At 37.3% G+C, this 72,089-nt stretch overlaps 1 protein-coding gene across 1 annotated transcript; it reads right to left on the reverse strand.

Annotated features, from left to right (window-relative positions):
* Positions 1-1,571: 1,571 nt before the first annotated feature.
* Positions 1,572-45,356, reverse strand: RASGEF1B (RasGEF domain family member 1B). The gene is made up of 14 exons (XM_044682423.1): positions 45,046-45,356; positions 27,107-27,289; positions 24,463-24,585; positions 23,594-23,731; positions 19,517-19,729; positions 18,321-18,395; positions 15,453-15,548; positions 15,189-15,291; positions 13,487-13,566; positions 11,790-11,885; positions 10,503-10,598; positions 8,889-9,012; positions 7,320-7,392; positions 1,572-2,546 (listed from the first exon to the last, which is right to left on the reverse strand). The coding sequence occupies exons 2-14, from the start codon at positions 27,281-27,283 to the stop codon at positions 2,522-2,524; spliced, it is 1,419 nt and encodes a 472-aa protein (XP_044538358.1). The 5' UTR covers positions 27,284-27,289; positions 45,046-45,356; the 3' UTR covers positions 1,572-2,521.
* Between the last annotated feature and the right edge of the window lie 26,733 nt (positions 45,357-72,089).

The following is a 72,089-nucleotide window of genomic DNA, read 5'->3' on the forward strand; positions in this document are numbered from 1 at the left end:
GTCCCTAGATGAACGTGAGATGAACGTCCTTACAATCCCTTTGGAGAGGGCAGTTTCCAAAGAGGACTATAAGGGGGAGAAGACTCTTTAAGGGACCCTCAGGAAGGGGGAGGTTTTGGTGGGTGGTCCAGAGAACAGTGAAAGGGAGGATGCAATATAAACAGACCCTTGGTATCACCACACATTCCAGGACAGGTTGCATACAAGAAACTTATGACCTTCTTAGCCTCATTAGCACAGATGACAGTGATGAATTGTTGATCATTAAAGTGTCTGTGCTGTGGTTCTGATGTTTCTGGAGCTCATCATGAGCACCTCACATAAAAAGAAGAAATCTGTTATGGTATCACAGTCATCGGCCATGCTGTGTTTTTTGATGTTCCTGGTGCTGGTCTGGTTCATTTTTACCACGTTGAATTAGGAGACTTTTCATGAACTGCAAAAACCTACCATATGGACCTGACTGTGATATGTGAAGGAGGAAGGAAAAGCCCAGGATCTCCGATTTTGATTTTCCACATTCCTCTCCCCTCTTTTTAACTTTTTCTCTTTTTTTCCCCCCTTTTTCGCCTAGTATACAACCCATGCCAGGGGGATTTTCCTTTAAGAGCTCTAAAAGCATTTAAATGGCAAAAGGTCCTAGGAAAGACCCTGGGCATATCATCACCATATTGTTGTGGTTGTTCATCATTTCGATCATGCATAACTCTTCAGGGGTTTTCTTAGAAAAGATACTACTAGAATGGCTTGCCATTTCCTTCTCCAGTTTATTTTACAGATGAGAAAACTAAGGCCAATGGGATTCAGTGTCTTCCCAGGTTGTCAGAGGCCAGATTTGAACTCAGGAGGATGTCAGGAAGACCTGAGTTGAAATCTGGCCTCAGACACTTATTGGGTATGTAAAACTGGGCAAGACACTTTACCCTGTTTGCCTTGGTTTCCTCATCTGTAAAATGAGTTGGGGAAGGAAACAGTAACCCACTCTAATCTCTGTCAAGAAAACCCCAAATGGGGTCACGAAGAGTTGGACATGACTGAACAACAAACTGCCACCCCGAGGTAGTATGCAATAGGACTAATATTGTGTTTTTCCTCAATATGGGATAGGCACACTTTGCCCTCAGAAGACTGGGATTAGCTTTCCTTAAGGGTAAACAAAGTTGCTTCTGGGGGGCCCAATTGGCCTATGCTTCCTTTGATGCTGAACAGATCAGCTGTTGTGAGAAGAGGAAGAATTCAGCTATGCTGCAGCCTCTGTAACCTTGCTGCATTAGGACAGAGTCAATTTTCTTTTTGTTAACCATTCAATGACTGTAATTGTGTCCCCAAACTGAATCTGAACTAAGAGTGGGGCAATTGGCCCACCTCTCACACATGTACACCTCATGTTCTAGTATGTATGCACATCATGGATTGATCATGCATCATACTGATTTATCACATGCCATGATGATGTACATATGTACATACTGATCAATTATGTGCATGTTATCTTTACACCAGCTGCTGGTCACACACACATTGCTAGCTCATCACAACAGCATTACCACGGAAATAACCAAGAGAAATGATGTCAGAGAATATTTTAGATGTATTGGGGACTCCAGGAGTACTTTTTCAAAAAGCAAAACTATTTGAACTTACATAGGAAAAGAAAATTTCCATAATTATGATTAACAACAAAAAAGACTATTGAAGGAAAAGAATACAACACAAAGGCAATTCGTAAACAGTGCCAAAGAAAATAAAACTACTTGTTAGTAATTAAATAGTTCAGCTTCAAATGAAAGTTTTCTAGTGGCCATCTTCCACACCACAGCATTAATCTTCATTATTATTTTAAATAATTTATATTAGTAAAAATGAGTTTGCTAACCAGCAGCTAACTCAATACCTTATGGGATAGGGGAAACTGATGAAAAAAACACACTGTATCATACACCCAATGGAAGCAAACTAAGTACGTAGCATTGGGCCAGTCTGTCAATACTGATGAAGATGAGCTTCTTGGATTATTGGAGGCTTTGTTCTTCTCTTTTTTTGATTCCTAAGTGAACAAAGAAATCTAGGCTTTTTAGGAGTCACCATTGAGCCTTGGCATGCCCATTAGCAGCAAATCTTCAACCCAAATAATGCAAGAGGGTGCATGTAGGCATAGACTCTCTTTCTCTTTTCGAGTACAGAGTGACTCATTCCCACGGAGAGTCCGAGAAAGACAAATCACATGGCAATTCCAGTAGCTTCAGAGGATTCTGTCAAAACTGCCCTCAGTCAGTGTTTGAGTCTCACCCAGGATGACTCAATCTGTCATCTGTGGGAAGTCTGTTCCTCCTTTGTTCTCAAATGAATCTGCTTTCTTGGTTCACATAAGCCCCTCTTTCATCTGCTGGGTTCAAGGTACCCATCACTTTCCTACCACTGGATGTTGAACATAACAAGGGTGACGTGATGTGTTCCTAAAGGATCCAATACACAGCAGCGATGGTGTGAGCTACAGCAGTGGCCATCAGCATCTCTCACGTTAAGTTCTGCCTAAGAAGTTGGACCTGAAAAAGAAACATGAGAAAAGATTATGGCTCATACATAGTGGGGAGGACTTTCATGATCAATTTATACTTGTTCTGAAGCTTGTTTTTACATTACTAGGAAAGGTCCCTGGATTTCATGAATGTTAGCAAGTGGTTTCCTGGAATATACTCTTCACTAGGCAGATATGAATGACTTACAAAGATCCTTATCTTTGCTTTTTCTTCCTTAGTCAAGGGAAGGACTTTAAAATCCTGAACACGACAACAAACAGATTGGCAATATTTGCCGACTGAGTATGCCACACACTGAGCAGAAAAAAGAAGAAGGGCTTATTCCTGAGGAGGAAGTGAATTTATATAGGATGCTAAAAGCTGCTCTCCTTCATGAGGGAGAAGATAAATGTGGGGGGTGATAGGGTAGCTCAGCAGATTGAGAGCCAGGACTAGAGACAAGAGAACCTAGGTTCAAGTTTGACCTCAGACTCTTACAAGCTGGGTAACCCCAAGTAAGTCACTTAACTCCCATTGCCTAGTCCTTACTACTCTTCTGCTTTGGAACCATTACACAGTATTGATTTCAGATGGAAAATAAGGTTTTTTTTTAATAATTAAAAAACAAAAGGCAAATGAGTTTTTTAAAAAGAAAATTAGAGGGCATGTCATCAAGTTAGTCTTCAAGAGAGAGTACTTAAGATTCCAAGTCAGAAGTGGGATGTGAACAGAATTTTTCTAGGATCTGAAGGGGAAATAATTACAGGGATATGGTACCTATTAATTAAGGATAGATTAAACAATTATAAACTCCTAGATTTCTTGTTGCTTAGCTTTTGGTTCTGAAAGCCTGAGGCATAATCAATAAAAAATGCCTTTTAAACATAATGTTTGTTGGAAAAGAATTTACACGTTAGCTAGCTCTGGAATTGTTTTAACTTGTCTGGATTCCATAGATAAGTAGGTGATTTCCTCTTGACTTACTTATCTGATTAGCCCCCAAAAAAAGTTAGGACAGAAAAAGGAGCTAAGCTTGGCAAAGGACCAGGTGATATTGCAAAAGAGTTTTTCTGGTTCCTTTTAGGGTCCCTATGTCCAATTCAAAACCTCAGCTTCCCAAGATTTTTTTTAATAACTCTGCTTCCCCACCCTAACCCTCAGACTTTAAATCTTTCTAGTCAAGAGGGAAAAATCAGATTGTCACTTTTTGTGTGAAATAATGTAATGAAAGCTTTTCTTATTTTTTTTTAGGGGAAAAAAAAAAGGAAGCCAAAGGGATGTTGAACCTGAGGCACTAGGGAAAGAAAGCCTGTCTGGTACCCCTTAAATCACTTTACATAGGAGGCAGCTAAATGGCTCAGTGGATGAAAAGCCAAGCATGGAGACAGATGTCATGAGTTCAAATTTGGCCTTAGTCATTTCTTAGCAGTAAGACTCTGGACAAATCACTTAATCCCCACTGCCTAGCCCTTACTACCTCTTCTGCTTTGAAACTGATACTTGATATCCATTCTAAGCAGAAGGAAAGAGTTCTTAAAAAATCTATCACACAGGCAAAAGAATAACCAATTATTATGTACTAATGTAATAGGGCACTTTAATTTTTGCAAAATTATTTTTATTTTTCTCATTTAAAATTCAGTCTGTGCATAAAGCCAGTTTAGAGGCAACAGGTTCTTGGTTGGAGTCTCCTTGTAAGGATTTTAACCAGAGGCCAGATGATGATTGATTACTTGACATGTGATGTTAGAGTGGAGATTCTCTTCAGGTAGGGGTGAGACTAATATGGCCATTGAGGTTCCTTCCAACACTCAGGCTTAATAGTATTAACACTTAGGTTAATAGTATCTAGAAACACTGGATTCATTCTTCTCTAGGATGTACCATGGCCCAGTTTGCTCCAGTCCTGGAATTCAGGCTTGTAATGTAGCTTCCTCAACCATGGTTTCTAGACCTTAAGCAGACGACTCCTTCCAGAACCTCCATTTATAGACAGTGCCCTTGTTTCATTGCTCTCCAGGTTATGTTCCCAACTTTATTACTTCATTTTGTCCCATGGTGGGGACCTTTGTTTCCATCCTTTCTCTCCTTCAATTTCCTTTCAAACATATTCTTCTTCCATTAAAAGGTCGGCTTTATGAGGGCAGGACCTGCCTTTCTTTCTATTTGTATTAATCTACTACTGCATAGTATAGTGCCTGGCACATAATCTGGATTTAATAAATGTTTGCTGACTTGATGATGACTTAGATTGAGTCAGGCTTCTTTTCTGACAGCTGTGTGGTCTTGGGTAGGTCACTTAATATTACAGATAGCCCTTAGTAACTTCCTCCGTAAAATGGAGAAATAATAGGTGTACTCCCTGTATATCACCTGGTTGTTGTACTAATCAAATGAGAATGTGCCCAACTTCCATCTCTCTCCTGGCTCAATGATTCAGAGGAACCACAGTCAGACTTTTAAAAAGGAGGATTTTAATTCTTTTGGGGAAAGGAAACCAGAACCTAAAGCTTTTAAAAGTAACAACATGGGGCAGTGGCTCAGTGAATTGAGAGCCAGGTTTAGAGATGGTAGGTCTTAGGTTCAAATCTGGCTTCTGACCTTTCCTAGCTGTGTGACCCTGGGCAAGTCCTTTAACTCCAACTGGCTAGCCCTTACTGCTCTTCTGCCTTGGAACCAACACATAAGTATTGATTCTAAGATAGAAGGTAAGGGTTAAAAAAAATAAAAGTAACCAACAAACAGAATAAAAAAAGATACTACTTCTATCTCTTGTGTTTTCTCCCCATTATGCTAATTAGAATGGACAATTACACTGAATTTTAAAATATAGTCCTATGTCTAAAACATTGTATAATTAAAGTATTTTACATATTGGAAGGAATCCTAAGTAGCACAGTGGATAGAATGAAAGGTCTGGCGTCAGGAGGACTTGGGTTCACATCTGGCCTCAGACAATTCCTAGCTATGTGACCCTGGGCAAGTCACTTAACCCCAACTACCTAGTTCTTTATACTCTTTTTTTTTTTTCTTTCGATACTAAGAAGGAATTTTTTTTTAAAGGAAAGAATACTAGCAAGATTATAGACTAGTACTGCACACTGGGCTACTTATACTCCCATAATTCCAAGCCATTGGCTATAGAGAACATGTGTGACTGGATGCTGGAGGAATAGCAGCTAAAATGTTAGCATTGGGGAAAAGAGGCAAAAAAAAAATAGAATGACTAGCAATTTTTTGTAATTGGAAAATTAATTATTAAAATTTTTTTGCAGAATTCTCATTGTCTTTTCCAATAAGGTGAGGGATAATTCTGTTTTTTTTTTATTGGCCATCTTTCCAAAGAATTTGTAACACCTTTCAGTAGAAAATTTTGGCAAATTCAGACAAGGGTTGTTTTTTGATCTGGTTTGCTCCTAAGAACACATCTAACTTGAAATGGGATTTGTTAACAGCCCCTAAAATGCTGGATGACAGAAGGAAGAGAAGTAATTTTTCACACCAGCACCAGCACCTCTAAAAACCTGAATAAGAACATTCTAATGCAAAGATGAAAAATTCCTGAATAGCTTTGTTTTAAGAATACAAATAAGGGGCAGCTGGGTAGCTCAGTGGATTGAGAGCCAGGCCTAGAGACGGGAGGTCCTGGGTTCAAATCCGGCCTCAGACACTTCCCAGCTGTGTGACCCTGGGCAAGTCACTTGACCCCCATTGCCTACCCTTACCAATCTTCCACCTATAAGTCAATACACAGAAGTTAAGGGTTTAAAAAAATTTAAAAAAAAAAAGAATACAAATAAAAACAGCTTAAGTTTAGACTACAAAGTCCTTTGAACAACCTCCTATCTTATCTTTGCTTGAGAAAATATTCTTATACAAATAACATGATCCCAGATCCCAGAATTTTAGAGCTGAAAGCAGCCTTGAAGACGATCTAGTAGTCCACAACCCTACCTTCATTTCTACAAGAAGATGCTGAGGTCTAGGGGATGGTGAGCTGGCCAAGATTATAGAATTAGCTTAGTGGAAGGAGGAGGTAGAATCATCACTATGACCTGTGTCCAGTCCCCTTGTCCAAAGTTAATTCTAGTAGACCACAAGTTAAGAATAATTTATTTCATAATATACATATAACCCAGATCAGATTGCTTACCATCTCTGAGAGGGGGAAGGGAAGGGAGGGAGACAATTTAGATCTTACAGTTTTGGAAAATGTATGTCAAAAAGTATTATTACATTTAATTGGGAAAATGAAATATTAAAAAAAATTTTTTTAAAGAATAATTTATTTCAAGGGCAGCTAGGCAGCAAAGCACCAGGACTACAGTCAGGAGGATGTGGATTCAAATCTGGCCTCAGATACTTCCTAGCTGTGTGACCCTGGGCAAGTCTCTTAATCCCAATTGCCTGACCCTTGCAGCTCTTTTGTCTTAGAATTGATACTAAGGGTTAAAAATGGATACTAAGGTAAGAGTTAAAACGAGAATAATTCATTTTAGAAGATAAAACAGGGGAGAAGAAAGAATTAAAACTCAGCTTCAAAAATAAAAAAATCAAGTGGCAAAAGGGTATTAATAAATAGTGAAATGACATAGGGATGGGGCTTCATTCATGGGACCCTTAGAAAGGAGTTCATATATATCAGTTAAACACACTGAACATTTCAGGAGATCTGGCAGAAGGACATACAGCACACTCATAGCTTCTTGAGGGCAGTCCAAATTTTTGCCTTTGATCGAGGAACTGTAATTAGACCAGCATCTTGGATTTGTTGATAAGCAATAAACCTTTGGAATATACCTTAGAGACTTCCATCTGTCCTTTTCTATGTTATTTTCTGGACCTTCACTTTCATAGGAAGCCAGGTAAAGAGCTGCAATTAAAAATAAGAGGGATGTTAGCAAAGTTGGGGTAGCAAGGTGGCACAGTGGATAGAGTATTGGACCCAGAGTCAAGAAGACTTGAGTTCAAATTTGGCCTTAAGACACTTACTAGCTTAGCTGTGTGACCCTGGGCAAGTTATTTAACCCTAACTGCTTAAGCCCTTCTGCCTTAGAATCAATACTTATGATTAATTCTAAGACAGAAGGTAAAGGTTTGAGAAAAATGCTTAGAATTTATGCTGCATGAATACCCAAAGCCATCATAGAATCGGGGCCAAGAAGGAGGGGAAAAATCATTTCTTGATATGCCAAAAATTTTTTTAAAGCACATAGGCAATTGCACCCCAAAGAAATAAGGAAAAATAATTGTACGAAAAGATTTATAGTTGTGTTCTTTGTGTTGGCAAAAAATTGGAAAATGAGGATATGCCCTTCAATTGGTAAATGGCTGAACAAATTGTAGTATCTGATGGTGATGAAATACTATTGTGCTGAAAATAATGATGAATTGAAGGAATCCCATGTGAACTGGAAAGATCTCCAGGAATTGATGCAGAGTGAAAGGAGCAAAACCAGGAGAAGGTTGTACACAGAATGATCCATTGTGGCACAACTGAAGATAATGGACTTCTCTACTAGCAGCAATGCAGTGATCTACAACAATTCGGAGGGATTTATAAAAAAGAACACCATCCACATCCAGAGAAAGAACCGCAGGAGTAGAAATGAAGAAGAAAAAAAACAACCTATGATCGATCACATGGTTCAGTGGAGATATGATTGGGGATGTTGACTTTAAATGATCTCTCTATTGCAAATAGTAATAATATGGAAATAGGTTTTGAACAATTATACATGTAAAACCCAGTGCTTATTGGCTTCGGGAGGGAGTAGGGGAAGGAAAGAACATGAATTATGTAACCATGGGAAAATATTCTAAATTATTCAATTAATTAAAAAGAAAAAAATCTCACAGGCAAGAAACATTTCTGGCCCAACTTTTCAGTCTTGAATATTTCTTCACCCCTTCCTCACTGTAATAATGAGACTTGCTCCTATTAAGATAATTTAAAGGTCAGCTAAGTGGTTCACTGGTTAAAGAGCCAACTCTGGAGATGGGAGGTCCTGGGTTCAAATCTGACCTCAGACCACTTCCTACTTGTATGACACTGGGCAAGTCACTTCACCTTAACTGCCCAGCCCTTCCTTTTCTTCCTTGGAACCAATACACAGTATTGATTCTAAAACAGAAGGTAAGGATTTTAAAAAAAATGAAGATAGTTCAAAAGCACCAACTGAACACCACCCCCAAAGTTGCTGCTCAATGAAAAAGCAAAATGGATATGAGAATAAACTCTTGATCATCCTGTAGATAAGAGGCATCGGGAGATAATCAGAAGTCAGGAAGAAGCAAGGACAGAGTATTGTTGTTTAGATAATTCCAAGATGAATGCCAGAGAGATTTTCAACTGAATGTCAGGCTTACCATCCTCACTGAAGATGGGAACAGTGAGCAGATACTGCAAAGTCTTCCGCTCTCTTTCAAAGGGACACTCAACTTGTTTCCATATCATAAATTCACTCACTTGTTTGGCCAGCTCCCAGAATTTCTAAAAGGGAAAGGAAGAAACATATGAATCAAATTTGAAAGGTGCTCCCTAAAAAAAACAAGAAAGAAACAATTCCTATTGAAAGCACTTTAGAAATGTGTGTTGTTATTCTTTCTTTACTTCAGATTGTGTTGTGACATCCATTCCTATGCATCATCAGAAAGGTTCTATTTCTCTCCATAAAGAATCCTGTAAGAATTCAGCCCCTGAATTTTGGCACCTATAACATAATGGTTTTGTCACTTTGGGTTTCTAGGGGGCTTAACTTTCTTCCTCATCATCTTTGAGACAATCACTTGTAATCCTCTGGACAGATCTAGAAAAAAGTCTTCTGTTTTTTCCACATGGTAGCCCTTCCCACAGTGGGGAAGAATTTTAATACACAATGTAGATATGCAACACATTTTCTTTCTTTTTAAAAAAAGTTTTTATTTTATTTCCTCTCCAATTATATGTAAAAAAGTTTCCAACATTTAAAAAAGAATTTTGAGTCTTGAATTCTCCCCTTCCTTCTTCTTTCTGCTATGGAGATGGTAAGTAATCTGATATACATTTTACATGTATACAATGGGATAGAGTCAACAATAAAATTATACTAGTGGCTCAGCTTACAAAGCATTGGGCCTGGAACTCATCTTCCCAAGTTCAAATCTTGCCTCAGACACTAGCTGTGTGACTCTGGGCGAGTCACTGAACTCTGTTTGCCTCAGTTTCCTTATCTGTACAATGGGTTGGAGAAGGAAATGGAAAACTACTCCAGTATCTCTGCCAAGAAAACCCCAAATGGGGTCACAAAGAGTGAGGCATGACTGAAAGACAAATGAACAACACTAAAAAGAAAATTTAACTTTTCTTTTTGTGATTCAGAAGGCATGGAAAAAGCCTGATGCTGATATTCTTAGGGACATCACTGTGAACATGGATATGATTGTTCAGGAGAGGGAAAGAAGTAACTATATTATATTATTAGCCACATAAAACATTACATTATTCTGCTTTTTAGTAAATCATGTACTAGGCAGTTAGGTGCCATGGATAATGCATTTTGTACTTGGTGGTAACTCAATTAGGAGCATGAAGAGCATTTTATTGGCCTCTGACATTTCTTAGCTGTGTGACCCCGGGCCAGTCACTTATTCCCATTGCCTAGCCCTTGTCACTCTTCTGCCTTGGAACCAATACAAAGTATTGACTCTAAGATGGAAGGCAAGTGTTTAAAAAAAAGGATATTTAAGAAGCTAGGTGGTTTGGTGGATAGTCTGATGGTCAGGAAGACCTGAGCTCAAATAGTACAGAGACACTTCCTAACTCTTGTAACCCTGGGCAAGTGACTGAATTCTGCTTCAGGTTTCTCATCTGCAAAGTGGGATAATAGTATGTACTTCCCACAGTTGTTGTGATAATAAAATGAGAAAATATTTTTGCTTTCCAAGCCTTGAAGTGTTACATATTTATTACTTCTTGTAATAATAAATATTTAATCCACTCACCTCAAAATTAATATGACCATTTGGAAGACGATTTGCACAGCCCTCATTAAGGAAGTAGATATCTTTGATAAAGAGACTGAAGAAGGGTATCACAATCTAAAGAAGACATAAGATTCTGTTTTTTCTTATATAAAAAAGTATCCAATCATGAAATGAGATCAAGGTCTTAATTATCATTTTATAACAATCTTAACAATGAATACAAAATAATGTCACTAGGAATTACTAGGAAGAGTCCTTCTTTTAGCTGAGACTTGAAAGATCCTAACAGAAGTTTTCTAGTAAAAGAGAAATGCCAATAATTCTATTTTCCAATTAGGAGCTGACGGGGGAGTTTTTTTTTTTTTTTTTTTTGGTGGGAATGAGCGAGAAATGACTGAAACATACTATTGGGAATGGAAAAGAAGCTTTTGAGGGTTTTATTCCTAATTCCACAGCTGAAAATAAGACCAAAATCTCACACAACCCCAGCTATTTTCACCTTTTCTTATTATGCTGAAATATATTTAATAGCCTGCTCATCAATTCCAGGTCCAGGAGACACTGTTTTAAGATAAGAAAGCATCTATATAAGCCTTTTCTTCCTCCATCTCCAAACATCTTTGCCTACTGAGAAGGTTAAGTCCTAGAATACCCCGGCATTTCTAGGCTCGGCTGCTGCTTTCTAGTAAGAAAATGTGACATTCATGTCATAAGATTAGCAACAGCTTCCTCAGATAGGAAATCACACAAGTACCATTGTATGGCAATATTTTGGGAGAAGCATCTGATAAAGGAGGGAGAAGTGTGCTGTCTTGTCTTTAGCCTTAGTTTTCTATCTCTTTCATCCCATGTACCTTCTTACTCATAATGATAACAAATAATCCCTACTTCCAAGGAGAAAGATAAGGTTTGGAGTATCTTCTTTCCTGTTCACACAGGGTTCTTTTGGGGATTCATCAGTAAAACAGATGGGGCAGAACAAAGAGAGTACAGCAGTACATCGAATTTACATCTGTACAAAATGTACATTTAATGCAGCTATTGGGGTATGATTTTTTGAAGTTAAATCAATAAAAAAAATGGGATTGTGGTCAATTCATGGTCTGACTTGCTATTCCCTTTCCTCTAAATGTATCTTTCACACACACACCCTGGGGTATTAAAAGATAGGGATCTCTCTGTGTGTGCCCCAAAAGAAAAATGAGTAGTCCAGTAAAAAGAGCAACATTGCATTACATTTCAGAATATAACATGTGATCTCTCACACTAAAAAGCCTCTCATATCAGTCTATTTTTGTAACCTACCTTCTCTCTGTTACTGTGAGCCATCAAAGACCTTTGTGCCGCTGCTCTGAGAGCTGTTCGGTAATTATAAAAATTGCTTGAAGGATCCATCTGATGCTGTATACAGAAGAGAAGTAGCATTACTACTCAGCATCCCCTAACAATGAGACAACTATATCTTGCAATTATGATAATAGCCAGCCAATTTCTGCGAAGACAGATTATGGATAGTTTATTTTTAATGTAGAGAATAGATGATATGGTATAAAACTTTTCAGTTGACTGAAACAGATTTTACTAGTTGTAAGAATTGATAAGCTTTATTTGGATTAGACATTATCTAGTCCAAATTCATAGAAAGTTAACATTTTATGGCAGTTGGGTGGCTGAGTGGATAGAGTTCCAGACCTGGACTTGGGAGGACCCAGGTTCAAATCTGGCCTCAGATATTTCCTAGCTGTGTAACCCTTGACAAGTCACTTAACCCTCACTGCCTAGCCCTTATCACTCTTCTGCCTTGGATCCAATATCCAGTATTGATTGTAAAACCAATACTGATTGATTTTTAAAAAAGGGGTTGAAAGAGAGAGCAAAGGAAAGAGAGTTAGGGGTTGAAAGAGAGAGCAAAGGAAAGAGAGAGAGAGACAGAGAGAGAAAGAGAGAGAGAGAGAGAGAGAGAGAGAGAGAGAGAGAGAGAGACAGAGACAGAGAGAGAGACAGAGAGAGAGAGAGAAAATGAGAATGTTATTATGAGTATGAGTTAGGAAACCTGGATTTGAATCTCAACTAATACAATTACATTCTGCATAACTTTGGGTAAAGTCTCCCGAGTTCCAGCTTTCTATCTATAAAATGGGTTTAATAATGCCTACTCCATAGGGATGTTTTGAGGTTATGTGCTATATAAACCCGAATCAATATTGCAACACAGTGCTTTCAAATTTTCAGATTTACATTTGTTATAAACAATAGTATTTATATATATATTTATTGAATGCTATGTGACTTAGTAACAGCAATAATTTTTGATGAATGACTCTGAATGACCTAATTATTCTCAGCAATACAGTGATTCAAGACAGTCCTACAGACTCATGATGCAAAATGCCAACTGCCTTTAGAGAAAGAATTGATGGAGTCTGAATGTGGTCTCAAGAATACTATATTCCACTTTATTTCTTCTCTTTTTTCTTTGAGATCTCTTCCACAAAATGACTAATATAGAAAAATGTTTTATATGATTACACATGTAAAATGTATATTTGATTGCTTACTGTCTCAGGTGAGGGGAGGGAGAAAGGAGGGAAAGTGGGATGAGAATTTAGAATTCAAATTAAAAAAATATTTTAAAAAGTGATATAACTGTTTTCTCTTTCATTGTCCTACAAATCCTTCTGCTTTCATCATACCAAGCCTTTGTAGTTAAAGACTAGAATGCTGCTGACAAGATATGGTTTAATAGGTTATAATCATATTAATGAAAAATGCTTTATAAAAATGCTTTATAAAAAGGGAAAACTCCCGATCAAGCCAGGGCCCTACTTATAGTTCCCTTCTCTTCTAACTGGATGTTTCTTTGCACTGGGTCTTAAAGGATGATGGTTCTGAGTCTCTTTGGTGGTCCAAGGCCAGATCCATCCATGAAGCAAGGGGAAGCAGCTTCCCTTTGCAAGAATCAAAAGATGCCGGGAGTCTTTCAAAGCATCTAGTATGCTTACCTCGAGAATGTCAAACTTGGCAGTCTTCACTTTGGCCCAGGTCTTCTTTAGCCGGGAGACAGGACTCATGTTCATACCAGCTTTCCATTTAAAATTAAAAAATAAAAAGGCAAATCAAATACAAAATTCTATTCTAAAAATGTATCCATTCTCGAGGTTTCTGCAAATGACTATAGATATTGTAAACTCTAGAAACCATGTATTCTATATTCCCTTAAAAATCCCTCCTTCTTGTGTCTACTCTGTGCAGAGCAGGAATTCAATTTAATTTTAATAAATTAAATGTAAATGTTTTCAAAATTAAACAGGAGGGAGCAGCTGGGTAGCTTGGTGGATTGAGAACCAGGCCTAGAGACAGGAGATCCTAGGTTTAAATCTGGCCTCAGACATTTCCCAGTTTTGTGACCCTGGGACACTTAATGCCTATTGCCTAGCCTTTACCGCTCTTCTGCCTTGGAACCAATACTATATATTGCTTCCAAGGCAAAAGGTTAAAAAAAAAAAAAAAAGAATCAAAACAGGAAAATTATTCCCAAAGACTCAAATGATTTCAGACCTCTGGTATTCAAACTTTAGGAAAGAGAAACAGGTTCTCTGACATCATTACATAGCAAGGAACAATCATTCAATTTTTTAAACCTAGACCTGGAATCAAATGTGGCCTCAGACACTTCCTAGCTGTGTGACCTTGGACAAGTCATTTAATCTCTGCTTTGGTTTCTTTGTAAAATGGCAGTGATAATAGCACCGACCTCTTAGGGTTGTTTTGAGCCTCAAATGAGATCATATCTGTAAGGCTTTTATGTTCAATATCTGACTTGTTTCTAGGGGAACTGTGAAATTCTGAGGTTTTTTTTATTCCTTCAAGTTAGGAGTTCTTATCCTGGGGTTGGTGAATCTCTGCTTTTGTCATATTTTAATAACCGCATTTCAATGTAAGTGATTTGTTTTGTAATCCTACATATTTTATTTCATGCATTTAAAAACATTATTCTGGGTAGGGGTCCTTAAGGTTTTGCCAGATTGACACACACAAAAATTCAGAACCCCTGCAGTTTAAATGTATGACTTAAGAGTGATTTATTCTGCTCATTTCCATTCGATTTTCTAGCCAAAGTGGCATTGACATTTGTCAGAATTTTTTGTTACTTCATGTTAAAAGACTTTTCTAAATGCAAGAAGGGGAAAGAAAGAAAAGGGTCAAATTATGCATACAACTCCATTCTGTCCATCCTCTAAGTTCATTTATCTAGGTCATCTCTAGCCATACATCTTTAAAAACTATTTGGATTCCATTTTAGTCCCAGACCACATACCTGATATACAATCTTTCCAAGCCCCTGTTAAGAAGCAGCTCCACTGCCTTTAATTATGCAAAATGAGTCAGTCAATGAACAGTTATTAAACACCTACTGTGTGACAGATTAAGTGATGAGGATGCAAAGAAAAGCAAAAAATCATCTATAAAATGAGACACAATGGAGAAAAAAATGGCAAACCACTATAGTATCTCTGAAAGAAAACCCTATCGACAAAATTCATGGAGTCATGTAGAGTCAGACACAATTGAATAACAATGTTTCCCTTCTAGAACATCAAATAAACTGCTAAATTTATAAAAACTCCTCATCTTTTGTTGACAATTGTTTTCCATCAGTCCTATTACAAGGAAAATGGAAAGATCCTTCCTGAACATACTCACATATTATTGCCATTAAGGAGTTGAAGTTGCCAATGTTGAAACACTCCCGGGCAACATCAATGAAATATTCAATCATTCTTGCTCGGTGCTTCTTTTTTACTGGCTGAAAAACAACAGAAGTGGAAATGTGACTTATCAGAGGATAGGTGGAAAGCCAACACAAAGAGCAGATCTGCCAGAGGATGGGTGGAAAGAAGAGAGAATGACTACTAAGCCCAATGAGGGCTAGCTTGCTAGAGGAGAGTAAACGATTTATTCTCTCACCATGCAAATTTCAGTGGCAACCAAGTAGCTGAGTCGATTAAACCATTCCACATAAGCTTCTAGGTTTCGTGTCTTTTTTGGCTCATCATAACAACTCTGAATAAACACAAGAAAAAGAGTATTACTAATTATCAGACAAAAAGAAAGGCTCAAATCAGAAAGCCTAGAGGAAATCAAACAGTAATATTTTGCCTCACTCAGGGGAGTGCTGATAAAAGTTTGACAACTCTCTAGGGGAAAAAAAGTATTCATAACACTTATGGATTTAATGGGAATTACTAACATTTTCCCCATTACTTTCATAATGTCTAGGCAATCAAGAAAACAATAAACAAGTATTCGTTATAATATTTGCTGATTTCTTGCTGTACTCTTAAATGAGCACACCTCTGCCTCTACCTCAGGAATTACGTAAGATGCCATGTCATGAGGGTCCCTGGAGGTCTTGATCTATTTGCTCACTCCAATGTATTCATTCGGGTGCTCTTTCTCCCAGATCCCAGGCTGAGTGACTTGGGATTGGTCAAAGATTTCTTTCATTGAAGTCTTGAGCCATTATACTCTGGCTTTAAGGAATTTGAGCCAATGTCCTCTAAGCTTCAGAGGGGCCAACAAAGTGACACCACCATAATAAAGGGGACTGAAAGAACTAGAATACTGACATCTAAAACATCAAAGTGGCAACCTAGAGCTAGGGACATATAAGTTCAAATTTTACGCAACATTTGGTATCTGTATGGGCATTTCATTTCCCTTTTCTCATTTGCAAGCTGAGAATAAGACCCATGGTGTCATAGCTGCAAGCTTGTTGTGAAGATCAAATACGTATAGTGCTCTTGCCAACTTTAAATAGCTGTTTGATGAATCAGTCAGACAACAACCCTCTATCTCAAGGATTCAGTCTTTCTTGGGTCAATGATTCCCCAACTCCCCTCCAAACTCCCATTCTGGAAGTCTGGTGAAGCCAATGGATATCTCAAACTAATGTTATTAAATAGCTGAAGGAAATGTCAAACTTCAATTAGAAGTTAGTGAAAATAAAGATGTAATTGTTTTTCTAGTTCAGAGAACTCATTAAGAAACTCCATTCTAGCATCCCTTTTAGTTCGAAATCCATGATTATATAAATCTAAAGATAATCAATACTTATTGAGTCCTTACTACGTACTCAGCACAATGCTAAATTTCAAAAAAGACATAAATAGTCAAGGATCTCTGCCTAGCCCCTTAGCAGTTGCTAGTATTATCTCTCATCTTAATTTATTTATCTGGGGAGTTGTTCTTATATCTCCTTAGCTCTCTCTGAGAGCAGTGAGTATTGCATTTTAAAAAATCTGTTTTTCTGGTATCTAATATCTGGCATGCAGTAGGCGCTCAATAAATGCTTGCAGATTCTGTTTGGATTCATCGGTTCATAGATACAGAACTCAAAGAAGCCTTAGAAGCCATCTAATTCAATGTATTATTTAATGTAGAAAGAAACTCAGGTTTCTAGATGGCCAATGACTTTGCACAAGGTCATGGAAGTAGTGGAGGACACTGGCAAAATCTGATTCAAGTTATCTGTTAACACTGTACCACGATGCCTTTCACTATCATCACTGAGAGGAGCTGAATGTTCTTCCTGTCTCTGGGACGCAATCAAAAGTGGAGTAATTGGGGCAGCTAGTGGATAGAGAGCCTGGAGACAGAAGGAACTGGTTCAAATCTGGATTCAGATCCTTCCTAACTGGGTGAGCCTGGGCAAGTCACTTAACCCCCACGGTCTCACCTGTCTATAGCTCTTCTGCCTTGGGATTGATACTTGTATGGATTCTAAGACAAGAGGTAAAGCTTTAAAAAAAAGTGGAGCAATTTCTTGTATTCCCAGTGCCATGTACCTGAAGTGCTGAATGTAGTGGGTATTACAAAAGTTTTTAGGGCAGTTTAAAATTTGAATGGCTTATAATTATTAAAATTTTAAAGTATTAAGCTGCACCAAGTCTTTTGGGACACTCCTTATAAATTATACTGAATTGAACACCTGGCAAGCTGGGTGGGTATGAGGACGACAGACACTGGAATGCTGGAATTTGTGATCTCTCAAGTTGTAAAGGAAAATCTTCACCAAAAAATCATTGGAGACCAAATGGCACTTAGTTCAAAAGCAAAATTCCAATTCAGGTTAATTTTTCTTTGTTTTCCACCTAACAAGTCTCCCTTATCCTTTCCTTGAAGAATTTATTCTGTAGTTTTTATACTGAAGGGAATCGTTGGGATAGAAAGCAGCTGTTGTCCTATCTCCCAGAAGACATGATTTCTAGGAGAGTTCAAAATGCATTAAAAAAATGTGTCTTACAGATTTCTAGTAAGTTTATTTTTATATGTTTTCTGGCGTCAGTCAAATAATAAATAGATTATTTATCAAGTGTCTTTGCCTGAATCTTAGAGGAAGAGGGAAAAAAAAACCACAGAAACCTTTTAACAGCTTCTTATCAGCCAGGCGAATGGCCCTACACTGTCCTTGTAACTGCATCAAAAGCTGAGCATTCTCTTCTGTTTTCTAACAAGAGCTGCTAAAACCATGTCTTTCACCTCCATCAAAACCAAGTGCCATAATCAAAAGTTCTAATTACCTAAATTTCCCAGGAGAAAGAGGCAAAAAAAAAAAAAAATCAATGATGGGCTTAGAAACTTATAGAAAACACCCACTATTACAAATTACCCCCCAACCCCAAATCATGTACTTTAAGCTTGTTCACACAAAACTGAGATGAAGAAGTTTCTAGGAGCCCCAAGAATTCCCTCTCAATTCTATTCTATTGAGTTCAGTAAAGTAGTCTCACACATGCAAATCTAGCTTCTAGAAGTCAGTGGAACAATCTTTACCTTGTCATTGTCCAAAGGGTCCTTGTGCAAAAAGGCTTGGACAAATTCTTCTGGTCCAATATAATTGAGCCTCTCCTGAAAAATTTAAAACCAATTCAAAGCATGGTGAATCAGTAGCTTCCCCAGCTATATAATTAAGCTGGAGAAGGAAGGTATTCTAGTGAATGGGTGGGCTGGCCTTAGAATCAGGATGATTTGGGTATGAGTCCTATCTTTGGCATATATGTAGGTGATCCTAGGCAAGTCACTTAGACTCCAGGGCCTCACAAAATTTTCTAAGATCCTAGGGTACAATGCGGGTTCAGATTTAGTTTAGCAGAGGAAGTTTCCTCACTTGGAAATTCTCTGTATATTCAAATATAAAAACATAATGAATGGAAATACTGTGCTCTCTCTCTCTCTCCTTCTGTTTTAGAATCATACCAGGTATGGGTTCCAAGAACCAGAAGAGTAGCAAGGGCTAGGCAATGGAGGGTAAGTGACTTGCCCAGGATCACACAGCTTTGAAGTGTCTGAGGCCCGATTGGAACTCAAGACCTCTCATCTCTAGGCCTGGCTCTCAATGCACTGAGCCTCCTAGCTGTCCCCAACAGCTCTCCTGTTTTTCAAGCTGAAAGGCTTTATCCCAATTACTCTGGCCACCTTATTAGGAAGCAAGCTGTTCTCTATTCCAGCGAATTCTTTGTCTTTGTCTGAGAGAGAAGCTTTTTAGGCCCAAAAAGAAGCAGCCTATATGGCTGGGACTAGAGCAAGGGTTGGAATAAAAAAGGGAATTGGGATAACTTTGCAGTTCCCCAGGGAACAGATGCTGAAGTCAAATCTTAGAACAACATGTGCCTATACTCAATTGCAAATATTAAAGTTAAATCCAAAAGATTTTTTGGATTTAAGTTAAATCCAAAAGACCGGCTGCCATTTTGTATTAGCCATCTCTTAGATTCCCACTAGTACTACAAATAATGGAGAGTTTGCTGGAGGGCATAATGATTGAGTCACAACAAAATAACTTGTGGATATCCCCTTAGACTGTGAGGTTCCCACTCCCCCACTCCCTGCACTAGATTGTGAGCTTCTTGAGATCAGGGATTGTCTTTCTTTGTTTCCCTCAGTGCTTAGCCCAGTCTGGCACAAAGAAGGCTCTTAATAATGCTTATTGACTGACTGGCTATAAAACCAAGCAAAAGTAGCAACCTTACCAGTTCTATATGAGTCAGCTGCTGTGCCAATGTATAAGGGTCACTGCAGATGGTAATTATATCTCTTTGTATTGACTGTGGCTTGGATTTGAGAACTGTGAGCCGATCTGTGGCTGTTGCGTTGATTTTTGCCAGGACCTCCTCATACTGGCTGAGAGTAGCGAGCTTTCGGATCAGAGCCTGGATTATTTGCTGAACAGTCTTCCTGTATGTCTGCCATGACACAAAAGAGAGATTATTTCAAAGGACTTCGGATTGTTTTTTTAGCATCCTCTAAATTCAGTGATAAAGTTACATTCTATAACTGTGCAATGCCCAAAGTACAGGTTGGTTCTGATCATTAGAGCTCTCTGGTGACCTTGACTCAAGCTGAAGGCCCCAGGGACGGGGCAGGAGGAATTCAAACTTATCCACCATCAGCTTTGGCCCTGGGTCTACAGTAAGACCTTTCAAGGAATTGTTCAATGCAGTCAAAAAAATATATCATGTAAATTCAGTTCAGTCCCTAGGACGCTCTGCAGAACCAGTACTGTTGGCTAGACCATCTCACCAAATGCTACTATTCCCTCCTCCATCACCCTGTCTAGTTTCCCATCACACCAGTCTAAGAGGACATGCTCATCTCCTTTCCCAAAACAGACAATTTGCTCATCATAGCAGCAGTGAAGGAGCCAAAGGAAGGCAAAACAAAGAGAAAATGAATTTTTTATACACTAGCCTGAGGTGCACAAGACAATTTTCCTCTCAATAAAGAAGTTAATTTGTTTTCACATTAAAGGAACCAATTTAATCTAACAAATTTACATGACTTTGTTCAGTCAAAAGAAAATATTCACTGAGTATTGCCTAGGTAAAAGGGTTTAAATTCTTTTTCTAATGACTTTGAGTCAGTGCCCAGCCCAGCAATGCAATCCATATTTATCTTAGAAAATTCCTCAATTTTCTGCCTCAAAAAAAAAAGTTTTTCTACAGAGAGGACTTTGTTGGATTCCAAAGTTATAGAGAATGGAGATCTCTTCTTCTGTCTAGGGGAAGGATAATTTCTACCTCCTTTAAGATATGGGCCATGGGACAGCTAGGTGGCACAGTGGATAGAGTGGATAGGCCTGGTCTCAGATACCTCTTAGCTATGTGACCCTGGGCAAGTCACTTAACTCTGATTGTCTAGCCCTTGTCTTTGGTCTTAGAACTTGTACTAACACAGAAGGCAAGAGTTTTGGAAAAAATGACAGAGAGAGAGAGAGAGAGAGAGAGAGAAAGGGGTGGGGGTGGGGAGAGGGAGTGGGAGGGGGTGGCGGGGGAGGATTCTATTTACCACAAGCCCTTTCAGTATGTTTCTTCTCTGGTTCATACCCCAGCCCCTACCCACATGCAGGAATAACTTTCTAGGCCCGCCAGATGGAATGGCAATTGAAATCTGAATAACCAGCCTACTGCAACTTCTCAGCAGGTCATCAGCTAAGGATACTAGGGAATAGGCAATGGACAGCCAGAAGAAAAGAGCTGGGCTCAATTAGGAATAGCTCCTACTGCTTCCTTCACTTCTAATGAACAGTAAACATTTCCTGAAGGGAGCTCACAGTATTAGGTACAGGATCTTTCATTTGTACAGAAAGGTCAGGGGGAAAGTCAAATCAAGGAGGGAGGGGTGTAAAAATGAAAATGTAAGGTGGAAAAGAATGCTAATGTGCTTCTTAGAGAGAAATTGAATATAAATGAAGATCTTTGTGAAACATATGGGCGATTCATCAAAAGCCATTCAGAGAACAAAGAACTAGAGACCTTTTATATTTCCCTTCTTGAATAATTACTGTTTCTATGGAGCTCAGTTACAGAAGTCTAACTCACAGTTAAATATTTTTTCTCTGTTAGTTTTTTTATTGCCAAACATTTACTCTCCCTTTTTTAAGATTTTAAATGTCAGTGACAGTAATTAACTGGTAAATAAAGTTAGATCATAATATAAAGATATTATATATTATTATTGCCCTTAGGCAAGAAACAACCATATCCTATTATCTGGAGTTTTTTGTCACATAACTCCCAATCATGGCATCTCATTGGAAAAAAAATACCATCACCACCACTACTTCCACCCTTATGGCTAAACTCTATTGAGAAGGCAGTCTACAATCTATTTCTTCATCAGTCAACTAAAAGTGCTATCTCCAATCATTTAAAAGCCATATCAAATGGCCTTTTCTCAGTCCTGATACTTTTCCACCTTCCTGGATCATTTGACATTGGTGATGACTCTTTTCTCTAATATACTTTCTCATCTCTAGGGTCTTTTTGATTCTGTTCTCTCTCTCTCTCTCTCTCTCTCTCTCTCTCTCTCTCTCTCTCTCTGTCTCTCTCTCTCTCTCTGTCTCTGTCTCTCTCTCTCTCTGTCTCTCTCTCTGTCTCTCTCTCTCTCTCTCTCTCTCTCTCTCTCTCTCTCTCTCTCTCTCTCCTCAGTTTATCTCCTAGGCTATAATCTTGTACCTCCAACTGCCCCTTGGATATTTCAAAGTAGATGTCCCAAAGACATCTTAAATTTAACATATCTAAAGCAGAACTCATTCTCCTTACCCTCAAACCCAACTCCCTTCCAAACTTTCCCACCATAGTCAAGGGCACCACCTTCAGTTACCTAAATTTGCAACCTAAGCATCTTTCTCAATTCCTCATACTCATTCAACTAGGCTATCTGACTCCATTGCTGAATCTTACCATTTCTACCCTCACAACATCTCTTATAATATATATCCCCTTCTCTTCACTTACATCATTGTTCAGCTATTTAGTCATGTCTGACTCTTCATGATCTATCCACTGGGTTTTCTTAACACAGATACTGGAGTGGCTTGCTATTTCCTTTTCCAGCTCATTTTATAGATGAGAAAACTGAGGCAAAGAGGGTTAAGTGACTTGCCCAGAGTCACATAAATCCAGTTATGCCTCTGATTATCCAAACTACTAATCAGAATTCATTACAGATTACTTTTCACATACTCTCTCTCTGTATCCTATGTGTACCTAGTTATTTATACCATGTCCCCCACCCCCATCCCCCATATTGGTATATCAGCTCCTTGAGGGCAGGGACTGTGCTTTTTACCATTCTTTGTATCACTAGTACTAAGTCACAGCATATAAGGACTTAAATGTTTTTTGACTAAATGACAACCTTTTAGGACTTTAGGCTAATTTAAAATAGTTTAAGTTATAGAAAAGGTACCAACTTGTAATGGTAGAAGGAGTTTCTTCACTAAGGAGTTTCCTATGCCAGTGAAATTGAAGGTTCAATCCCATCTTAATTAATCATCTTCCACTGCATGTAAAAGGCAGAACTCAAGACATATTACAAATCTTGTTCAAAAGAAAGCAAGGGGAGTAGCTAGGTGGCTCAGTGGATAGAGTCAGGTCTGGATGTGGGAGTACCTGGGTTCAAATCTGGATTCATATACTTTCTAGTTATGTGACCCTGGGCAATTCACTTGACCTCCCATTGCCTACCCCTTACCACTTTTTTTGTATTGATTCTAAGTCAGAAGGTAAGGGTTTTAAAAAAAAAAAAAGCTAAGTAAGAAGTGAGTGTCAGAGAGCGAACACTCAAGCTATAAAGTCTAGACCTTTTAGAGACCAAGCACCCAAACTGCAATCATCATGCTATATACATGTGAGCCCACTGCTTCACCCCAGACAGAGTAGGGAGGAAGTGCTTCCATTGGGATGTTGGGCAGAGGGGTGGATGATGTGAGAAATGTCCTCAGATGCATGAGGAGGGGAGCAGCACATGTGCCACAGGTTCACCAACATGGGTCTAGACCCAGGGGTGTGCTGGTAAATATTAACAACAGCTCAGGGTGGAGATGGGGGGGATGTATACATGACGTACTTTTAATGTAATTTTCATTATTAATATTTTCTCCAATACTTTCTTAAGACCAGACAACCAATAAAACAGTAAATCAAGCTCCTGAGAAGTAAATGCTCATACTGAAAATTTGTCCTATACCTTATTGCCCGGTTTCCCACAAAATCTCATATGCCTCTGACATAGATGGGCTAAATGGACAAACTGGGGTCACCAACCTCCTCGCCACTGGCTATTCGATGGGTGAGGTCTTTCAAATTCCTCATCATTCTTTCATCTCGAAAATCATATGGAAATGTCTCTGTCCATTCTGTTAGGAGCTGAAGAATTTTGGGTGTGATTTTTCTAATTTGGCTCTAGAAAAAAGAAAAAAGAAAAACCATATCATTGTTTGCCACCAGAGGACACTCCCAAGGAATAACAACATAAGTAAAACTTCTGTTGACTGGGAATATAAGGAAGAGGAAACAAAAATTAGAGTGTGTCTACACTTCCATGGTCCCTTTTCCAAAGCACTGATAAATGGATTATCAAAATAAGGGGTACCCCAAGAATAATTTAAGGCATTTTTTGGTCTCTATACCATTCCCTATAATTGTTTCAAGTCTAAGTAACTAAGTTGAGTTTAATTTCTGTCTTTCACTAGCTATATGATTGGACAAGACAGCTTTCTCATCTGTGAAATGGGACAAACATTTTTGTAATACCTACCTAATGAGACTATTATAAAGAATTATTAGTTACATAAAATACTATTTAAATCTTTTTAACTTAATTAATTGGGGGATCTAGGTGGAACAGTAGATAGTTCTGGGTCCACAGCCAGAAAGACTTCAGTCCAAATCCAGCTTCAGACATTTCTTAGCTGTGTGGCCTGGGTAAGTTACCACTGTGACCTCAGTTTTCTCATCTGTAAAATGGGGGTAATAGAAGCGCCTACTCCCTAGGTTGTTGTAAGAATCAAATGAGACAATATTCACTTTTAATGGATCCTATGCTATGTTTATTTAGTTCAAGAACTAGCCAGGATAGGAAATAACTGGACTTGGTAACAAAACTGGATTAACATTTTCAGATTTTTCCTTACCTTGTCCAAACTGGGATCACTCAACCTCTGGTGCTCAATGCACAAATGGCAAACCTTGGCCATTAGCTCAAAAGGATGCATGAACAAACGAGAACTGAGTAGAAAGGTAAATATATATGTTCTCTGTGGGCAAGAGAAAGAAAAATGTAAATTAATGTAAATACATTAATGTAAAAAATGTAAATACAAATTCATATGAATCCTAGGTTCCTGCTAAAATATGTCTCCTTCCACATATATCATTTATCATCAACTCAATATAACTTTATATATGATATGGTATTCTAATGTGAATGTGAATTATTATAATGTAATATAAATATGATATAATGTAGTAATAACACAATATTAACATTATAATATATATTCATATTTTTAACTATAGAGTCAAAGCTGGAATTAGAGGTATTGTGTAGGATGGAATTAAGTGTCCTATTACAGCTAACTCAGTTCAAAACACAACCCAAGGACTATGTTTAAGCAACTATTTTTCTTTCTCCTTACATAGTTATATGGGTTCAGGCAATTGCCTCTAGTAGAATATAAGCTCCTTCAGAACAAGAGAGTTTTTGTTTTTGTAGCCCCAGGGCCTGGTACATAGTTGGTGATTAATAAATGCTTGAATGCTTGATTCCTCATTCTGTTTAAGAAGGAGAGGAAAGCTAAGGTATAGTTTGGTTCCTAAGGTTATTCAGCTTACATTTGTACTTGGTCTTGAAAATCAGTGAGAATGGGCAAGGTGCTATCTTATCCATTCCCCTAGAGTCAGTCACCCAACTTATCTCAAAGACAAATCCAACCTAAGATGCATCAGGAACTTTTTCTATATGAATTTAAGAAAAAACAACACACCATTTGAGGAGCACATTGAAAGGAGTATTTGAGTCAGAACATTTAAAAGGAGGTCTTTCAAGTAATCTGTTTGTTCAAGAACGAAGAAGTTTGATTGAGTACAATATACTACTATATACTTTGCTCTAAACTCCTTGTCTCCTAAGAAGCCAGCAATGAGGCAAGAACTGTTTATTACAGTCCTTTCAGAATTCTTATGAACCCCAAGCCCTATAGTTTAATTTTTCCCCAAGGAGCTCATAAATACTCAAGGAATAGAACAAGAAATTCTCTTACTTTTGATTATAACTAACCAGGTGGTATTGTTTCTGAAAATACCTTATAAGAAATCACTTAAACACATAGTTTAACAATAGTCACTACAGTACAAAGAAGGCTATTCTTTTCACTGAATGTCTATCAAGAATTATCACATTTTAGGTCATCAGGCACAATGGAGTAGGGGAAGGGAGCAGCTCTGCCCAAGTCCCACTGCCTTTCTAGTAATGAATTCTGGGGTGGGGTGGGTGGGTGGAGGACAGCCAAGTACCCACAGAAAGCACTCTGTGTGCCATCTTCTCACCTGTGCCATAGGTTCATCATCACTGGTCTATAATGATTTTGACATGTGATTAAATGCTTCAAATAAAAAAGTAATGAAACTGTCAGTTGTTGAGAGATTGATTCCACTGGGCTACCAAGTGTTTTCCCAATACAAAATTTGGATCTTCCAATACTTATGCCCTTCTATATTTTGCTTCTTATTTTAAATGACCATAATAAAACTGCTGATTTTAACCTTTCTAAAAAAAAAGAATTATCACATTTTAAGAAAGCATTGAAAATTACCAGGATGTACAATTTGGGAGTAGAATTTTAAAAAACCACCTTTACCTTCTATCTTAAAATCAATATTGGTTCTAAGGCAGAAGAGCAGTAAGGGTTAGGCAACAGGGCTTAAGTGACTTGCTTGGAGTCACACAGCTAGGAAGTATCTGAGACCAGATTTGAACCAAGGACAGTGGGGTGTTTTTTTATGAAGACTTCATAATCCCATCTCTCCTTAGCTCAATTTCCTTCCCCATTTTCCCCCACAAGATGCCTGGCAAGTCTCATTCTAGTTCTAAGGATGATTCTAATCACAGTGAAAAATGAGAGGTCCAGAGGCTGACTGATGACCAAATATCCATACGACCTCCAGTTAAGTATGGCTTCATTCTGAACCTTTAAAAGCTAAAAGTCTCTCATCTTTTCATATGGTTCATTCTACCTCTATCTCCAAGCAGAAATAAATAAAAAATATATACACATATACATAGATATGTTATATTCCATATATAAATATTACAATGCTAGGATTTACCAAATAGAAATGAGAACCCAATGATTAAAGGGTCATTATCCTATGGAGAATCAATGAGTATAGAGGTATGGAGAGAAAGACAATCTTGGAAGACTTGCTTTCAAATCTCATCCATCTCAGACACATATTGGTTGGCTGACCCATTGAATTTTTCAGTGTCCCAGGCAACCCTCTAAAACTGAAAAGCTGAAAAGTAGCCTTTGCTCTTCATTGGTACCTACATAGGACTTTCTTACTGAAAATGTCATTAAAAAAATAAAGTCAAATACATATATTTCCAACCAAGTTGGCCTCAAGATACTGAATGAGATTATTAGGCATTACTGTGTGTTCTCAATAAGCATAATTCTCAGTCATAGGGATAGAGATTCTATGACATTAGTGGTATATTTTCTATATAGTTCCATCTTTGGGGGAGGGGAGGAAGGGAAGAAGCATTTAGATACTTACATCAGGATAATAATCTATGCTGGGTACTAAGTGCTGGATGAGGGCTTCCAGGGATCCTGATAGTAAATTGTTGTCATGGTAATATAATCCTTCACAGCCATCTTCTTTGGACTGATACAAGGGCCGGTTATAACCACTGCTGTCAAACATAATGGCAAAAGGAGGAGTCTGAGGCATGTTTTCCTGAAGGCAAATAGAGAGAAGGGAAGAAAACAGCCATGTAATGTGATGCAAAGACAAACGGATCTCTTTGAATGGATTGAATAGTGAGAGGGAAAGAGAAGACACTTTTTTTTTTGAGAAAATACTTCTAAAAGATGTGTTAAGTTTGATAAGAGACTGGAACAAGGCAGGTAACAACTTTTTCTTTAGTTTATTAAAAAAAAAAAGCAGATTTAAACATAAATGCCCTTAGTAACTTAAGCTCACCAAATCAAATACAAAAAAAATTTATTTAACCCAAAGGAACAAATACCAATTTAAATGTATATTCCCAGCCATGAAGCTCAATTCTAAAAAAAAAAAATCAATTAAGATGATCCTCTCTGCTTCTATTTGCTTGAGCAAATTGGTTAGTAACAAAAAGTAAGTTAAGAAAATTAATTTGTCCATGCTTGCAGTGGGGCAGATGCTACATGCCCAGCAGTGAAGAGATTTAATGCCTCTGCTCTTCACTGGAAGACCAGATGCTGCTGATTTTCCCTCCTTTGTGTCAAATCCTATTGGGAAGAAACTCTCTTAAAAGCCCCAGTCCTCCGTCAACACCAGTCTACAAAGGCATCTTATTTTTGGCATCTTTGAGATAAGTATCTTCTCTCCATCTGTGAGCCTGGAAACTCACAAAGCACTTTTCAGAGTGAGCTCAGTGCGAATTAGAGCCTATTAAATTATTAGTTAGACTCGTAGGACCTAATGCCACGCCCAAAGAGAGCACAGACTCTGCTCCAGGCAGCAGGCCTGGACAATGGACACATTCAAAGTGGCACAGGGCTCAGCAATTGAGTGGGTAAACAATGCAGGGAAAGCTGTCCTCCAGAGCTGAGAGGGAGAGGGGGGAGAAGGGCCACTGTCCCAGCTACAATACAACCTGTACTAAGGCCTCCTTTTAAGAGGCCAAAGACGATTTGCATCAAAATGGAGAAAAGTCAAGAGACTTTGAAAATTTACTCCTTGCATCTGTTCAAGTGGAGTTGGATTCCTTACAGAGAAGAAAATGAGGGTGGAGGGTGGAAGAGAACACAGAATGATGAAAACATGTGCCAGGGCAGGGGAAGGTCAGGCAAAGAGCTTCTCTTCTGTGGCCAAAAGAGCAGGTGAAAAAGTCCATCAGGATCAGGCCCCCCTATACTTTTTCTTTTACAAAAATGATGCAAGAGTGGAAAGAGAGACCAAATATTAAGCTCTTTGGCGTCCTGATCCTCCTCTAGCTGAGGCTAGGAAGAAACTCCACAGGAGACAAATGACCACCGACAGGAGGCAAGCCATTGCTGAGAATTTCCCCACATGGAGGTGGCATGGCTCGGGTCATCATTGTTGGGACAGCTGGGGATGATTATAACAGCTGAAGGATTTGAAACCGCAAGGAATTCAAAGAACACAAATGCTGCCCTTAGAGCAAAGGTTCTTAACCTTTTTTTGTGTGTTCCAGGCCCTGCTTTGGTACTCTAGGGAGGCCCATGGAGTCCTTATCAAAATAATGTTTTTAAATGTAGAAAATAAAGCACATGGGATTATACAGGAAACCCAAGGTTAGTGAAAATAAAGATGTCATATTTTCCCAATTCAAGCTCATAGATTCTGAAATCTGGGCATGAACCCTTTGGAGGGAAGGGCAGATGGGTCTGTGTACCTCACTTAAATGGACTGTATATGTAGTCTCCCCATCTAAATAACTATCTAAATAATAAATATAATGTCAAAAATCAGAATTCTCTTTTTCTCTTCAAATCGCCAAGTATATGAGGTATTGGTATGCACCAATGACCAAAGGATCTAATATTCAGGCATATTCTATGTCTTCAAGGAAAGTCAGTTCAGATCCTGATCAATCCAAAAGCATTTATTAAGCCCGATTATGGGCTAAGCACTATCAGAAAGCTTTTTGATACCGTTGCCTTATGCACTACATAAACAGTAGCAATTGTTTTAGCTATTATGTAATAGCTACATGATATATTATGTACAGTATCATACAACAGCTATTATATACAAAATAAAAACAATTCCAGTGGAAATGCTAGCAGCTGGGGGGTTGGGGGAAGGGAGTGGATTAGGAAAAGCCTCATGTCCGAGGAAGTATTTGCTGAGTTTGGAAGGAAAGGACAGATTCTAAGAGGCTCAGATAAGAAAGCGCCTTCTAGCTCTGGAAGTTAGCCTGTACACAGAATAATAATCCTACACACTGAATAAAGAGATCGACTCTTGTGGTCCTTTCTGTCTTCTCTTTTAGAAGTAATCTGAGAGGAATACTGCCCTTATTCTGAGAAACTCAAAGAACTAGGAAATTGATCTTATCTTTACAAAGGGAGTGATATCCAAAAGATTTAGTAAAGGTTACAAGAGATCTCAGTTTCTTCTCAACAGTCAGTGGTGGAATTTACTCTTACCTATATTTGCCATCTGATTTTTTTTAAACCCATATCTTCCATTTTAGAACTAATACTAAGAATAGGTTCCAAGACAGAAGAGAGGTAAGGGTTGGGCAGCTGGTATTAAGTGACTTGCCCAGGGTCACACAGCTGGGAAGTATCTGAGACTAGATTTGAATCTCTTGTCTCTAAGAATGGATCTCTGTCCACTGAGCCACATTCTGATGGCTTTAAACCTTAAATGTTATTAATAACCAGCTATTTATAGTTGTAAATCATAGAATTTAAAACTTGGAAAGGATCTCGGTTCCCTTCTAGTTTAACTCATTTGGACCTCCAGGGAGTTTTCTTGTCTATAGACCATCCTGAGCTTCACTACCATGACTCAGCTACCTTCTCACCTGGAACATCCTTCTACCATGCCGGTCCCCTTCTTCTACTGGTGAATGTGTCCAAGGGCCAGGCTACTAGAGCAGTGAGGTGGCTCATTGGATAGAGTGCTGGGCCTGAAGTCCAGAAGGCTCATCTTCCTGAATTCCAATCCAGCCTCAGACATTTATCAGCTATATTACCTAGGGCAGGTCCCTTCACCCTGCTTGCCTCAGTTTCCTCATCTGTAAAATGAGCTACAAAAGGAAATTGGCAAACCACTCCTGGACCTTTGTCAAGTAAACCTCAAATGAGGTCAAGAAAGAGTCAGACAAACTGAAAAATGACATATCTAGCTACTAATAATTTAATTTCCTTTAATCTATGCTTTTCTGCTTTCTACAACATTTCCCTCCAATTAAAAAAATTGTTTGAGAATGAAAAAACTCAAGTGTGAAGTCTTTCACTAATTTTATCTACCATGCCAGGAATATCATGAGTATTGCTAGATTTCCAAATGAGATGCTAACTATAACAAGAATTCTCCACTGGGCCCTTTGTGTGGAATCTAACAAAGCCTAAAGATGATTTATTTGGACTGTGATGAAATAGAAGAATTAAAAACAGGAAACTCTTGAATGAGGAACATAAGTCTGGTGAGCTTCTTCTGGTTAGAGCAAAATGTTTATAAGTTCAAGGTCAGTCTTCACAAATACTAGTGTGTTCTGTTATCTATATATGAGACTCCTTAAATCTAGCCAACTGTCTCATAAAGATCTGCACTTGGTTATAAACAGAATTAGGAAGTAGAAATAAAAAAGCATAAATTTATGGTGATCATGGACAGGTAGCAAGTATTTCTTATCTTCTAGCTATGTGCCAAGCATTGTACTAAATGCTGGGGATACAAATACAAGTCCCTTCCTCAAGGAGCTTACACTCTAATGGGGTATGATAAGATGATAAGATGGGGTATGATAAGATAAGGTAATGATAAAAATATCATAATGGAGCTGAAATGGGGGAGTACATCCTTCTGGGCAAGGTGGCAAGTCTAGAGAATTAGAAGCATAGATAGAAGGGGAATGAAGCTTGGTAGTCTTTTCTCATAGAGCATTTATTTTCAATTTTCTCAAGTGACAAGACTTCTTTACTTATAGCAATCATAAAAAGTGGGAGGCACCACTACACTGAGGATACAAAAAGGCAAAAACACAGAGCCCTAGCTCTTAAGAAGGTCACAATTTAATGAGGCAAGACAACTCTTAAAACAATTATACATATAGAATATAAGCACTGTAAATAGGAGAAGACAATAATAGTTGACATTTATAGCTTACTATATTCTTATTATCTCATTTGATCCTTTCAATAATCCTAAGAGGTAGGTGCTATTATTATCCCCACTTCACAGATGAGGAAACGGAGGCAAATAGAGGCAAAGTGACTTGTCCAGAGTCATATAGCTCATAAATATCTGTAACTGGATTTAATTTCAGGGCTTCTTGACTCTAGGCCACCTGCTCTGTCCATTGAGCCCCTTGGCTAAAGACCAATAAGTACCCTGATGGTCTAAATTCCTTTCTTTCAACATCTCTTATTACTTGTGAGTTTTCTTCTTCACCCTCCAAATCTCTTTATCCTTGACTTTTCAACTTCTTTCTCTCTTTCTCTAATCCACCTTCAATATGGCTATTTCCTCCTCTAGCTAGATAATCTTGGAAGGTAGTCACCTGGAGAAAGCTGTTTCTATATGCCATGGGTCTCACAAAACCAAAATGTATTATTTAAGGGCTTACACACCAGCCTGGTACTGGTTTACAAATAAATATTCTAATATTTAAAGAATTTATATTTAAAGAATATATGTAATGTTCAAAGAATTAAAATAACACTTCTGATAGGTATAATACCATTACAGTCTTCCCTAAAACTATAAAAGACAACTTTAATTAAAAAAGGAATTCCTTGACAAATTTGGAAAGATGTTTGTCCTTAAAGGTACAGTTTACAAAAATGATTAGGTATGACACCAATTTAACCTATCTAGTTAATATTAATTTCTGGGTATCAGAATAAATCAAGATAAATCCAAAATTTTCTTTAATAAAAAGCAAGTATATGAATATATTCATTAAAGATCAATGAATTTAAAGGTATTTGGATCTTTGTCTCTAAGGTTGGTATTTCATTCTGTTTACTTTTTATTTTATTTTTTTGGTGGGAGGGAAGGATCTTGACTTGTGATTCCATTGGTATAGGAACTCCTTCTATTAAAGCAAATCAAGACCTAATCTAAAATTTAACAGCTCCCTAGAATTCCCTGGAAGAACTGAGAGGTTTTCCAGTGTCATATATGTATGTATGAGAGATGGAATTTGAATGCTGCCTCCGCATATCTCAGTAAATTTTTTTGAAACCTTTCCCCATGTGTTTTGACCTTCTCTTGTCTCTGTCACTATGGTTAGTACTTTCTTTCCTTAGTGTTGGCACAATCAGAGCTTTTATAGTATGTGGTGACAAGAAGGTAAATAATGATAGCTAGGTGGGACCTCTTCATCTTACAGTAATATAGTCATGGGGAGTCTGGTCTGGCTTTTCCTGTGGTGTGTTCCCCTGGAAAAATCTTGTCTGTCAGCCCATGTTGTGTGGTTCAATTTCTCAGGACTGCCAAAGGGTCAGCACAGATACATTCTTTTTTTTTTTTTTTTTTAATTTTAAACCCTTAACTTCTGTGTATTGACTTAATAGGTGGAAGAGTGGTAAGGGTAGGGAATGGGGGTCAAGTGACTTGCCCAGGGTCACACAGCTGGGAAGTGTCTGAGGTCAGATTTGAACCTAGGACCTCCTGTCTCCAGGCCTGACTCTCAATCCACTGAGCTACCCAGCTGCCCCCCACAGATACATTCTTAAGAGTACTTTGGTTACTTTCTCTAGTCTCCAGGGTGTGTCTTCAAAGAACAGTAAGTATCCTGATGGCCTAGATTCCTTTCTTTCACTATCTCTTGTCACTTGTGGATTCTCTTAAATCTTTTTACCTTTTAGTTTACTCCTATCCCTCTCTACCCCCAATACACTTTCAAAACTGCTATTTCCTTTCCTAACTTTGGCAAATCCCGGGTAAAAATTTCTTTAATTCCTTTTCCCTCCCTGCAGTAAAAAACCTGACCTCTTAAACTGGATGGGGATTCCTAACTTTTTGGGGGTCATAGCTTTGGTAGCCTACACCTTCTTAGAATGATGTTTTTAAATGCATAAAATAAGAGGATTACAAAGGAAACAATTATATTTAAATATGTTGTTCAGACCTAGTTATCAATATATTAAAAGTTTCAAGTTTATATATTTCCTAAAATCAATTCATAAAGCTCCAAGGAATCTATGGATCCCAGGCTAAGAATTCCTAGTTTCAAAGATAGGCTCAAATTATCAAGTTGAATACTAATTTTCCATAATAGTTTGATATTTACCTACTTTTGTAGAAAAAGTGAGAATTTTTCCTGTACAAATAATAAAGGACAATAGTTTTATTCAGTTGACTTCGAATGGGACTCCCCTAGAAGCTAGTTCTTGTACAATTAGTCCCCATGTGACTTACAAACAAATGGATTGTGTTCCAAAAGTTTGTAAACAACTTAAAACCTTGAGCCCATTTTACCAAAGCTAAATGGTTTTTAATTTCACAAGTGAGTCCATAAAACCCTAAGTAACATGTGATTTAGTCAAAGTTTAATGTTCAAAATACCTGTTTTTCAAAAGTTGCAGTGTAGTTTTAAGCCACTAAAGCCTGTATATAGTTTGTCTTCGTTAGGAACATTGTGGAAAGACAGCAACAATTTTTCCCACCTCTGCCCTCTCTTCCTCCCACCCATCACCAAGTTCAAAGACAGCCTACACCAACAGAAAAAAGAATATACCCAAGGGCTCAGAGGACACTTTTCCAGTACTTTGGCAGGGAATACAAGCCCAGTGGAACTGAGTACTGGCTGTTCACATTTCCAAAGCGTTTTTAAGGTAGGATGTTAATAAAGGCAATGATAATAAATTCACTAAAACCTATGGTGCCGAGACACATCCCTAACAATGAGACATGCCAAGTCTCCAAGTTAAGAGGTTTGTTGAATAGAGTTCAAAAAAGAGAAACACTTAATTGACTGCCTTTTGAACAAAGATATTAAAAGTTATATATACTATTAAATGGAAGTCAACCTAATAATATTTTAAAATCGTTAACATTACTGATTTCAAATAATACTTTAAAACAGAGGCAGTGGACATTTATCCAACATGGGATAAATGGATTCTCAGAACAAGAGAAATATAGATCTAAATGGAGGGTTTTCAATCTGGGATTTGTGGATAAGATTCCAGAGAAGTCACCTTGGATAAGGAAAAAAATTATATCTTTATTTCAATATAACTGGTCTCCTTTGTCATCCTATGAATTTCATATAAACATGATTTTGAGAAGAGGTCCACAGGCTTCAACAGATTGTAAAGGAGCTAGGACACCAACAAATTAACAACAGAAGGTATGTAACTGAATGATACCTCAAAAGACCAAGCCACCATGTTAACTCAAAGACTGTTTTTTGTTTTTGTGTCAGTTGACATACCTGGTTTTTCTAGTTTTAATATCCCTAATCCAGAGTCAGGTCTTCCTGTAAAACTCTCCTGTTGGTAAATAAAAACAATTGTCCTTCTTACTAGCAATAGGGTAAACTTAGCTGAAAAATTCCTTGCCTTTGCCAAGATACAATATCTCAGAGGGGCAACTAATTTAGAGATAATAGACTGTGACCTTCCTGCACCTTCTTTTGCCAGGTTCAGCCTGATTGACTCAGGAGTGATGGAAGCAAACTTTTTGTGGTTCAAAGGACAGATTGATGGAAAAGGCATGCCTAATGGCTTCAGACAAGCTAAAGAACAAGATGAAAAGCTGCCTTCTACTAAATCACTGGCTAAGATGTTATTTATGATCAAGCAGGTGCAGTCAAGAAAGAAAAGGAGGAGGTTTCAGGTGGCGACTCAAATTGGAAAAGAGAATGAGGAAAACAGAAAAATGGGGGTTGATTCAACATATCTCTTATCACTTGGATGTAATTTCTTTAGTCATAAAATATCAGTGTTGTAAGGAACCATGGACAGCATTCATTCTGATGAAATGTTTGCTCAAGGAGAATTAGCAGCAATATCCCAAGGGTTTGGAGTCAGAAAACCTGAGTTCAAATGCCATTTCCAATAGGTATGAACATGGATAATACTTAAACTATCTATCTCAGGGCAGTGTACTGAAAAAAAAAACTTTTATAAACCTCAACGTGCTCCATAACTGTAAGTCAGTCTACCTTTCTTCATTAATCAGGTAAGGAAAATGAGGTCCTGGAAAAGTGAAATTATTTACCTAATGTTACTTAAGGTCACTAAATCATTGGCATATCAGGAATCAATTTCCAAATCCCTTCATATGATTACAATTTTCTAGCCTAGCCCTCTTTTCCTTTTCTAAATGTCTTAATCTGAAAAGCCTCAATGAGCACTAACTGAAACAGCCTCTAACCAATATATTTGAGTGGTATCAAGATAGCTTTGTATATGAAGATGTTACTGACTGGTGGTTAAAACTGATGGAGATGTGCTTTAAACATTTGGAGGTACACATCTGGAATCTGAAGAGGTTGAAGTTAAGAGATAAAAGTTTTGGAAAATGCACAGACCTGTCAGGTAATGTAGTAGTAAATGACATTATCAAGTGAGAAAGGTTAGAACAGAAGGAAAGACATCAGGAGAATCTTGGGGAACATCCACCTTGAGAAATCATCAAGGAATCAATGAGTCAGTAGAAAGAAGGAAAATGTGGAGGTTCAAATAAACAACAAACTAGGAGAAGAAAGGTATCTCTGAAACTAAGGAAAAAGCAAGATATTTAAAAAGAAAAAGGTAGTTTATTGTGTCAAATTCTGTAGAGAATAAAATACAAAATGTACTAAAAGCATTCCTGCTCACTAAATAAAAAATGATTATTTATTTCACTTTTCTCCTGTCCCCCCATGAATGCTGAAGAATACCAAATTCATAGTGAGAAGCTGAGCACTCATCAAAAGGGATCATTTAGATTAGATAATTGATAGTCATTTTCCTTCTCATGGACATCTTGGTCCTTTCCAGCTCTGGAGATGAGGTCTGAAAAAGGCTTTGAATTGGATGATTACATCACCAGTGACCTTTGAGAAAGCATGAATGGAAGAAAAAAAGACCCACTTACATAGAACCTACTAAGGACTAGGTACTAATATCTTCCCTAGGTGACAGAGCAGGAAATATGATATCCAGGGCAGATGAATGTGAAGTCTAGTGGGTTGGATATGAAGAATGGTCTGGGCCTAACTAGTTATAGTGGTAGCTGAGTTTTCTATCATCCATCAATTAAGATAGCTAGGTCCCAGAACAGAAGTTCAAAGCTGAGTAGATCATCATCCCTCCCCACTCCCAAAGTGGAGAGCTTGATTTCAAGGAGACACCTATCTTGGGTATCATATTTTCTGTTCTGTTACCTAGGGAAGATGGTCCTTAGTAGACAGTTGGACAATATTTTTCCCCCTTCCATTCATGCTTTCTCAAAGGTCACCAGTGAGGAAATTGAGACAGCAAATATAAACAACTTTCTCAAGAATTAAATGCCATGAAAGAGAAAAAAAGAGAGTAGTAGTTGAGGCAGATGGGCCACCGGAAGTTTTTTATTTTTTAATTTTAAGAATTGGATGCCTGAGGCACATCAAAAGAAAGGAGTAGAAAGGGCCAGCTGGAAGATACATGAATGAGAGGAGAGATAAGACTACTAGTTCAAGGTCCTAGAGAAACAGTGAAGGATTGAGGGCACATGTGGAAAAGGATTAGCAAAGAGAAGGCATATTTCTTACTTTAAGACAAAGTCAGGAGAATAGGTGATGTTATTAGAAGTTTGGAGAAGAAAGGTTGAAGGAGTTTCTTTCAAAGAGCCTCAGTCTTTTCAGTAAAAACAGAGGTGGTAACCATCTAATAACAATATTAATAGCCAATATTTATATAGTACTTTAAACTCTATAAAGTACTTTAGATATGTAATGTTCCTTGATTCTCACAACCTATAAGGAAGGTTTTTTAAAAAATTATTTCTATTTGACAGATGAACTTTGAAAGTATATTTGTTCTGTGAAAGAAATCAGATCCAATATCCTAGAATTAATGATTTCTAATTCCCTGGCTAGATTCCAGAAGGACTATGTATTTGGGGGTGGGGTGGGGTTTCATGGCTTAAGGAAGAATAATAAATAGGTCTCTTGTAAGTAGTATAGCTATTTAGGCTCTTTTTTCAGACATCTGCCTTGGGCAGACTTAAACTTTAAGGTTGCTTAAAGGGCAATGGAGAAGTCCATGATGGGCACAAGAAGTCTGTTACATTTTGAATAGAATTAGCTTAAAGGAGGTCAGAGAGTAGATTATCAGAAAAAGAAGTGATCTGGTCATGTGGCTGGAGACAGGGAAAACCAGCAGCTAACCTTTTGCTATCAGCATGATGCTAAGAGTTCCAAAGTAGTCCTTCCTGGGCATTGTGGGCAGACTGTGGAAAACTGACCAGAGAAATAGGGCATAATAAGAATAGCTGGAAAAGCAATGATGAGTTGTAATTGACAAATTTTAGCAAGAAATCTTGCCCATGGAAGAATTTATGACCAAACAAGAGATAGAGAATATTATAAGATGTAAAGTGAGTACTTTTGCTTATATTCACTTGAAACTTTTGTACAAATAGAAATAATAGAACTAAGATTAGAAGGGAAACAACAAACTGGGAAAATTTTTTTATAACAAATATCTGTGATAAAGGGTTAATTTTTCACATTTATAGAGAACTAAGTCAAATTTATAAGAATACAAGCCATTCCCCCAATTGACAAATGGTCAAAGGATATGAACAAGCAATTTTCAGATGAAGAAATCAAAGCCATCAATAATCTCATGAAAAAATGTTCTAAATCACTCTTGAATAGAAAAATACAAATTAAAACAACAACAAGGTACCACCTCACACCTATCAGATAGGCCAAAATAATAGCAAAAGAAATTGATAAATGTTGGAGGGGATGTGGCAAAATTAGGACACTAATGCATTGCTTGTGGAGTTGTGAACTGATCCAACCATTCTGGAGAGTGATTTGGAGCTATGTCCAAAGGAATATAAAACTGTGCACACCCTTTGATCTGATAATACCACTACTGGGTCGGTATCCCAGAGAGATAATCAAAATGGGGAAAGGACCTACTTGTACAAAAATAGCAGCTCTTTTTGTAGTAGCAAAGAATTGGAAATTGAAGGGATATTCATCAGTTGGAGAATAGATGAACAAATTGTAGTATATGTTGGTGATGTAATACTAATGTGCTATAAGAAATTATAAGCAAGATGAGTTCAGAAAAAGCTGCTAAGTTCTAAAGAAACTGATGCAGAGTGAAATAAACAGAACTAGGAGAGCATTGTACATAATAGCAGCAATATTGGACGATGATTATCTGTGAAAACTTGGCTACTCTTAACAATGAAATGATTTGGGACAGTCCTGAAAGACTTATAAAGGTGAATGCTATCAACTGTTGGAGTCATTTTTCAATCAGTATATTTATGGTTTTCTTTTGGGATTTGGTTATGTATGAGTTTGCTCTTACAACAATGACCAATATGGTATTTTACATGACAACAAAGATAAATTTTTTAAAAAAGGAAGCAGATAAAGGCATTCACAAAGGATAAAATAGATACTTTTGATTATATAAATTTGAAAAGCTTTCGGACAAGCAAAATTACTGCCACTAAGCATATGAAAGTTTAACCCACATCAGTAATAATGCAAGAAATGGGAACCAGAACAACTATGCATTTTCACTTCACACTCAGGAAATCAACAAAGATGACAAAATTGAGATATAGTCAGTGATAGAGTTGTGGGCAAGGAAGACACACTAATAGAGTTGGTAAATGTCTGAATCTAATTATAATACAAAGCAATATAAAATTTGCAAGGAAAAATGACTAAAATGCTCACATCCTTTGACCTAGATAATCCATTGCTAGTTATGTAACCCAAGTATGCCAGTGATAAAAAGAAAGTACATATACTAAATATTTATAGCATTAATTTTTTTATAGTAGCAAAGAAAAGGAAAAATGGAGATGCCCACTGATTGGATAATAAATTATATTGTGGCACATAAATGGAAAGTAATATTACTGTGCTATAAGAAATGAGAAATGTGAAGAATTCTTTGGACCACAAAAGACATATAAATGACTGCAGTGAAAAAAATACAGAAAACAATAAAAAAAAAAGAAATCTTTCCCATCCTGAACCAAGTCACTTAGCTTCTATTTGACTCAGCTTACTCATCTATAAAATGGGAATAAAAAGAGCTCTCATCTCCTGGAGTTGTTGGGAAAATTAAATGAGATAATAATTGTAAAGCATTTAGCACGGTGCTGGACAAATAGCAGATGCTTAATAAAAGTTAGTCGCTATTATTGGGGGAAAAAAAGAAAGAAACCTTTCCCAGTCCTTAATTTTAGTTCTTTCCTTCTGAAACTACCCTCAATTTGCACTTCTTTCTAAACAGTTGTTTGCATGTTGCTGCCCCTTTTATACTGTGAGTTCCCTGGACCCAGGCCAGCCTTTTGCCTTTGTATCTCAAGTGTTTAAAACATAGTAGATGCTTTTGATATTAGTGAGGTCACATATCTGTTGAAGTACCAAAATAATGTTACTGTGTGAATTTTCCTCCCAGTTATACTCCTTTTTTGCCTCTGTTCATCTTTATTTTCAATGAAGGATATACTGAATGCTACTTTATAATGGCTTATTTTCATTTTCATCAGGGGAAATTAAAACTGAAAGTCAAATTTTTCTCTCTCTCTCTCTTCCTCCTTCCCTCCCTCCCTCCCTCTCTTACTCTCAACATTTAATTTATCTTCTGTCTGAAAGGATGTCTATCAATTGGGGAATGGTTGAACAAGTTGTGGTGTATAATTGTAATGGAATACTACTGTGCCATAAGAAACGAACAAAAATGTTAAAAAAAACCCTAAAAGACTTATATGATGTGATGTAAAATGAAGTGAGCAGAACCAGGAGAACATTATACACAACAACTGCAATAATGTATGGTCATCAACTGCAGAAATGCAAGGGACTCATGACAACAAAAGTTATCCCTGGCTGTAGAAGGAACTGATGGAATCTGAATGTAGATTGAAGTACATCATTCTTCACTTTATTTCCTCCATGAATACTTTCTCTAATGTGAGACATGTCTTCTTTCACAACATGAACATGGAAATAGTTATTGTATAATAATACATGTACCAACTATGTCATAGTACCTGCTATTTTGGGGAAGGGGTGGTGATGGGAGGAAGGAAGAGAATATAGATCACAAAGTGACAAAAAAAATCCCAATTATTGAAAACTACATCCACATGTAATCTGGAAAAAAATTAAAATTTAATTAAGAAAACAAAAACAGATTTATTGCAGTACCTAGACTCCTTCACTAGATGGGCCCTTACTTCCTCATGGTTTCGAAAGGTTGAGTTTCACTCTTGCAACCTGCTGATTAGAGTAGCAAAAACAAGTAATCATATCTCTAAATAAAATGTTTTGTAAATTGGCTTCTGTGCCCTTGAGAATTATTTATGAAAGGATCAAGTCACATGATATAGTGTTTGGAAAGTACACTGGGTGAGGACAGTTTCTACCCTTGGTTCTCATTGGATACCCATCTTTTATAAGAGTGGAATATTCCAGCTTCTCAGGAGAATAACTTATCTTCTGATTTTTAAAACAAATCCAAGTACTTTAAACAGCAATCAAAGCCAGTGAAAGGTTTAAGCCAAAATTGTTATGTAGAAAAAATAAACACAATGATGACACCCTTTGATAATACAAATTCTCTTTTCTAAAGTCTATTCATCAAAACAGGAAAACAAAATTCAGTAATAGCTCTTGGTGGCAGGTGGAATTTTCTATTTACACTGTATTATGTAACAGTTACTACAGTGACAGAACACTGAGAAACTGGTTTAAAATACATCCTCCAAACAGGGTTCTTGGATTAAAGATTCATTTTTCTTGCTTACTCTCCTTTAAATTTTATGCTCTCACACATTCAATAAAATTTTACAAAATCACACATTTTTCCTTTCCAAAAGAGCACTGCAAAGGGATGCTCTGCTAAATGAATTCTGATTCTTACACAGTTTAAAGAATATAATATTTTAAAAGTTCCTTTTCAAGGAACAGTTGAATAATATCCAAATACTGGAGATCAATGAAGTATATTAGCAACATAAGGCTTCACATTTAAATTTAACAACAGTGATCACTAAACAAAGAATTTAGGATAGTCTTATGAAGGGCATCTCAAGTTAAGTGTTTCCTATATGTCAGAAACCAAAATAAAATTAGGTTCCAAAGAACCTGCTCTTTGCTCTTTAAATGTATTTACAGAATGAAAAGTGGAGATGCAGGGATGGGGAAGGCAGCTAAGAAAAGGGAATGTTTTCAAAGTTTTGCATGCCATTAATATATTTAATTTCCATATCCAAATATTAACATTTCCTTCTCTGTTTCCTTCCATTCATTTAAAATTAAAACAAATAATGCATTTATAAAGTCATTGGACATCTGTGTTTTCCAGTTCTCCTTCCCTTCTCTTCCTTCTCCAGAACAAATCAGAGTTCTCTAAGCCTCTCATTCTAGTTTCTACCTCATAGTGCTCTAAGTGTATGTGTTGGCAGTCAGAAAAATGGCTCATAGGATCAGAAAGCCAAGGAGGGTCTATATAATCTAGTCCAACACCTCTTATTTTACAGAGGAGAGAAAAAATTGAAATTGCACCCAAATTCACATAATTAGTGAGTGGTGAATGTTTCTGGATGACTTGCTTGATTGACCAGGCCCCAAAGTCAGGTGGCCTGATTCTCTCAGTCAGCATGATACTCTCTCTCCCCATCTCCATCATTCCTATTGATTATTATTTTTTATCTTTAAATGTTTGTGGGGTCTGTCAGGGAGAGAGGAAAGAGGAGAGTCAGGGATTTAACTATTATAATTATATGAAGGGTCATGATTTAAAAACAAATAAAATAGACAGGACTTAATCACTCTGGATCAAATTACAGCAGGGTTCCTCTTCCCAAAAGCCCTTCAATTAGGGGCTATCCTCACTAGACTTTCCATTCTATGGTAAGAGTGCTGAATTTGGAATCAGATCCTGGGAAAAGCAGCAATGAAACTTAGCAGCTGGATCACTTAACCCTTCCAAAGTGTCCTCTGAGCTTCCTCAGCTGTAAAATAATCATTCACCTCCACAAAGTGTTATTGTGAGGAAAGTGCTTTATAAAAAATGTAAATGCTCAGACAAAAGGAGAGCCATTATAATTATTATTCATTCCTACTCCACCTCTACCCTCTTATAAGGAAGGTCCAATGCCTTCTACCCAACACCTTAATTTTCTGGTAGTTCAAATTCCATTTTCCGTGAGAAATCTCATTAGATCAGGGTTTCCTTTTTTCTTCTCCATCCTACCTGGCAACTAGGCTCCCCTGAATACTAGGCATATCACCTTGTACTATTTTCCCTCTTGTCAATTTGAATATTTTGTATTTTAAGTAATGAGTTTTTTTCTTCCTTTTTAGGGGTCATATTAATAAGCATTTTGCTTATTGTCCCAAGCAGCATAGACTCTTATAGATCCTATTTCTTTGTATTCTTTTTCTAAACTACATATAGTACCTGTCATTCCGATGAAGCTTAATAAACACCTTTTATAATTATGATGGGAATATGTGCATCATGACATTCTAGCTGGAGCAGTGGTTAAAACAGGAAAGGGCACAGAAAAAAATGTGGCAAAAGTAAATGCCAAGAAGTTCATAATACCAGCCCTGAATGAACAGAAATCCAATGAAGCTACAGAATTTATGGACCAGAGATGTCACCAAATCCAACGGATATAAAATAAGAGGTATACAGATCAATGACCACTTTCATGATCTTTACTAAATAACCTAAGGTAAAGGTCATAAGATCATGAAAGGAAACATTTGCTTAAATCAATTAAAAAACTTCTCTTCAGTGATTGCCTGCTAAAAATTGAGTAAGAAATAAGGCTTAAATTTGAAGCAGAACCCTGCAGTAACAGAGCTTACAATTTGTAACTTGCTGCATATCTTTTCATTGGCCCAATTGAAAGGAAGACACTCTATAATGATGCACCCCCCTCCAATGTGTCAAAAATTGCCAGATTCAACCTCTTTCATTTTTATTTCATAAGTTGTTGCAGCAAGTGCTTCTAAAATTCAAGTCCATTGTAGATGCACTTTGAAACAGAACTTTCCAGAAATGAATAGGCTCCCTCTGAGATAGGGGTCTAGAGGCTAAAACCTAGCCTCTAGTTGGTTCTGGTCATTCCAGGAATTGATATGTAGGGTAGGGTAGTCCCTTGGATTGAGGACCTCTGGGCTTCCTTCAAACACTATGATTCCATTAAGTTGTAGATCACATTTTTACTTGTCATTTTCCTCCCAAATAGTGACAATCATTTTCTCCAGTATTTTATGTCAAGTGAGAATATTTCCTGTTTCTCAGCATGCAAACAACACTACAGTCCAACTTCCCCTAGTTTCCGATTTAGTGTGATCATCACATGCTTTGCTCTAACACTATTTTGGTGGAGGTAGGAAAAATTATTTGTTGCAAATGCATCAGACTCCACTTATCACCATCCAAAGGCGAACCAGATTGTGTACCTCAGTTCATACAAATATCGCAGTGGAGATTCCTTGGGAACTAGGATTCTACAGAACACATATCCAGAGATAGTAAATACACGTGTACATTGTACACTGTGCAGGTGCTAGTGAAGGCTGTGGAGGTGGGCATGTGTACACACAGGCATAGCAACTGCGGTGACTCAGCTCCCTGCCCTCTCCTCCCCTCTCCTTGGACGTGCCCCGGGCACTTGCCACCATCCAGTTGAAATCACTTGTCTTCATAGATGGACCAGGTTGCAATTCACCCGAGCTCACCTAGTTTAGGTCTCAGAGGTTGGAAGGACTTCCCATGTGGCCCAGAGCCCCATTACTTTTCTCTGCCTGGTATCAGCCATAGTTTACATTGTTTACCCAGTCAAGATCTATTTCTACTAGCATTCCAGATTCTCTTCACCAGGCTCTGGGAGTTGGGGTGGCAAGAACGATAGCCTTGGAATGACCTTGGTTCAAATTCCACCTCGGCTGTTTACTACCTGCATGACCTTGGGCGAGGCACTAAGTTACTTTAGTTTCCTCATGAGTAAAATGTGGGGTGTGTGTGTAAGGACTGGTTTCTGTTCAAAACTATGAGGTATGCCCATGTTAGGGGCACAAGACATTACCTCAAACAGCTCGATCTACGAGTGAGATATAATCAGAAACGGAGGCTTTTAACCGGTTCCTCCCCCCCCCCCCCCAATCGTTAACGAAAAGCAACAATCGGAAAAATAAATCCTTGGGAAGAGTACTAACCAGAAAGAAAACTCTTCCCTCAGCTCCAACTTCTACCGCTCTCCACTATCTATCTGTCTTCCCTGTAACTAGTCTTATCAGATAATAGCACTTGGCTCACCTGCCAACCAGACCAAAACAACCACCCACCGAGGAGAAAGAAAGGAGGGAGGGAGGCAGCGGCGCTGAGAGAGGTGGGGGAGGGAAGAAAGGACCGGAGAGGAGAGGAGAGGGAGGTCGTGCAAAACAAAAACAAAAACATTGCCGACGACACAGAGACCCGAAGGGGAAGATTCCATCAAAGTAGCAAACTCCAGAAAGTTGCTTTCTGTCCAGTTCAGATCCACGCGAGCAGCCCCTGGCACCTGTTGGGATGGGAAATAACTCAGATAGATGGAGCTGAACCAACCTCAAGCACCAGGTGACTCAATCCTTCCTACTAGCAGCAGTCTGCTGCCTGGGCAGTCCACGGGCTCCCTAGGTCCTTTTGGAGTGGTTTTGCTTAGGGGAAGGGACGTGACGCTCTTCACCAGGGAAAAACCAGCCTAGTTCTTTGCTGCGCCTTTCTCGACCCGCAGTGCTCCTTTTCAGTCCTGGCGAACAGCTTCAAGTAGCCGCAATCTCAGGAGCCAGGGTCCATCGGCACCAGCTCCCGGGACGCAGCAACCAGCCAGAGCGATCCGCACCGGAGGTGCTTCCTCCGGCTTCTGACTCTCTCTAGGGGGGAAGAGGGACGACCTGTACGGAGCCAAGGTCCCGGGGCACCTGGCTACCGCGAGCCCTCCCTGCTGCGAGCCTCGGACTCCGAGAACAATGCGCGGAGGTGGACGAGCTGAGAGTCGGTCCCCGAGGTTGCCAGACAATCCACGACCCCGCACACTCTCAGCGCGCGCGCACACACCCCCTTTCCGGTAGCTCAGCGGCTCACCCCGCCCCTCCCCGCCCCCCGACCGAGCCGAACCAATGGAGGGAGCTACCCTCCCACCACCGCCTCTTTCCCCTTCTCCCCCCAACCCCTCCTCGCTCCACAAAGGCACTGGCTGCTGCCCTGTCCCAGCTTCAGAGCGGGCGGGGACACCAGGCTCCACCCGGGGTGCTGAGGCTGGAGAGCTACTGTGTCCCGAAAGCCCTTCCTTTTCTGTGCGGTCTGCTAGAGACAGTGTGCACTTCCTCCTGCATGTACCTGCCTCCGGCTTTTATTGCTGACCAGAGTGTACCCGAAAAGTTGTGGAGACTCTCGGAGTTGACCTGCTCGACTAGTAACGTAGTATCTAGTAGCATAGCTTGGAACCAGAGGATTACTTTCCTTGAACTTTTCCTTTTTTTTTTTTTTTAATATTTTTTAACTTAAGTTTTAAAAAAGAAATCTGACCCTCCCAACTGAACAATGTCGGTTTTTTTGTTTGTTGTTCGTTTTTGTTTTTTAAGATCTGTAAAGGTCTTTCCCTAGTTTCGCAACGCAAATTTCCACATTAGCCATGTAGAACAATGTACGGCCCTTTTTGCTTTTTTTAGGTTCATCCTCTCTCGGGCAGGAGGCGTGTTTTATAGTCATTCTTTTGCGTTGATCAGCGTTCCAGAATGTTTCAAAATTGGTTTTCATTACCTTTGCAGTTATGGTATAAATTGTTTTGGTTGTGCTCAAATCATTTCATCTAGGATTCTAGGTCTTCGCGGTTGCCTCTGAAATTTCGTCATTTCTTATGGCCCAATGACATTACATTACCATAATTTTCTAAACAACAACAAAAATTAATCAATTTGACCTTAAATAGAGAAGTCAGCTTCAGATTTTGGACATTTAAAAATTGGTAATGTTTTAATCTAAAGTGCTTGGAAACCATCTAGGGACAAAAACAAAAGGAGCGCTTTAAAAAATCCTGGGCCCCCTCCTTCTAAATTAGAAAAAGAACATAAATTGGACAAAGCGATCTTTAAGAGTCACATCAACTCTAAAACCTATAGTAACAAAAAAAGGGATCTTCAAATGGAGGAAAAATGGAACGGAGAAGTGGACTCCTTCCTAAATTTTTTTTTTTTTGCCTCATCTGTGACTCCTTTCCTTTCCTTTCCTTTCCTTTCCTTTCCTTTCCTTTCCTTTCCTTTCCTTTCCTTTCCTTTCCTTTCCTTTCCTTTCCTTTCCTTTCCTTTCCTTTCCTTTCCTTTCCTTTCCTTTCCTTTCCTTTCCTTTCCTTTCCTTTCCTTTCCTTTCCTTTCCTTTCCTTTCCTTTCCTTTCCTTTCCTTTCCTTTCCTTTCCTTTCCTTTCCTTTCCTTTCCTTTCCTTTCCTTTCCTTTCCTTTCCTTTCCTTTCCTTTCCTTTCCTTTCCTTTCCTTTCCTTTCCTTTCCTTTCCTTTCCTTTCCTTTCCTTTCCTTTCCTTTCCTTTCCTTTCCTTTCCTTTCCTTTCCTTTCCTTTCCTTTCCTTTCCTTTCCTTTCCTTTCCTTTCCTTTCCTTTCCTTTCCTTTCCTTTCCTTTCCTTTCCTTTCCTTTCCTTTCCTTTCCTTTCCTTTCCTTTCCTTTCCTTTCCTTTCCTTTCCTTTCCTTTCCTTTCCTTTCCTTTCCTTTCCTTTCCTTTCCTTTCCTTTCCTTTCCTTTCCTTTCCTTTCCTTTCCTTTCCTTTCCTTTCCTTTCCTTTCCTTTCCTTTCCTTTCCTTTCCTTTCCTTTCCTTTCCTTTCCTTTCCTTTCCTTTCCTTTCCTTTCCTTTCCTTTCCTTTCCTTTCCTTTCCTTTCCTTTCCTTTCCTTTCCTTTCCTTTCCTTTCCTTTCCTTTCCTTTCCTTTCCTTTCCTTTCCTTTCCTTTCCTTTCCTTTCCTTTCCTTTCCTTTCCTTTCCTTTCCTTTCCTTTCCTTTCCTTTCCTTTCCTTTCCTTTCCTTTCCTTTCCTTTCCTTTCCTTTCCTTTCCTTTCCTTTCCTTTCCTTTCCTTTCCTTTCCTTTCCTTTCCTTTCCTTTCCTTTCCTTTCCTTTCCTTTCCTTTCCTTTCCTTTCCTTTCCTTTCCTTTCCTTTCCTTTCCTTTCCTTTCCTTTCCTTTCCTTTCCTTTCCTTTCCTTTCCTTTCCTTTCCTTTCCTTTCCTTTCCTTTCCTTTCCTTTCCTTTCCTTTCCTTTCCTTTCCTTTCCTTTCCTTTCCTTTCCTTTCCTTTCCTTTCCTTTCCTTTCCTTTCCTTTCCTTTCCTTTCCTTTCCTTTCCTTTCCTTTCCTTTCCTTTCCTTTCCTTTCCTTTCCTTTCCTTTCCTTTCCTTTCCTTTCCTTTCCTTTCCTTTCCTTTCCTTTCCTTTCCTTTCCTTTCCTTTCCTTTCCTTTCCTTTCCTTTCCTTTCCTTTCCTTTCCTTTCCTTTCCTTTCCTTTCCTTTCCTTTCCTTTCCTTTCCTTTCCTTTCCTTTCCTTTCCTTTCCTTTCCTTTCCTTTCCTTTCCTTTCCTTTCCTTTCCTTTCCTTTCCTTTCCTTTCCTTTCCTTTCCTTTCCTTTCCTTTCCTTTCCTTTCCTTTCCTTTCCTTTCCTTTCCTTTCCTTTCCTTTCCTTTCCTTTCCTTTCCTTTCCTTTCCTTTCCTTTCCTTTCCTTTCCTTTCCTTTCCTTTCCTTTCCTTTCCTTTCCTTTCCTTTCCTTTCCTTTCCTTTCCTTTCCTTTCCTTTCCTTTCCTTTCCTTTCCTTTCCTTTCCTTTCCTTTCCTTTCCTTTCCTTTCCTTTCCTTTCCTTTCCTTTCCTTTCCTTTCCTTTCCTTTCCTTTCCTTTCCTTTCCTTTCCTTTCCTTTCCTTTCCTTTCCTTTCCTTTCCTTTCCTTTCCTTTCCTTTCCTTTCCTTTCCTTTCCTTTCCTTTCCTTTCCTTTCCTTTCCTTTCCTTTCCTTTCCTTTCCTTTCCTTTCCTTTCCTTTCCTTTCCTTTCCTTTCCTTTCCTTTCCTTTCCTTTCCTTTCCTTTCCTTTCCTTTCCTTTCCTTTCCTTTCCTTTCCTTTCCTTTCCTTTCCTTTCCTTTCCTTTCCTTTCCTTTCCTTTCCTTTCCTTTCCTTTCCTTTCCTTTCCTTTCCTTTCCTTTCCTTTCCTTTCCTTTCCTTTCCTTTCCTTTCCTTTCCTTTCCTTTCCTTTCCTTTCCTTTCCTTTCCTTTCCTTTCCTTTCCTTTCCTTTCCTTTCCTTTCCTTTCCTTTCCTTTCCTTTCCTTTCCTTTCCTTTCCTTTCCTTTCCTTTCCTTTCCTTTCCTTTCCTTTCCTTTCCTTTCCTTTCCTTTCCTTTCCTTTCCTTTCCTTTCCTTTCCTTTCCTTTCCTTTCCTTTCCTTTCCTTTCCTTTCCTTTCCTTTCCTTTCCTTTCCTTTCCTTTCCTTTCCTTTCCTTTCCTTTCCTTTCCTTTCCTTTCCTTTCCTTTCCTTTCCTTTCCTTTCCTTTCCTTTCCTTTCCTTTCCTTTCCTTTCCTTTCCTTTCCTTTCCTTTCCTTTCCTTTCCTTTCCTTTCCTTTCCTTTCCTTTCCTTTCCTTTCCTTTCCTTTCCTTTCCTTTCCTTTCCTTTCCTTTCCTTTCCTTTCCTTTCCTTTCCTTTCCTTTCCTTTCCTTTCCTTTCCTTTCCTTTCCTTTCCTTTCCTTTCCTTTCCTTTCCTTTCCTTTCCTTTCCTTTCCTTTCCTTTCCTTTCCTTTCCTTTCCTTTCCTTTCCTTTCCTTTCCTTTTCCCTTAACTTCCATTTTAGAATCAATACTGTGTATTGATTTAAAGGCAGAAGAGCAATAAAGTCTAGGCAATGAGGGTTAAGTGATTTGCCCAGGGTCACACAAATAAAATAGTGTCTGAGGTTGGATTTGAACCTAGCACCTCACATCTCTATGTTGACTTAAACAGGATAAAGCGACTTGCTCAGGGTCACACAGTTTAATAAGTGTCTAAGTTTGGATTTGAACGCAACTCCCTGCCACTGTGCCACCTTGCTGCCCCAAACTTAAAAGGTCTTCCCATCTCCAAGGTCAGCTCTCAATCTAGTATACTTATCATTTATTTTGTGTACATTTAATATGTAAAGTTGTCTCTTCTTTAAGGAAATATTTCATCTGTATCCCTAGTGCCTTGCTCTTAGTAGGTCTTTAATACTTGATTGATCAGCTAAATGGCAAAGTGGCCCCTGTTGTATAGGTCTTGCGCAGTCTTAGTTTGTCCCTCAATTCCTCTGTCTAAACTTCCTATTATTGTCACCTGTTTTTCATTTTTTATTTCTTTGTTTCTCTTTCTCTTTTCTTCTTTGAACCCAGGTCTTCCTGACTTCAGACCTGGCGATTTATCTATCCACTGTATTACCTAGGTGCCCTCAACACTAAGTCACTTTCAAATGAATCTCATAATTTAAACCAAGACCACTAAGATAATAGTGGTTCAATTGTTATTCTCAATGCACAAATTACTTCTAGCCCAGATTACCTAGAAAGTGGAAGACTGGGAGGAAGCAGTCTTAGAAAGAGAACAGAAATGAGTCAGAAGGCTTGGTTTCTTGAGTTTGGCCTCACTACTAAAATAAACTTGGTCAAAGCATATACCAGAGCGGAAAGGGGAAAGGGAATGGGGACAAGGACAAACATTTATCAAGCACCTCCTAAATGCCAGGCATTGTTGGGTGATTTACAATTATTTTTTCATTTGATCCTCCAGTCCTGTGAGATAGGGGAGATCACAGCTCATATCCTAGCTCTACCACCTAATACATGTGTGACCTTGGGCAAATCATATCACTGCTCTGTGCCTCAGTTTCCTTTATTTATAAAACGGAGTGGGGTGGATTAGATCTCAAATGTTCTTTCTAGCTCTGTCTATGTTTCTCTAATCCTAAAATACTTAACTATGATGATAGGAATTCTTTAAAATGTCTTTTTTCCTTAGGGGTCCATAGGATTTTGACTAGATTGCCAAAGGGATCCCAGGCACAGAAAACGATAAGCATCCGTTTCCTGTGGGGTACAGTTTCCTCATTTGTAAATGGAATTTTCCATTCAGCTTTAGAATTCTTTTAGTCTATAATTTGTTTTAAAAATAAAAAAAATCAGAGCAGCTGGGTAGCTCAGTGGATTGAGAGTCAGGCCTAGAGACAGGAGGTCCTAGGTTCAAATCCAGCCGCAGACACTTCCCAGCTGTGTGACCCTGGGCGAGTCACTTGAGCCCCATTGCCCACCCTTACCACTCTTCCACCAAGGAGCCAATATACAGAAGTTAAGGGTTTAAAAAAAATAAAAAAAAAAATAGAAAAATCCCTTTCTATCACACTTCTTCCTTCAATTTCATTTTTTAAAAATTTGACCAACCTATTCCCTTAGTTCCATATAAAAGAAGAGTAGTTTCATGCAAATGAGACTCACATTAGAACTTTAGCAGAATCAATTTTAAATGAAAAGTTTTGCTTGTAAACCTTGTAGAAATAAAAAGTTTAAAAAAAATTGTACTCCCCTTGGTCCCTAGAATTCCTTGAGATGTATGAAATAATTTACAGGTTCTTTTGATATTCATCAAGGAAACTTATTTTATAAATTCAGTAAAATATGTTAAAACAAATAACAATTTCAGTTATTGTTTAGTCATGACTAACTCTTTGTGACTCCGTTTAGGCTTTTCTTGGCAAAGATCCTGAAATGGTTTGGCTTTTCCTTCTCTAGCTCATTTGATAGTTGAAGAAACTGAACAAACAGGGTTAAGTGACTTGTCACACTGCTGGTAAGTGTTTGAGGCCAGATTTGAGCACAAGAAGATGAATTTTCCTGACTGTGCACCCACTGTGCACCTTCCCCACCCTTTCCCCCAAATCAGTATCAATTTTTATTAAACACAAGGGCAGATACCCCATTATAAATAAATGTTTTCTTTTATAGTGCATTATATCTAGAATTGTGGAGTAAATGTTTACTGACTGACAAAGATTTCATTATCATGGTTTATGACAGTGATGGGCAAACTTTTTAAAGAGGGGGTCAGAGGAAAGGAAATGCTCATCTGTCTGTCTGTTTCTAAGGCAACTCTTTCAAAGTTTCATTGTATTGTATTCTACTCGTATTTGTTAGATTAGGAATAATGTCTCAGGGCCAGATAGAACATTTCAGAGGGCCACATCTGGCCCTCGGGCTGTAGTTTGCCCATCACTGGTTTGTGACCTCATTTAAAATTACTTGCTCTTCTATATTTCTCTAAACCCTATGTTTTAAAAATAGATCAGAAACAGGTCATTGAATTCATATAAAAATTTCTTCCTGGAGAATTTAGGGGAGAATTATCTGTATCATGCTGTTTTCCTACAGATAGAAGTCACTCAAATGTTGATATATTGGCTAAGTAATAAAAAGAGCCAGTGTTTCATGACTCATTTGTGGCTTACAACAACCCTGTGAGGTAGATGCTAAAATTACCATGCTTGTTTTGCAGATTAAGGAAACTGAGCCTAACAAAGGTTGAATGATTTGGCAAAGATCATAAAACAAATAAGTGTCAAATTTAGGATTAAAACTTGGGTTTTTCCCAGTGGAATTGCTTGTTGGCTACAGGATGGGGGGGGGGTGGGAAGAGGGGAAGGAAAATTATTCTTAATTAATTAATTTAACTTAATTAAAAAAAACAAACTTGAGTTTTTCAAATTTCAAGTCTAGCCCTTTATCCACTGTACCATTTAGCTGGTGGCCTTTGTAGTTCTAGGAGCGTGGGCTTCTGCTCTTTCATTTGTTTTTATAATATTGCTGTGAGGCAGGTAGGACTTCTCTACTCATTCCAATCCCCAAATAGATCATTACTTTATAATTAGTATCATATAGCCATACCTCTCATATTTAAGGTGGCAATGTTATCTTTATAAAGCAAAAGCATAAAGTATTTTCTGACTTTTAATAGTCAATGTGATAAAGATAATTTTGTAGTTGTTATTGAACATAACATTCAGTTGTTATGGGATGTCACTCAATTCTCTACATAGTACTGTTGAATAGTCTAACTAATTGCACATCATTCTGCAAGTAGCCTCTCAGAAATTCATTCATTCATTCATATTCAATAAACATTTATTAAGCTCCCCCCTCTGTGTGCCAGGCACTGTGCTAAATGCTACAGACAAAAAAAGAGGCAAAAGATAATCCCTGCCAGATTGTAAGGAGTTTATAATTTAATGGGGAGACAACATACACACACACACACAACAATTTATGTACAGGAAAAATTGGAAATAACAAGGAAAATCCTGGAATTAAGAGGGGTTAGGGAAGGTTTTCTGTAGAAGGTGGGATTGCTCCCCCCTATCCCAAGCACACAGACAGACACAATTTATACCTAGAATATACTGAGAGCAGTTTAAAACAAACCTCCCAGACATAGATTAGCTTATATCTATAAACATATTTTTTTACAGAGGCAGCTAGATGGTTCAGTGGAGTAAGGAAGACCAGAGTTTCAATCTCACAAGATATTTATTAGCAGTATGATCGTAGGCAAGTCATAAGTTCTGTCTACCTCAGTTTCCTCAACTTTAAAATAGCCACCTATCTCTCAGGATTGCTGTAAGGATCCAAAGAGATAATATCTGTAAAGCACTTAGCCCAGGGACTGGCTGCCCATAATTGTTCTTCCTTCATTTTCCAAAAGTACCAATGGCATCAGTAAGGGGGAAGTTTTGACTTGTGTGTAAATTAGATTGAAGTGAGGCAGAGTTGCACAAAGTCAGCCTCATTCTCTCTTTGTCATCAAAGTCCAGTGGCAAGACAAAAGGCAAAATTATTGGCAATGATTTGGGATGCAGTGGGGAAGTCTTTACATGTTTGGCACATAGGAGGCACTTAAATGCTTGTTCTCTCCCCAAATGCTTATAATAAATGCTTGTTTCTTTCCTTCCTGAAAATCCATAGTTTAAAATGTATAGGAATTCATATTATTACTCAGACCTTCCACTTCTGCATGTTTCTTTTAAAATGAGCCATGATGCTTAATATGAGGCAGGTTCATAATTTAAAGGAATTAAGATTGTGCATTCCTTCCCCCAATTTATTTAAGTCCTTTCCATCATTCAAAGCTCAGGTAAAGTCATTCCTCATACTCCAGACCTTAGCCTGAAGTAATCCTTTCCTCTTCTGAAACCTTGTAACCACTCACACCCTTTCTATGAATTTGTAATATTCGAATTTGTTTTAGACTTTGGCCTGGATTTTTTTTTCTTGTTTACTACTAAATGAGGTTAAGCACTTTATCTTTAGTCCTCAAACCTCCTACATAGCACATTGCCTGGCATTTTATAAATCACTTAAATGAAGTATTAATAAATTCTGAAATAATCATGCACAGATTTACTTTTTTCCCCTATTTTTCTAAATTTACTATTTTTCATGCTACTGACCTTCGGCCTCATCAGAAAATGAAACTATAAGCTTCGTTTGGGCGAGACTTCCTCTTCCCCTCTTTTTTTAATGTTCCTTAGCAGCATAAGACAAGCTCTTGATACCTGCTGAGTGAAGACATCTGAGGCATGATTGTTAAACCACTGGAAAGTGAAGGAAAGTCCATGAACTTTTCTCCAAAGGGTTGACAGGTTTTTTACATGATACATCTAGTTGTGCCCTCCCAACAGTCTCCAGTGAACACAAAACAAAAATTAAGAGGCTTAAATAATGAATTAAAGGACAGAATTTAGAAAAAAGTGTGGCGATTTAGGTAGTGCCTAAGTAGTTTTTCCCAACTCTGTTGCTCAAATAGCAAAATACAAAATACAAAAATCTCTGGTTATTACAAAAGTACAGAAACGTAGAAAAGAATATCAGGTAATACCAGCTCACTTTGTTGAACTGTTTTCTCTTGCTACAATGAAGGGATAGGGCAGCCCCACCTTGTTTTAGGAGATGTCTTTTGACATTTAATGACTACAGAATATCTATTGAATAGTAAATCTCTGAGATGAATAAGCCATCAAAGTAAGGATAGCAAGCTTAACAAAAGAATGTAATTTGGATGAATTCAAGAGTCATTATGATGAGACAGGTGAAAAGGGGTTTCAAAGTCCTGCCAAAAGCCAAGCTTTTGTCAGATGCAAATGTGATCATGGAAGACTAAATCACAATCTGAATAATGAGATTGTAAAAAAAAATCGGCATTCATAGGATCATAGATTCAGAATCATAAAATAACTGCCAAAGAAGCAGGAATGGACTGAACGTTAGCCTTGGAGTTCCTCTCTGACACATATAGGCTGTGTGACCTTGGGCAAGTCACTTAGCTCCTGAATTCTCTAGGCAACTCTAAAAGACCATAAATTGCAAAAGAAATTACCTGTCTACTTTTAAAAAGTAAATTTCCTCATGGAGTGTTCCCTATATCACTGGAATCATGGATCTATAAGGTACCTTAGAGGTCAGTAAATCTATCCCCTTAATGTTGTAGATGTGGAAACTGAGATCCAGGGAAATTGAGTGACCATGTGCCAGTAGATTATATAGCAAAGCTATGACTCCAACCTAGGTCCAATCTCACTGATATTTCATCCAATGCTTTTATTCCTCTGGCAACATTTGATGATGTCTATTTAATTCATTTTGTTATGAAGCCCCTATGATATCACACACAAAATGGTGCTTAAAAAATATTTTCCATGATGACAATGATGACAAATGGCAAGTAGAATGCAAATTACTTAAGGTAGTCTTGGCATTCCCAATGCCTACTACTTTGGGGAAGCTAGATGACTCAGGGGATCAAGTGCCAGACCTAGAGGCAGGAAAACTGATCTTTTTAAGTTCAAATCTGATCTCAGACACTTCCTAGCTCTGTGACCCTGAGCAAATCACTTTACCCTATTTGCCTCAGTTTCCTCATCTGTAAAATGAGTTGGAGAAGGAAATGGCAGAGCATTCTAGTATCTTTGCCAAGAAAAACATCAAGTGGGCTTATGAAGAGTCAGATAGGTCTGAAAATGACTTAACAAAGCACATTTTACTGTATGTAGATGCTGGGTCTCTGAACAATGGATAGAAATTTAATTTTACAGAAGTCTCAGGAAAAGTTAAACATTTAATATTGGAATATTTAGTTTGGTTTGATTGAATCCAAGGGCATATCTTTTATGGACCCACTCAATTTTGTGATAACTTTGTGATAACTCAATTAAGAACATGAAGTTAAATAACAGAGTACTTAACTCAGAAGTACTTATAAGTACATTTACTTACAAATGTCACCAAATGTCAAATTTCTTTGAAGCAATCCCTGTCATAATAATAGCTAGTATTTACATAGTGCCTTTAAGATTTACAAAGCACCTTATAAATATCTCACTCAACTCTCACTATAACTGTTACGATTAAAAATGATAAAGACTGATATAATAATATAAATTCGTATTTTAATTAAAGCCATGCTGATAGAGATAAAATCATTAGACCATGCGCTTGTAAGAATTCACATTGCCTCAGCCATCTTTACCTTTCATATCGCCTGCGCCTCGTAGCTAAGAGACCAGTTCAAAGTCACTTCCCCCTATTTAAAGCTGTCCCTCACCTTGAATATGTAATCCAAAACAGGAAACCCATTGGACCATGGGAAATGTAGTTTTAAGGTCCCCACGTGTCCATAGAAAATATATATATACTTTTAAATGGCATCTCCCAAATTCCAATTATACATAACCCTATGAAGTAGGTACTCTTCTCTATTTTACAAATTAAAACACTGAGGTTAAGTGACTTGTAGAAGGTTACCCAGTAAGAAAGTATCTAAGGTAGGATTTGAACTCAGATCCCTTTGACTCTAGGACCAACCCTCTATCCACTATTCCACCTAGGTGCTTCCAATAGAAGAAATGATCAGGATCAGAGTATATTTCAGATAAAAGATTAGAGATTCAGAGTTGGACAGGACCTTAGAAATCTTCTAGTCTGTCCCTCCCTTTTTATATGTGGAAACTGAAGCCTAAAGATGTAATTTGCCCAAGGTCACACATTTAATCAATGTCAGAGCCAAAGTTCAAATCCAGGTTCACTGACTCTTATTCCCACCATACCACACTGCCTCCTCGGGATCATGACCCGAAATGGTCAGCAGAGATTTCTAGGCTGTTCAATTTAGGGCATTTAGAAACCACTAAAAGTCTTATGGCTCTTGGTGGCAATTCAGGGGATGCAAAGTGAACAGAGCAGTAAGACAGAATGTATATAGTATTGTGGATAGAATGCTGGACCTGGAGTCAGGAAGTCCTGAGTTCAAATTTAGCTTCTGCTATTAATTATCTGTGTGTGATCTTGAGCAGGTCCTTTAACTTCTCTCTTCCTCAGTTTCCTTATCTATAAAATGGTGAGAATAATAGTACCTCCTTCCTAACCATTGTTATGAGGCTCAAAAGAGATATTTGTAATGTCCTTTGCAAATCTTAGAAAATAAATATACATAAATTTATACATTTAGTTAAAATATATAAATAATATAATTCCATATATTCCCTATAGCACATATATAATAAAAAAGTATAAAATATAAATGCCATCTCTGATAACAATGATGTCCACAATCTTGGGAAAGTTAAAATCTTGGAAGTGAGTAAAAGCCCATCTGAATGCACTTGTTATGCAGACTCACTGAGTAGGTAAATAGATTGACTACAAGGCAATCTCAGGAATTCCATTCCACACATCCATGTAATTCTATGTCAATTGCCTCTGCTTCTTTGGAATCCTGCCTTCCACGTTAGGGAAGACAGTTCAAAATAAGGTAACTTCTGGAGCCTGCTAGGAGGCTCATGTGTTTTCATATATCCCTTTTGAAAATCTAGGAGCTCTGCATCTATATTCATGAATGCAGTGACTTTACATTTCAGGATAATACATTAGTCACAATAATTTGCATTAATATGATGGTGCCCTTTCTGTGAGTTGACCTTTTATGTTTGGACTTGACAAAAATTATTGCTTATAATATTCAAATGGAACCCATAGAAGGGGCCTGAGACTAAGAGGTAAAAATGTCCACCAAAGTGACATTCAAATCATCTGTATTGAAAATTGTGCCAGCTTAAAATTTTTTTGCAATGACAAGGAATTTGAGTGAAAATATTTCTTATATTTTTGTTATATTATATGCTATATATGTGAAAATAATTGTTATATTAATATAGTATATTAGACTGAATGAAAGGTAAATTTGTGTTTAGTTGGATTTTTTTTTGGATAAATCTTCAGTATATTTTAAAAAGACAATGCCAAATTAAGAATTTTTGCTTCATTAAACTGGATTTCTCTTCTTAGTAATTTCCTTATCCTTGTATTTCTTTTGAAGGAACTGATATTGTAATATAAAAATTTGAAGATGATTTTACAATATGCTTTCTATATTTTGTTGGAAAAATGTCTCTGCTGGAGTCTTTTTGCTAATATTCTAAGATTTTTGCATCTATATTCTTTAAGGAGATTGGTCTATAGTTTTCTTTCTTGGGTTTTGGTCTGCCTGGCTTTGGAATCAGTACCATATTTGTGTCATAAAAGGAATTTGGTAAAACTCCTTTGCTTATTTTATCAAATAATTTGTATAGTATTGGGATTAGTTGTTCTTTGAATGTTTGATAGAATTCACTTGTGAATCCATCTGGCCCTGGGGATTTTTTCTTAGGGAGTTCTTTGATGGCTTGTTCAATTTCTTTTTCTGAGATGGGATTGTTTAAGAATTCTATTTCTTCTTCTGTTAATCTAGGCAATTTATATTTTTGTAAATATTCATCCATATCACCTAGATTATCACTATATTGCCATATAATTGGGCAAAATAGTTTTTAATGATTGCCTTAATTTCCTCTTCATTAGAGGTGAGATTGCCCCTTTCATCTTTGATACTGTTAATTTGATTTTTTTCTTTCTTTTTTATTAGATTGATTAGTACTTTATCTATTTTATTTTTTTCCAAAGTACCAGCTCCTAGTCTTATTTATTAGTTCAATAATTCTTTCACTTTCAATTAGATTAATTTCTCCTTTAATTTCTAGGATTTCCAATTTAGGTTTTATCTGGAGATTTTTAATTTGTTCTTTTCCTAATTTCTGATTCAATTGACCCTTGAGATACTGATAGCTTAAAGATTTTTCTCAGGCTCGGCTCAGTGGTCCCCAAACTTTTTTGTTCTAGTGCCCCCTTTTCAGAAAAAAATATTACTTAGCCCCCTGGAAATTAATTTTTAAAAAATATTAATAGCAATTAATAGGAAAGATAAATGCACCTATGGCCATCACCACCTCCCTGGATCGCTGCAGCACCCACCAGAGGGCAGTAGTGCCCACTTTGGGAATCACTGGCTTGGGTGTAAGCTTTTGATCTCAGTCTGAACTTGATCAGGTCAGGTGCTGATCAGATTCTAGCCCCCAGCTTAGGCTCATGGTTTTGGCCTCAAGGTGTTCTTGATGCCATCAGGCACACTCTTGATTGCCCTGTCCTGAAGCTCCACCCTTAGTTTTGGGCAAAAAGATCCCAGGGAGGCTTCCCCTGAGAACTGTGTCTTCACCCCAAACCTTGGATCATGTCCTTATCACAAGCCCAGACTAGAATTCCTAGCTTCACTCTGGGCCCACGTGGATCAGCCCCTTTCAGCCCAGATTGCCCTGGGCTGAGACTCTGGATTTCTCCACAGGTTTGTAATTTTAAGGGGTATTAGTTGGCTTAGACCACTAATTGCCCAGCAGAATCTCAGGATCTGACTTAGCTTGGACTTGAGTTTGTAATCTTTGAGAGCAGATGTGTGGGGTGTGGTTTGCCCTTGGCTTGCTCTTCACTTGCTGCTATGCCTCCTGCTAGCTCTGCTCCCCTCACCTCAGTTCCCCAGATGATCTCTTTTGGGTTTTTCTTTTTTGAAGATTGTTTCTCTCCGTCTTTTTTGGCTCTTTCACTCCCATATTTGTTTTGTGGCAATATTTTACTCTTGGTTGGAGAGGATTTTTGTGATGAAACAGCATGCTACTGCCCTAGTTACTCCTCCATCTGGACTCCACCTTATCCTAGAATTTTTAAAGTGTAATTTTAATTTTTTTTGTTTTATCATTTTCCCCCATTAGAGGTATAACAAGCTTATTCAAACTGGCTTGACTGAATTGATTTAGCATGAAAATACTATTATGCATTTTCTGAATTTATCAATATATTTCTCATGTCTTAATGCTATTGAATTAATTGCTACATGCTGATACATAAAAAAAGTCATTGGTACTGTTTTAATGATTTGAATTCATGTCTTTTGTTGTACTACTTAATTGCTTAAGCATGATATATTAATCCAATAGACTATCATTGCTGTAATAATATACATTTATTAATTACATTAATATTTGTATATTCATGTGTGCACATGTGGCACAGTCTCTAAAAAAGATGGCAGCTAAGCTAATTGAGGGATACTGTTATGCTTTTGCAGCTGAAAAATAAAGAAGTTTCATATTAGGAATAGATGCAGATCTTAAGAATGAGGATATTTTAAGGATATTGAGCAGAAAAAAGGCTTGAAAGAATGATGCTATGGCAGGTGAGACAAATCAGCTAGTGTTTCCTAGTCTTGCCTGAGAATGTATGGTAAGAATTTCAGACTTGTCCCCCTTCTTAGGATTCTTGTTTAGAAAAAAGGCAAAGAAGACTAAAACAAACAAAAAAACGTAACAGAAGTTGAAAGGGAGGAGAGGAGAATTTACCTGATAAATGAGAAAAAAGGAGAAAAGAATGCAAGGAAGAATTCAATAACTAGCTAAAAAGAAAGAAAAAAATTAATATATTAAATAAAACTCCAAAAGTAGGGAAAATGTTTATAAATAGAAGGGGTGTTGTGAGGGGAAAAAAGCCTGTGGGAATAGAGTCATTCTGTAAAAAAAGTTAATTAATTCAGTTACATGTAGAAACAATTTTTGACAATTATTTTTTGAAATTTTAGGATTTAGATCTTCTCTCCTTCCCTTTCCCTTGCTCTCCCCAAGGTGCTAAATAGTCTTGAGTCATTCCAGTGCTTTCTTGCAATACGTATTTCCATATTTTTCAAACTGTGATAAAAGACACATACTACATACACAATAAAAAACTCATGAAAGAAATAAAGTAGAAGAGAGTATTCTTTGATCTACAATCAGACTCCAATAGTTCCTTCTTTGGCTGTAGACAGCATTTTTCAACATGAGTCCCAGGATAATAGTTTAATCTTTCACAGTTGATTATAGTATAATATTTCTGTTGCTATATACATTGTTCTCTAATTCTGCTCACTTCACTTTGCATCAATTCATATGTCTTTCCAGGTTTTTCTGAACTCATCATTTCTTATGGAGCAATCACATTTCATTACAAACATATATCACAACTTGTTCAGCCATTCCCCAATTGATGGACAACCCTCAGTTTCCAATTCCTTGTTACCACAAAAAGAGCTGCTACAAAAGATTTTTGTACAGATAGGTCCTTTTTCCTTATCTCTGATTTGTTTAGGATACAGATGGGAATAGGGTCATCTCAAAGTACATTAAGCAAAAGTAATTGAAGAGCAAAGTAATACCTTTAAAGTACAAAAAAATTCTAATTCAAAAAAAAGTTAGAGAAAATGGAAGACACTATAAGCTCAATTGTGATAGCATTAAATGTGAATGGCTGAAAAAATACAGTAAAAGAACAAGATTGGCAGACTGAAAAAAAAAACAAAAGCCCACAATCTGTTGCTTGAAGGAAATACACATAAAAAGCAAAGATATATATGAAATAAAAATAAAGAAGTGGAATAAAATTTGTTATGTAGCATATGAAATGCAAGAGTTGCAATCATGCTCTCAGACAGAACAAAGATAAAAATTCACAATGAAATAAAAAAAGGTGATAAACACTATGCTGAAAGAAGTCATAGACAACAAACAGATATTAATGTTAAACTCATATGGGCCAAATGACTTACTAAGTTCATATAGGAAAAATTAGTATACTTAAATTACCATATAATCTAGACTGTAATGTGATAACAGGAATCTTTAAAATTCTTTTGTCAGCTTTGGACAAATCTAACAGAAAGACAAGTGAAAGTGAAAACACGGAATTAAAACAATTTAATGGGGGACAGCTAGGTGGCCCAGTGGACTGAGAACTAGGCCCAGAGATGAGAGGTCCTGGGGTCAAATCTAGCCTCAGACACTTCCTAGCTCTGTGACCCTGGGCAAGTCACTTAACCCCCATTGCCTAGCCTTTACCACTCTTCTGTCTTGGAATCAACACATAGTATTGATTCCAAGATAGAAGGCAAGAATTTTAAAAAATAAAAATTTTAAAAATCTACTTATTGGAGGGTAGAGATGATAGGATGATGGAATACAGGACAAAGTACAGATGAGTTTCCTTCTTGTTTTTCCCTTCCTAATTCCTCTACACAAATTTAGAAGACAAACCTACCTAAATTGCTAAATCCTGATTGAGAAATCAAGGGGGGAAAATGACAGTGAGTAATTTTTCTTGCTCAGATCAATATAGCGAGATGGGGAAGTTGAAGGAACCCAGAGATGAGGTCTAGCTGGGGATGATGGTACAGATCATTCTAATGTGGGGACATGCTATGCATCAGGTCACAAACCCAGGACAAAGGGTCCTGAGCTAGTGCAGGATTCAGAAACAACTGCCAGCTGGCCTCTCTGTTACTCATTATATAGTTCTGGGTTCCAGAGGGATGAGGAGGGAACTTGAACCCAGGGGTGACTGTAGTGTAAGGAGTGGTTGTGGGTCCTAAGGTGTGTACTGAATAAGCAGCAAGTTTAGAAGCAAGCAATGGCTCTGCTGCATAGTGAGGTCTCAGTTTCAGCCCTCAATCCATTCTGGAGCCTGGCAAGGCAGGAAGGAAAGATCACTTCTATCACTCTAAAATTACAGAGCTTTCTATCTGACTAATAGTCACTGGGTCCAACAGCAATTTACTTGAATCTCAACCAGGGATTTGCTCACAGATATGCTGCTCTGATTCAAATCCAGGGTTGAAACTTACAGAGCTCAGATCAAGAAGAAAGGGAACAGATTTTGTCATGGATCAGATCACTTTGGGACCACTAAAAGCTTGATGGCTGAGCTGTTCCTGAAATCCTGGAATAACATAATACTCAATGCCCCAAGAAATTCTTTCTGAAAAATTTTTTCAGCTGAGATATTCTTTCCAAAAGTGTGTAGAATAGCATAAAGCCCAAAGTCAGAAAGTAGCTTGGGAGAATGTGAAAACTAAAAGAATAACTTGTCCATAAAAAAGCTATTATGGTGACAGAGACATTCAAGTCAAAAACTTAGAAAAAGAGAAATGAATTAAAAACATCTATAAACAACAACTCAAGAGAAACATAGGACAGAAATTTAATTAGAATTCTGGGAAAAGATGAAGCCAAAGCTTAAAAAAAGAGTTAAATTTTTTTTGTGTGTGTGAATAAAATGAGAGTACTAGAGGGAGGAAAAATGGAAAAGAAATGACATCTGTGGAAGAAAGAATTGGAAAGGGAATTAATAGCTTGGAACAAGAAGTACAAAACTTTACTTAAGAAACAAACTCCCTGAAAATGAGAATAGATAAAAATAGAAGGTAACATGATTCGCTGAGATAAGAAATCTTAAAACAAATTTAAAAGACCATGTAGAAAATACAAAGTATCTCATAGCAAGATAGAAAAAAAAGCTGAGTAGAAACTTTGAAATACAAATACAGGATTCAACAGAAACAAAGATAAACACAAGTGAGGAATCACAAGGGACTAAAGAATAAACTGTTACAATTTTAATAGAAGGAGATGAAACATGTATTTCCTTAGAACCCTGTAATTAGGAGTCAGTGAATGAGTCTAATTAGATAGAAGGCCTTGGGAGTGGTTCTATTACTTTTCAATGAACTTAAAAGTAGAATGGAAAAGGAGGAGAGAGGAAATGGGCGAGGTAGGTTATTTCACATGTTTGGGGTATACAAGTACATTATATAAACTTAGAGGAAGGAGTAGTAGAAGAGTTCCATATTTCAACTTCATTTTTATCTAAACTGGTAAAAGGAGGGAAGGCTATACACACACACACACACACACACACACACACACACACACAAACACACACAAATACAGAGTTGTATACAGAAACACCTTTCACCAAACAGGGAAACAGGAGAGAAGGGGAAAAGGGAGAGAAGAAAAGAAAAAGAGAGTACATTAAGGGAGGGATCGACTTTAAATAAAAGAAAGATCAACTAAGGAAAATGAAAGGTTACCATAAACAAATTAGTAGACCAAGGCTATCAGATCTATGACTATAATCATAACATAATAATAAAAAGAATTTATTTATTTATTTGTTTGTTTATTTTTTAAACAAGAGATAATGAGGATCATAGAAGGTAAAATAGATGATTTTGATTTTACAACATAAAATATGTTTGCACCAAAAATGCAATTAAATTTAAAAGAGAAACAGATAAATTGTAAATGTGTGAAGTAAATTATTTAGGGGACTTGGCTCCTGCACACTCTAATGGTGGGACATTGGAGACACAGAATCATGTGGCATGTCTGATGGTTGGAAACTTGAGTTCCTCATGTCAATGTACCAGAGCCAGCTCAACAACAACAAGGAGGGAAGAGCAAGCAGAGATTAAAAAGCAAGCTTGGGAAGGAGAGTGGTCTTTTTTGCTTCTGACTCTGCAGCTGTTCCCTCTGCTCCTTATCTTACCTTGTAATCTTTGACAAGCCATGGCCTGAGCCAGCTAAAAGGAGAATCAGATCTATCCCTAAAGTTAGAAAGATTGTATCTCTGTATATATCGTTCTCTTTCTTTAGTAATAAATGCTGATAAATTTGGTAATAAAGCCTCCAGATTAATTTTTATTTATAACAGAACAAATCTTTGCAATAAGTTTCCTTTATATACAGAACGATCTTATCTAAGATTTAAAGGGAATTGATTGAAATGTATAAATCATTTCTCAATTGATAAATGGTCAAAGCATATGAACAAGAATTTGCAGAGAGGAAAGCAATTCAAGCTACTAAAAATCATATGAAAAATACCATTAGCCACTAGACACATGCAAATCACTAGATATCCAACAAAGTTGACAAAGATGGAGAATGAGAAATGCTGGTGGGCATGTGAGAAAACAGGTGTATGTTTATTGGTGAAGCTGTCAACTACTCCAGAGCTTGTGGAAAACAATTTGGTTGGAATTCTGTCCAAAAAGTTATTAAACAGTATATATGCCATAACTCCATTAGTAGGCCTCTACATCAAAGAGAACAAAGAAAAAAGAAAGGAACCATATTCAGAAAAGCATAGCAGCTCTTTTTTGTGCCTATGAAGAATTTTAAAGTATTTAATAGAGTACTTATCAACTGAGGAATGATTAAGCAAGTTATGGCATAGGAATATTATGGAACACAATATATGTTATAAAAAATGATGAAGGGAATGGTTTTAGAGAAACCTTCAAAGATTTGTATGAATGGATACAAAGTGAAGTAAGCAGAAAAATTTGTACAACAACAATATTTTAAAGACAAACAACTTAGACTTAGCAACTCTGCTCAAAGCAATGATCAACCACAGTTCCAGAGGACTTATAAGCTGTGCCATTGATTCTAATAGGGAAGTGATGGATTTGGAATGTAGCTGGAAATAAAGACATATTTTTTGGACAATGCAAGAATTATTATTATTTTTTGTTTGTTTTCAATAGGGTTTTTTTGGTGCTTTTTCAGTTATGACAAGAGGGAAGGAAGAAATAAGACACATATTTTTTGCTGATTTTAAAAGTAAGATTATGTATTTCTTAGTATCACAAATACTTTAAAAATCAACCATTTAGTAGGGCATAGAAATGTTGAAAATAAATGTAATAAGGGAGAAATATTAAATACATAGTTTATAGGCTTATAGGTCATAATGCAATTAATATAGTAATCAATTCCAGGAACATTAACAAAAAATAAAGTTTCAAATAGAGATAACAGTGAAATCCTCAAAAGTGAGGGGGCCAATCGTTAGGGGAATGACTGAACAAACTGTGGTATATGATGGCAATGGAAAACTATTGTGATATAAGGAATGATGAACTGTTTGATTTCTGTAAGAACTAGGAAGATCTACATGAACTGATACAGAGTGAAATAAGCACAACCAGGAGAACATTATATATAGTAACTGAAACAATGTGGGATGATCAAATGTAATAGACTTTGCTACTAATAGCAATGCAATGATCCAGAGAAAGAATGAATAATATGGAAAGAGGTTTTAAGCAATAATACATGTATAACCCAGTGAAATTACTTGTCAAGGGAAAATGGGAAGGAGAGAACATGAATCATGTAACTATGGGAAAATATTAAAAAAAATAAAATTAAACCATGTAGCTGCCCCTACCCCCTCACTTTTTTAGTATAGACTTGAGAACCAAGTCTCGAGACAGGAGAGCTACTTCCTAGCTGTGTGATCCTGGGCAAGTCATTTAACCTAGAATGCTGAGCCTTTACCTCTCTTCTATGTTGGAACCAATGCACAGTATTGATTCTAAGATGGAAAGTAAGGATTTAAAAAAGAAAGTGTCATAAAAACAACAACTAATTATGTAAAAGAAAATGGTAATGATGAAACAATATACCAATATTTCTGGGATTAAATCAGAGCAGCCTACAGGGAAAAATATTATATAAAAATACATATTCAAAAAATAGAAAAGAAAAAGTTTAATAAAAAGAATCTATATTTTAAAAATTAGTATGCCAACATATAAAGAAACCTAAAATTAGAACAAATGAAGAAATATTGACAAATAAAGGAGAAAAAGATCATTTGGAAACCTCAAAAAAGTATAGAAATTATAAAACTAAAAGCTAGTTCTTTGAAAAGAGTAATAAAATTGATGTCTTTAGCCAACTTGATTAAAGAAAACAAGATAAAGTCGAAATTGCAAATGAACAAGGTGAAATCACAACAAAATGAAAAGAAATAAAACATGAGCAGAACCTACATCTATTCTTATTCACTTAAAAAATAGAGACCACAAAAGAAATAGAGAAATACCTTTAAAAATATAAAATATGGGTGTGGGGGTGGAATCAAGATGGTAGAGAAGGTATACAGATATCTACCAAATTACCTTCTCCAAATTTATAATTTAATGCCTCATAATGAATTTTAGAGCAGTACAACCCACAAAAAATTCAGGTGAAGTAATTTTTCACACCAAAGCAACTTAGAAAGCTGGCACAAGGGATTTAAATACATCATGGTGGAGATAGAGTGCAAAGCAGCATACCAGCATAAGCCTCACTATGGCAATAGGCCCTGGGTGCAGCTGAAGCAGCAGCAAAGTCTTCTGGAGCTCTCAGCCACAGATGGTAAGGGGGTTGGACAACTGCTCAGAAAAATATTACAGGGTTCCCTTTGCTGGTTCTGGGTGCAAGACTCTCATTGTACTACCCATAAACAGATCCAGTAAGCAGTCCTTGGGTATGCTCTCAGTGGGAGGAGGAACTCTAGCACATTCTCTGGCTTGTAGCCACACAGGAGGAGAAAACCCTGGTCCAGGGTGGAAAAAAGTGTTTGTGGTTACCCCTAGACCAGAGCATGGGCTGGAGTATTAAACACACCTCTCCTTCCATCATACTACCTTAGAAGAAATGAAAGCAGATAGATTCCCAGAACCAGCTCCGAAGGCAGCTGTACAAAGGACCTGAAGGTTGGAACAGTGCTCCCTTCACCACAGTTACAGAGCCCAACTTTAACAGTTTTTAAATTAAGACAAAAAAAAAAAAGACTGGAAAAAGAGCAAACAATAAAAAAGGAACTCAACATAGAAAGTTGGTGACAGGAAAGACCAAAGCATAAACTCAGAAGAAAACAATAAAGTCAATATTGCTGCATCTAAAACCTCCAAGAAAAATATGAATTACTCTTAAGCTAAAAAAAAAATTAATTGAGGAGCTCAAAAAAGACTTTAGAAATCAATTAAGAAAGAAGAAAAACTAGGAAAAGAAATAAGAATGAAACAAGAAAAAAAAAAAAAAAGAAACAGCAGTTTGGAAAAGGAGGCACAAAAAATGCTGAATAATACCTTAAGAAACAATAGGCCAAAAACTCACAAAAATTCAGTGAAGAGAAGAACTTCTTAAAAAAGGAGAATTGGCCATATGGAAAAAGGAGTATGCAAATTCATGAGGAAAAGAACTCTTTACAAAGTAGAACTAGCCAAGTGAAAAAAGAGGTACAAAGGCTCACTCAAAAAAATCATGTCTTAAGAATTAAAATTCAGCAAATGGAAGCGAATGACTCCATGAAACATCAAGAAACAATCAAACAAACTCAAAAGAATGAAAAAATAGAAGAAAATGTGAAATATTTCATTGGGAAAACAACTCATCTGGAAAGTAAATCAGGGAGAAAAAAACTTAAGGATTTTTGGACTACCTGGAGGCCATGACAAAAAAAAAGAGCTTACACATTATCTTTTTTTGTTTTTGTTTTTGTTTTTTTATATTTTTAAACCCTTAACTTCTGTGTATTAGTTCCTTGGTGGAAGAGTGGTAAGGGTAGGCAATGGGGGTCAAGTGACTTGCCCAAGGTCACACAGCTGGGAAGTGTCTGAGGCCAGATTTGAACCTAGGACCTCCTGTCTCTAGGCCTGGCTCTCAATCCACTGAGGTACCCAGCTGCCCCTTACACATTATCTTTTTTTTTTTAACCCTTAATTTTTGGTGTATTGTCTTATAGGTGGAAGAGTGGTAAGGGTGGGCAATGGGGGTCAAGTGACTTGCCCAGGGTCACACAGCTGGGAAGTGGCTGAGGCCGGGTTTGAACCTAGGACCTCCTGTCTCTAGGCCTGACTCTCACTCCACTGAGCTACCCAGCTGCCCCTACACATTATCTTTTAAGAAATCATCAAGGAAAACTGCCCTGATATTCTAGAACCAGAAGGCAAAATAGAAATGGAAAGAATTCACCAAGTACCTCCTAAAAGAGATCCCAAAACATAACTCCCAAGAATATTGTAGCCAAATTCTAGAATGCTCATGTCCAGGAGAAAATATTGCAAAATAGCCAAAAAGAAATAACTTACATATCATGGAGTCGCAGTCAGGATAACACAAGACTTGGCAGCTTCTACATTAAAGAATTAAAGGGCCATAAATATGATACTCCAGAGGGAAAAGGAGGTAGGATTACAACCAAGAATCATCCAGAAAAACTGAGCATAACCCTTCAGGGGAAAAAAAAAGGGTATTCAATGAAACAGAGGAATTTCAAACATTCTTGATGGAAATACCAGAGCTGAATGGAAAATTTGACTTTCAAATTTCAAGAGAAGAATAAAAAGGTAAACAGGAAAGAGAAATCAAAAGACATTCAATAAGATTAAACTGTATGCATCCTTACCTGGTGAGATGATTCTTATAACTACAAAGAACTTTGTTATTATTAGGGCAGTTAAAAGGAATATGCATAGCCTGAGGACAAGGGTATGAGCTGAATATGATGGGATGATATAAAAATTAAATTAAATTAAGGCATGAGAAAGAGGAATGCATTAGGAGGAGGGGAAGGAAAAAATAGCATAAGGTAAATCATCTTACATAATAGAGTCACAAAAGAGCATTTACAGTGGAGGGGAAGATGGGGAAGGAGGGGGAGGGAGTGTGTGAACTTTACTGTCATCAGAATTAGCTCAAGGAGGGAAGAACATACATAATCAATTGAGTATAGAAATCTATTTTATGTTATAGGAAAACAGGAGGGGAAGGGGGGATAACAGAATGGGAGGTGGGGCTGATAGAAAATAAGGCAAATTGTGGAAGGTGATGTTGAGAAACTAAACAGGGAAAAAGGATGGAGAATAATACACAATAATCATAATGGTGCAATTTTTTACAAGTCTGCTTAATAAAGGCCTCATTTCTCAAAAACAAATTAGTTGAATATATAAGAATACAAGTCATTCCCCAACTTGATAAATGGTCAAAGAATAAAATTGAACAGGCATTTCTCAGAGAAAGTATTAAAGCTTTCTATGGTCATGCCAAAAAAATGCTCTAAATCACTATTATTTAGAAGAATGCAAATTAAAACAACTCTGAGTTATCACCCCACACCAATCAGATTGGCTATTATAACAGAAAAGGAAAATGACAAAATTTGGAGAGGATGTGGGAAAACTGAGACACTAATGCACTTTGGGGAATTGTGAACTGATTCAATCATTCTGGAGAGCAATTTGGACCTATGTCCAAAGGGTTAAAAAACATTACAAATCTTTTGACCTAGGAAAACTGTTATTAGGTTTGTATCCCAAAGAGATAAAAAACAAAATGGAGAAGATCCTATATGTACAAAAATATTTTTCTTTTTGTGGTGGCAAAGATTTGGAAAGTGAGGGGATACACATCAATTATGGAATGGCTGAGTAAGTTATAGTTCAAGATTGTAATGGAATACTATTGTCTTGTAAGAAATGACAGAAGCAGGAATACATAAAACCTGGAAAGATTTACATGAACTGAAGCAGAGTGAAGTCAGCAGAACCAGGAGAACATTGTGCACAGTGATAGGAATAATGTACAATGAACAACTGTGAATAACTTACCTATTTTCAGCAATATAATGATCTAAAACTATCCCAAAGTTTTATATATACTATAAAAAATACTATTTTCTTCCAGAGAGGAAAAAAAAACAGAGTCTGAATTCACAATGAAGAAAACTGTTTTCACTTTCTTTCTTAATTTTTTAATTTGAGTCTCCTTCCACAAAAGAATTAACATGGAAAAATGTTTTATGTGATTGCACATGTAAAATCTATATGAGATTACTTAGTATCTCAAGAGGGGGTGGGTTGTGAGGATGAGAAGGAAGGGAGGGAGAGAATTCAAGATTCAATATTTTTTGAAAAATGTTGAAAACTTTTCAAATGTAATTGGGGAAAAATAAAATTAAAAAATTAAAAAATATATAAGGTATACAAACTATTAGATGACAAAATAGAGATCTTAATATAGTACAGATAAGGAACTAGACCTAACTATAAAGAAACTACTAAAATCCTGAGTGGGGGGTGGAGGGGAACTCCTTCTCTATATTTACAGGAGAATTCTAATTCAAAATTTTCAGTTTGGTAGAAACAATTAGTTTTTAAAAATGAGTATAAATGCCCACAAATATCTTTAAAAAGTGAAAAAGAAACATTCTACCAGAATTCTTTCATTAGCAAAATACCTAGATCATAAAATAAAGGAAAGAAACTATCCACCAAAATCATTTAATAAATATCAATTAGAAAATTTCAGAAAAAAATTTTCTTAAGCCAACTATAGAATTCACCCAATAAATCATTCATTATTACCACAATGAATTTTTATCAGAGATACAAGGAAGGTTTGTATGAATCAACACACAGTAAAAACAAAAACATCTAGTAATGCATGATTCTCTCAATAAATACAGAAAAACCTTTAATAATAATAAAAGCCAACATTTATGTAGCATGTACTATGTTCTGGGCACCAGCTAAGTGCTTTACAAATCTCTATTTTGTTCCCATTTTATATTTCAGAAATTGGAGGCCAACAGAGGCTAAGTGACTTGTCCAGGGTCACATTGCTAGTAATTGTCTGAAGCAGAATTTGAACTCATGTCTTCTTGACTCTAGGCCCTTTGCTTCATCAGTGTGGAGCTACCTATATACCTCTAAGAACAAAAAGGCTCCCTTGCTATAGAGAGGGCTCAGTTGAAGTTGGATACCAAAATACACCCATTTAACGTGGCAGTGTGACTTTCTCCAGCTGTTCTCCCTGAAGAGACTGGCTTTGGGAGGCATGAAGCATAGTAGGGAGATGGAATGATAGGAGATTAGGTCAGGTTATTGATCAATTTCACACTGCTCCTGAACTGAAACATTCCAAGGCCATCAATGATGCCCTTATTATCAAATTAAATGGCTTCTTTCCAGCCTCATTTTTATTGGTTTCTCTCAAGCATTTGACCTTACTGACCACCCTTTTTATTCTGATATTCCTTTTTAAAATTCTTGTCATGCCAATAATACTGTACTCTTGTATATCCTGTCTTTACTTTTCTAAGGAACTTGATCTTTAGAGCTATTGGAGAAGACTCTAGGGCCCAGAAGAGTAAAATTAATTGAATGAGGTCACATAAATAACAGTCAAACTAAGATTCAAATCTAGGTCCCCTGACTTCTAACCCACTGCTCTTTTCACCATGCAAAACTACTGAATATTGCCATCCAGATTTCCTCCTGACACCTCAAACTCAATCTGTCAAAAACTGAGCTTATTATCTTCTCTTCAAAGCATGTCTCTACTCCTAATTTCATCCTCAATCTCTTAATTCTTTTATAGCATGGCAAAAAATGATAAAAGATGAAAACAGTCAATGTTGGAGGATCTGTAGTAGAGAAGCATACCAATAGCCTTGTTAATGAAGTTGTGAACTTGTACCTTTTTCCCACCCCAATTCTGGAAAGCAATTTGGAA

This window comes from Gracilinanus agilis, chromosome 6, assembly GCF_016433145.1.
Source record: "Gracilinanus agilis isolate LMUSP501 chromosome 6, AgileGrace, whole genome shotgun sequence".
Lineage (NCBI taxonomy): Eukaryota > Metazoa > Chordata > Mammalia > Didelphimorphia > Didelphidae > Gracilinanus > Gracilinanus agilis.

Bases quoted from the DNA above. Each gene is read 5' to 3' on its own strand.
- RASGEF1B (XM_044682423.1), bottom strand. From the start codon at position 27,283: ATGCCTCAGACTCCTCCTTTTGCCATTATGTTTGACAGCAGTGGTTAT. The intron at 13,567-15,188 runs GTGAGTATGTTC...TTAAATGGAAAG, and splicing joins CTCCTTAATGGCAATAATAT to CTGGTATGAACATGAGTCCT. The intron at 2,547-7,319 runs GTATATTCCAAA...TTTCTTTTTCAG, and splicing joins GACAGATGGAAGTCTCTAAG to GTCCAACTTCTTAGGCAGAA.